The following is a 70,064-nucleotide window of genomic DNA, read 5'->3' as shown; positions in this document are numbered from 1 at the left end:
TTACAAACAAATTAAAGGCACATGCAGTATCTTCATACCTATATTTTTCCTTTTGAATATTAATTAATTATCATATTAAAACTCATTTTATTTTACATAAATTTATTGAAGTAGGATAGTACATCATATTATGATTTCAGAATGACATACAATAATTTTTTTTACAATTAAAATCTCATTCTAAGATCAAGCACCCCAACATTGGCATTTATTTTTATAACATAAATAAGAGCCTGGGCAATACAAGCCCGGCTTTAATATGCATTCGCTGTTTTTCGTACAGGGCTCGTTCATTTGAGGTTCAATATTATCCGAATACTCTTGCAAATCTGGTTCTGCCAAGCTTGTCGAAATGCTTAAACCTACATATAACAAAGTATTGACAATGATTAATATACTAATATCCTCAAAAAAAAATTGAAAAATTATATTCTGAGGAAAATAATAAAGGAACTAACAAAGTGATAGGATGAAAACTGATGTAAGTAAGGAATTAGCCATCTTCTTATAAATTCTTCTTCTTTGAGAGTATTTTGTTTCTATGATTTGAGTTATTATATATAGGTGACGAAAGACAATAGATAAGTATTAGTATGGATAAGAAGAAAAAAAAATCCTTGAAATTAGATCCAAATTATCTATTAGTTGAACATAGTTAAATAAAGTATATATGGAATGGAATCAATCATATATGATAATATAATGCTCAAAAAAATCTATATGAATCTTAATAAATGGTAAACTATAGTATGGTTTTTTTTTCTTGACAGAAGCTATAAAAAAACTATATAGTATGATTAAGTATGAAATATTTTCTTAAATGGCACACAAATATGGTTGATATCCCCAATCAAAATAATAGGGTTGGTCGCTATCCATTATCCGAATGGAAATCATGCATGAATGGGATAAGGATGTATATATCTCAAGAATTGTTAGGGAGTTACTTCAATTGGATTAATGTTATCCATATATAATTCTTCATTTTCATCAATTTTAAATGTGTTCACTTGTTAACGAAGATTTCAAAGATAAATAAATAGTAAATAATTATTCATGTAGAAAAAAGTTCATGTGATTTTGTAAGGAAGTATATGTTTCGGTCATGTTTTCAACGTTTCTGACTTGACACACATCATATTTTTATTTTTAAAATTATACTATTCTATCCCTTTCTTTGTTATTATGTTAGTGTATTTGGTCCTTCAACACTAACGTCCGTTAAAATTTGTCGATTTGTCAATTTAACCAATCACAACTATATAATACGCGAAAAATATTGACACGCCATTTTTCCTAACCGGACTAAGTAATCTCATAAAAAAATATAACCTTGTTCCAAACAAACATGGCCAATTAATTAATTTATTGCCAAAGTGAAAGAATTTAATCAAATAAAAATCTATCTCAAAGAACTAGTAAGTGCAACAACTAGCACTTTTACATAAACTAAACTATAACAAAGCAACTACACTCTATCTCTAATTGTTAAATAATGATATGTTCCTCTCTATATCCTTATGGTCCATATCCTCGTTGTAGAAACCAGAATGTAGTTTTAGCTTTACGCCCAGCTCTGATCATGGTTGAAAGATCTTCCTGCAAATACTACCTCATTCCTGCAAATATATTCTACCTCATATTTTTTCTGTCTCTCAATACATGATTTTTTAGACTTTTTATATATTTCGTGAATAAAATATATGACTTTCACGCTTAATTTAAATCAAAATTTGTTAAATTTTCTCTTTCACCTTATTTTTTATGTCAATAATTTAAAAATATGTATTGATAGATGGAGGGAAGGGAATATATGATAGCGAAACATTTTGGAATTAAGTTTTTACAGTTTGGCTCCCATTCTAAGATTGGAGAAGATTGTAGGAATATTGTTTCCATTGAAAAAAAAAATTCTTCAAAACTGGAAGAAATTAAAATTTTATTTTTCTTTTCTCATTCAGCCTATTGCTTTTAAATAAAAAATTATCTCTATTATATATTTCTTCCGTCTCTCAATATATGTTTATTAAATTATTGATATAGAAAATAAGATAAAAAAGAAATTTTAATATATTTTGATCTAATTAAGACATAAAAATTATTTATTTTAAAATAAAATAAAAAGTCTGAAAAATTATATATTGAGATACAGGACAATATTGATCAGAGACTTTGTAATACAAACGAAAGGCACATATGCATGCAGTTTCCTCGTATTTGAATACAAGTGATCCATGTTTTATTACTTGATATACCCTTAACAAATTAATGGTGATATATAGTTCAATATTCAATAGAATCGAGGTCTGTTGGCCAAACGATTATTTTGGTTGGGTTTCATTTTGAAAGTCATGCAGTCGATCTTCCATAAATACGTGGAGAATTATTCTCATTATATAGTCCAAAATCAATAAATAAATATATATTCAAACTAGTCTCCACAGGGGTTCTTTTTGTTATTAATATTTTTTAAATTATGTGTTATAAATCCCATAAAACTATATTATCTAGTTATTACTTAAAAGAAAATACTACATAATTTTTTATTACGGATGAAATCGGATCGAATATAGATTAGTTTAGGAAATCTAAACCCGGTATCGACCGATGAATTGGGAACATGTTTAATTCGAGTACTCATCGGTTTGTAAATATTAATACCCAAATTCTACCCATCACGGTATCTTGTACCCGTTTAAAGATTTTATTTTTGTCTTAATGTTTAAAAATTTATTATCATTTTATGACTAACTTTTTATTAATTATCACTAAATAATTATAATTAATGAAATTTATAAGTTTTAATTTTTTATACATATTTTTAATTTGATACCCGATAAAACTCGACGAATATTCGATTACGTATAATTGGGTATTTAATCCATCGAGTTTTACGTCAAATATGTTTACAACCTCAACCCATGACGGGTTGAAATTTTATAACCCATACCCATTATGGTAAGATTAATCGAATGCCGATAATAGGTTATCAAGGGTACCTGACGGATATCACGTTTTCTTGTACCCGATTTCATCCATATATTTCATATTTTATATTATATTATATATAACAACAATTCACATAAAAAATATGATTTAATGTGACTTGTTAATGAAGATGTATAAAATACAAATTAAAAGAGTTTGTTGTTCGAAAGATGCGTATGATCCATACTATTTTTTACGGGCCACATTTATATTAAAATATTATATAATCGGTAAATTATATGTTTTATATGTCATCTGATAAATTTAGTACTAATTGATTGTCTCCCTTATGTTTTAATTTAGCTATTTGATTATCTTTCGTGTACCATTTTAATATTTTACTTTACATATATATTTAAAAGATGTCTCGATTAAACTATATATTTCAAACTTGAGCATGAGAATATATCATGAATAAGAATTACATATAATCAAATGAATTTTCAGCAAGTTTATTTTTGTAAAATAAAAAATACACAATGAATATATTTTTGAATTTACATATTTATTTGAAAGGATTTTTTTTTTATTTGAATAGACTTTAAATATGGATAAAAATTCTTCATCCAATTATTTTAAGTCCTGGACTGATTTCAAATTTATGGAAATAAGTTCATTTAAGAGGAAATTATATCATTATAATTTTTACGATAGAAAGTACTCAATATTATTAATTTGCATGGATAAACTATGTTACCTTTATTTTAACCTTAAAAAAATCCTTGTATAAGACCATGTATATTACTTCATTTGACAAAAAACCTGAAAAGGTTTTTCTCATGTTAAGATCAAACAGATATTACATATGTTTCTACATATGTTTTTCTATACCATACATTACTGAAGAAAAATATGAAGAAAAAAAGTGAACGATCTTAAAAGTGGAAAAATTTATATCGGAAACAATTTATCTATCTTCACATCATAAATAAGATTCTTCTACTATAAATATATTTGATTCATTTTTGCACGTCGGTTATTACTTATTATTTTATTTTATATAAATTTATTGAAGTAGAATCGTACATCATATTATGATTTCAGAATGACATAAAATAATTTTTTTCTTACAATTAAAATCTCATTCTAAGATCAAGCACCCCAACATTGGCATTTATTTTTATAACATATATAAGAGCCTGGGCAATACAAGCCCCGCTTTAATACGCATTCGCTGTTTTTCGTACAGGGCTCGTTCATTTGAGGTTCAATATTATCCGAATACTCTTGCAAATCTGGTGCTGCCAAGCTTGTCGATATGCTTAAACCTACATATAACAAAGTATTGACAATGATTAATATACTAATATCCTCAAAAAAAAATTGAAAAATTATATTCCGAGGAAAATAATAAAGGAACTAACAAAGTGATAGGATGAAAACTGATGTAAGTAAGGAATTAGCCATCTTCTTGATCTTCTTATAAATTCTTCTTCTTTTGAGAGTATTTTTTTTCTTCTATGATTTGAGTTATTATATATAGGTGACGAAAGACAATAGATAAGTATTAGTATGGATAAGAAGAAAAAAAAAATCCTTGAAATTAGATCCAAATTATCTATTAGTTGAACATAGTTAAATAAAGTATATATGGAATGGAATCAATCATATATGAGAATATAATGCTCAAAAAAAATTCTATATGAATCTTAATAAATGGTAAACTATAGTATGGTTTTTCTTTTTCTTGATAGAAGCTATAAAAAAACTATATAGTATGATTAAGTATGAAATATTTTCTTAAATGGCACACAAATATGGTTGATATCCCCAATCAAAATAATACGGTTGGTCGCTATCCATTATCCGAATGGAAATCATGCATGAATGGGATAAGGATGTATATATCTCAAGAATTGTTAGGGAATTACTTCAATTGGATTAATGTTATCCATATATAATTCTTCATTTTCATCAATTTTAAATGTGTTGACTTGTTAACAAAGATTTCAAAGATAAATAAATAGTAAATAATTATTCATGTAGAAAAAAACTCATGTGATTTTGTAAGGAAGTATGTGTTTCGATCATGTTTTCAACGTTTCTGACTTACACACATCATATTTTTATTTTTAAAATTATATTATTTTATCCCTTTCTTTGTTATTATGTTAGTGTATTTGGTCCTTCAACACTAACATTCGTTAAAAATTGTCGATTTGTCAAATTTAACCAATAACAATATAACACGTATATAATACGCGGAAAAAATTGACACGCCATTTTTCCTAACCGGACTAAGTAATCTCATAGAAAAATATAAACTTGTTCCAAACAAACATGGCCAATTAATTAATTTATTGCCGAAGTGAAAGAATTTAATCAAATACAAATCTATCTCAAAAAACTAGTAAGTGCAACAACTAGCACTTTTACATAAACTAAACTATAACAAAGCAAATACACTCTATCTCTAATTGTTAAATAATGATATGTTCCTCTCTATATCCATATGGTCCATATCCTCGTTGTAGAAACAAGAATGTAGTTTTAGCTTTACGCCCAGCTCTGATCATGGTTGAAAGATCTTCCTGCAAATACTACCTCATTCCTGCAAATATATTCTACCACATATTTCTTCTGTCTCTCAATACATGATTTTTTAGATTTTTTATATATTTTGTCACAAAATATATGACTTTCACGCCTAATTTAAATCAAAATTTGTTAAATTTTCTCCTCCACTTTATTCTTTATGTCAATAATTTAAAAAATATATATTGATAGATGGAGGGATGGGAATATATGATAGCGAAAGATTTTGGAATTAAGTTTTTAATTAAGTGAGTTTGGCTCCCATTCTAAGATTGGAGAAGATCGTAGGAATATTGTTTCCATTGAAAAAAAAAATTCTTCAAAACTGGAAGAAATTAAAATTTTATTTTTCTTTCTCATTCAGCCTATTGCTTTTAAATAAAAAATTATCTCTATTATATATTTCTTCCGTCTCTCAATATATGTTTATTAAATTATTGGTATAGAGAATAAAATAAAAAGAAAATTTTAATATATTTTAATCTAATTAAGACATAAAAATTATTTATTTTAAAATAAAATGAAAAATTTGAAAAATTATGTATTGAGAGACGGGACAATATTGAACAGAGACTTTGTAATACAAACGAAAGGCACATATGCATGCAGTTTCCTCGTATTTGAATACAAGTGATCCATATTTTATTACTTGATATATCCTTAACAAATTAATGCTGATATATAGTTCAATATTCAATGGAACCGAGGCATGTTGACCAAACGGTTATTTTGATCGGGTTTCATTTTGAAAGTCATGCAGTCGATCTTCTATGAATACGTGGAGGACTACTCTCATTGTATAGTCCAAAACCAATAAATAAATATATATTCAAACTAGTCTCCGCAAGGATTCTTTTTGTTATTAACATTTTTTAAATTATGTGTTATAAATCCCATAAAACTATATTATCTAGTTATTACTTAAAAGAAATACTACATTTTTTCAGGGTGCGACACTGTTGTATACAGTAACCCTAATAGGTGAACACCAAAAACCATTTCCGGTTTCCCCAAATCCGGGATCACTAATCATGCCTTGTCCCGGTAACGGGAAAATCGGGATCACTAATCCTGCCTTACCCGGTAACGGAGTAACCGGGGAAACCGGGACTTGTCCCGGTAACGGGGAAACCGGATCAAGCTATTAATTAATTAATGACGAACCTTGCTAGAAAACAGAGAAATTAATTAATGACCCGGTGTTGGTAACACCGGGATTAATAAATTAAAATAGTAATTAATTAATTTCTTCATCTTCTCCATTTTCTTCATCGCCATGCCCGTGGAGCATATAGTAATTAATTAACTTCTTCATCTTCTTCATGTTTCTTCATCTTGTTATTTCTTATTTCTTATTTCTTCATCTTGTTCCGATTCCTTCTGCTAGTTCTTCACGTAATTAATTAAGAAATTAAAACTTGATCCCGATTTCTTCATCTTCTTCATCTCCTTCTGCTAATTAATTTTTTCATTTTTACTATTCTTTTCCATAGTTGTCCATATATATGATTCATAAAAAATTACTGTATTGTTATGATTCATGAAAAATTACTGTAACTCCATATATACGATTTCTTCTTCTCCTTTTACTAATTAGTAGTGTTTAACGTAATTAATTAGTAAAGTTTGATCCCGGTGGTCAAGTTACCGGAAATTGATTTTTGTTTTCCGGTGTTGCAGAAACCCAATTCCAAACGAAGAATAATACACAATTCCAAACGATTGCACGCTAGACAGGAAATACACACAGCCCAACAGTATGCACGCTAGACAGAATAATTAATTACTATTTTAATTAATTAATCCCGGTACACCGGGAATAGAATTTTAATTTATTAATCCCCTTGTCCCGGTAACGGGAAAACCGGGAATAGCTTCCCGGTAACGGGGAAACCGGGATTACTAATTGCGTAATTAATTAAACGGATCCCGATAACGGGGAATCCGGGATTACTAATTGCGTAATTAATTAAACGAATCCCGGTAACGGAGAATCCGAGAATGGTATAAGTGTTCAGGTGAACGCAAATTCTCATTTTCGTGTCTACCTATTAAGATTTTACTATACAATTATAATTTACCGCATTTTTTCATTACGGATGAAATCGGATCGGATATAGATTAGTTTAGGAAATCTAAACCCAGTACCCACCGATGAATTGGGAACATGTTTAATTCGAGTACTCATCGGTTTGTAAATATTAATACCCAAATCCTACCCATCACGGTATCTTGTACCCGTTTAAAGATTTTATTTTTCCTTAATATTTAAAAATTTATTATCATTTTATGACTAACTTTTTATTAATTATCACTAAATAATTATAATTAATGAAATTTATAAATTTTAATTTTTTATACATATTTTTAATTGGATATCCGAATAAAACCCGACGAATATTCGATTACGTATAATTGAGTATTTAATCCATCGAGTTTTATGTCAAATATGTTTACAACCTCAACCCATGCGGGTTGAAATTTTGTAACCCATACCCATTATGGGTTGGATTAATCGAATGCCGATAATGGGTTATCAAGGGTACCTGACGGATATCACGTTTTCATGTACCCAATTTCATCCATATATTTCATATTATATACCATATTATATATAACAACAATTCACATAAAAAATATGATTTAATGTGACTTGTTAATGAAGATGTATAAAATACAAATTAAAAGAGTTTGTTGTCCGAAAGATGCGTATGATTCATACTATTTTTTACGGGCCACTTGGCTCCGGTTGAATTCGTACGAGGTCGACGATGCTTCCGGACAGGTAACTCGGCCAAGACTCGGTCAAGTAATTGTCGACCCGTGTTTAACTTGGTGTTGACTCAGTGACTTTCCGATGATTATTCGGTTCTATTCGACCGGTACCGAATTCCTCTCCACTTCGTCCGCAACATATCTCGATTTAGGTTTATTTTGGTAAGTTTGGATTTTGGCAGCGTATTGATTCCACGATTTTGAAAATAAATTGGACAGTTGTAATCTTCCGTAAGTTTATTACGGAATAATTTTGAACTGAAAGATTGTATATGGACTGTGTAATTGAACTATATGAATGGATTATCTGTTGAATTGAATGATGAATGAGAATAGAAATGAAAATGATTTTGATGATGTGTAAGGTTACGGAGGAAGTGATCATGTCAACGAAGAGGGAGCGAGTAGTTGTAATTATAGAAGGGAGTCGGTGAAAATAATTCACGTGGGTCTCGCCTCAATTATTAAAAAAATCACTTTTAAATTAGTGGTAGGGTCCACTCAATAATTCAACTCTCTGTTTCGTAATTTAATCTTTACTCGCAATATCGTAGGGAATTCTAGGTCGAAATATTACACGACGATTTACTTACGTTACAACAAACTAATCAGTTTTCGAAAGATTAAATTTATTTTGCTACGCACAAAATTAATTGATTCAATTAATCTATATTATATTAAATTTCAAAAATTTTCGGGTGTGTCGAGATGACTCGATTCAAATTTATTAGTAAAATATTATCATGTCACTATCGGTTACGCGATTATCTAAGTTCGAATTTTCGGTTCGTTACAAGAAGTCTCCAGAAGATAAGGGCATTGTTTAAACCTTTTTATAAGTACATTCTAGGCCTTGAAATGAATTTATCTTTGTGGTATGATCTCTAGATCAATAGGAAAGAGTTGTGTGATCTTTTCCCTGACACTACCTTTGAAGAGGTTGATATTCCAAGAGATGCTAGGGTAAAGGATTATTGGAAGCATGGGCAGTGGAGTTTACCTGTTTCAGTTACAAAATCGGTTTATTCTTCTTGGGCAATGATTGAAGATGTTCAAAGATCTGCTCAGCATGATTCTATTGAGTGGACAGGGCACAATTCTTGGAAATATAGCATTGCATCTGGGTATGAGGCTATTAGACAGAAAAGAGATCGTGTTAAATGGTGTAAGTTGGTTTGGGGAATTAGACCACCTGCTAGACAACAATTTCTGCTATGGCTTGCAATTCACCGTCGAATAGATGTTAAAAGTCGTCTATTCAAATGGGGTATGATATCCAATTTTGATTGTTGTTTTTGTGGTGCACAAGAAGAGACATTAGAATACTTATTCTTTGAATGTGTTTTGTCTAACTCTGTCTGGAATGCTGTAATGATTGTTGGCAAAGTTTATCACAAGCCACGAAATTGGGTGATGGAAGTAGACTGGTTTTCTAAAAAAGCATCAGATAAATCAAGTCTTGTAATCTTGAGAAGAGTGTTATTTGCTGTCATAATGTATTTTATTTGGTAAGCTAGGAATAGGGTTGTTTTTTCAAAATAGGGGTTGTAGTGTGGCTGGAATTGTACAAGGGATTAGAGAATCTGTATGTTTATCTTCTGCATGTAAAAATCATATATTACAGGATACAGTAGTTGCTTGGAGAGGAAATAATTAGCAGAGTAGTTATTGGGAGGATGAGAGTTTTTGTAAGTGTATGAACTTACATACTATTAATATATGAACTTACATGCTATTGGTAAATAAAATGAATATTTCAGGAAAAAAAAAATATTGTCCATTTCAAATAAATTTTTTCATGTTACACCTCCTCATTCGCCTTTAGTTCTCATAATTTCTTTCTGACCAATTTACTATTTTTGATTAAATTTTCTATACAAAGTTTATCTCTTAATTATTTTCTTTATTTTCAAATTACAAGTTCTTAAATTTTTTATTTTCTTTCAAGTTATGCCATTCTTTAGAGAGGAAAATTAATACTAGAAAACTATTAATTTTATTAATGAGATAAAGTTTTATTCTTCTTTCATCATCTTTTTGTGTAACTTTACACTATAATACTAATCTATTTTTTTCCATAAGTTTTGAAATTCATTGTCATAATAATTCATTTTTTCCATTAAAAAAAATAAAAAAATTCTTCCTTATTTTTATTGTTATACTAGAGTATTTAACCAAGCGTTGCTTCAAGTAGTATTGATAAGTAGTTGTTTTTTTAATAAATGATGATTTTCATGAATTCAATGAAAATAATGAATTTAAATCATTGTCAATTAACATCGCTCATAATATTTTAGTGTAATGATAATAATTAGTGTGAATGAAATTATGCAAAGAAATTGGGGACCAAACTAAAAATGATTTAACTTGAAGGTTGACGACATAATTGATGCGAACAAAGATTAGCAAGTTGTGCCATTGTTGTTTCGTATTGTTTTCTTAACATTTGAAAAGTCTGGACTTGAAAAAAGAAAAGTATAATTATTATTAATTAAAAAATTATATATAATTTTTTATTGAATAATAAGGCCAATTTGGTGGGAGGCTCCACAATCATCCGTTTTAAAAATATTGTTTTTATAAATTTTTACTGATGTATGATTATGTTAATGAATTATGAAATAAATTATTAAATGTTATGTATCAAACAATTTTGGTGGTGCAAGAGAAAAAATTTAACAAAAATAAAAAGAAATTGGCGAGATGATGGAACATGAATCAGATGAATAAAGAGAAAATTGATTTAATAATCAATATAATTTGAGAAGATATTTAGATCTTTTGATGAATGCTAATTAACCAAAAGAAACAATGTTGTGTTACAAGAACGTAAAGAAGTTTTTTTATAATTTATTAATTAGAAGAGGAAAACTATATATCAAACTTGAATTTATGTATTTATATTATCCATTAGAAGATGAGTCCTTATAAATTATTATGTTATTCCAATAACTAGGATGAAATTCAACTATATTATTTAAATGCAAAAAAAGAAAAAAAAAATATACTGTATGATTTTAAAAAGAGATAACTAAAAATAAATTTAAACTATTTAAAATAAAATTTTAACATTTTTACTGTAAAATTCGTGCGAACGCAGGGCCTAAATATTAGTGTTCTACAAAATCAAAATAGAAAACCGTATATTCTACGAATTAACTAAAAGAGAAAAAAAAAATCAAATGATTCTTGATTATAATTTTATTTGTAGAAAATATGGTTCCCTATTTTGATTTTGATGTAAATGAAAATGATGAAATAAACAAGTTTTAAACTTTATCTTGCATAAAAAGCCTATGATCGATGGAATAATTAAACAAGTTTTAAACTTTAGACTTTGTAGTACAAACAAATTAAAGTCACATGCAGTGTCTTCATACGTAGATTTATCTCGTTATATTATGGTTTCAAAATGAGATGAAATAATATTATTTTAATTAAAATCTTATTTCTAATTATATATGTCCACCAGTACCCCAACATTGGCATTTTAATTGTACACAAATATAATCGTCTTGGCAACGCACGCCTGGCTTTAGTACGCAATCGCTATTTTTCGTACAGGGCTCATATAGTTGAGGTTCATATTCTTGCAAATCTGGTGCTGCCAAGCTTGTTGATATGCTTAAACCTACATATAAAAAATTATTAATAATAATTAATATACTAATATCCTCAAAAAAAATTTAAAAAAAAAAATGAAAAATTATATTCTGAGGAAAAGATAAAAGGAACTAACAAAGTGAAAGAATTTCAAAAAGAAAAAACTAACAAAGTGAAAGGATGAGAACTGAAGCAAGCAAGGATTATTGGCCATCTTCTCCTTATAAATTTCTTTTCAGTATATTTGTTTTCTTTGAATTGAGTTATTATACATAGGCGACGAAAGACATTAGATATGGAATGAAATCAATTATAAATATGAAAATTTAATATATTCATATGGAACATAATTAATTAATTTTTTTAGAATATTTGTTTTCCTTGAAAATTAAATCCAAATCTCTTTACATGGAACATAATTAAATTAAATATGGAATGTAATCAATTATATATATATGTGAAAATTTAATACTCAAAACGGTTCGATACGAATCTTTATAAATCAAATGTGGCAAAATACATAGTATGATCAAGTATGAAATCTTTTCTTAAATGAAAAACAAAACAAAAAATATATATCTCAAGATTTTTTTATTTTATTTTGAGTTTTATATCTCAAGATTTATTAGGGAATTAGTTCAATTGGATTAATGTTATCCGTAATTCTTCATTTTCATCATTTGTAAATGTGTTGACTTGTTAACAAAGATTTCAAAAGATATATAACAAATAAATAGTAAATAATTTGACTTTAAAATGAAAGAGTTTAGTATAAATCTATCTCAAAATACTAGTAATTATAGTCGTAAGTATTTCAAAATGCAATTGTCATTAAAACGATACGTATCAAGAAATCATATAATTTTTATTTTTATATCCCATATGAATTTTGCGAGATTCAACAGTGAGATACAATTATTCAAATTATTTTTAAATATATTTGGACTATATTTACAGTATTTTTATTAAAATTTAATGAGTTCAAAATCCTTACGTTTAATGTGAAAGAAATATGTCTAAAAATACGTTTAAAGCACAATATTTAGATACACTATGTACACCAATAGTGAAAAGTGACAAAAATACCCTCAATTTATAAGGTGAGTCATGCCTAACCCTTATATTTAAGCATGCCTATTAAATTTTGACATGTGTAATAATGATCTATATTTTCTTACTTGTATACCCTTGATAAATGCTGATAGTTCAATGTTACAAGTTTCAATATTCACAGGGCAAAACTATAAATATTAATGCATTTGGTTCGAACACATGATCTGTTGGGTTATAAATCATTATTTTTCATTATGAGATTAAAACTCATTTTATTTTGGAGAAAAAATTTATTAAAGTTGCATCATACTTATTAATTTTATCGAATATTATATTTGTATATAGATAGTTGACACTTTCACCTTTTAGGTTTATTGTAAATTTGATGTATCTAAAAAGTCAAAACGTGATCAATGATGATTAGCTACATCAATTTTTCAATGAACCTAAAAAATCAAAACGTCGTATATTTAAATACGAAGAGAATACTATATATCATGATTTCTCCATGACAGTAATTGAAAATCTTGTTCTAATTAAGGTCAAGCACCCGAACACATTTGCATTGCTTATTGATACATTTAACAGTACCTCGGCAAACCCTTTCAATAAGGCATTCCCCGTCTATGTTACAGTACCCTCCAAACATTTGAGGTTCATCTGTATACTTTTGCAAATCTGGTACTGGAGCTGCCATGCTTGCCCATATGCATGAACCTATATATATAACAAAATATTGAAAATAATTAACAATGTCATTAATTAATTAGACTTAATAAATAATAATTTGATATATATTATGTTGAGGTAAAAAATGAAAAGGAACTAACAAAGTGAAATGATGAAAACTGATGAAATCAAAGAAGCCATCTTGATCTGCATTTTAATTACTCTCTCCCTCTCTAGATATGTATTTCTTTTTCTGATTTGAGCTACGTGGTGATCGAATTTGGGATTGTATTTATAGAGCTAAACATCAAGTATAAATAAAAATGTGTATATATATATATCTTACAGATTTTGGACAGCATAATAGTTGATTTATTTAGATTTTAGAATGTAATTAAATATGAAAATCTAGATACTAGTAAAAGGAAAAGAAAAGAAAAGAAAAAATCTACTCAAATAATCTTATATATAATATATTATTCTTTTATAATAAAATATGTGAAATGTAATCTTATAATAAAATATTTAAAATGTATATCATATGGAAATGAAGTTTGACAATAATGAGGAGATTCCTCATGGGGCTTAGTCCTGATCTTGACTAGTACGCTTGACCCAAATTATTGGACTATATATAATTCCATGAATCCATTTCTACCAGAAGGATGAAGCTTGTTTAAAGATTGTTTTCAATTTTCATGTCAAGTGATCATGTTACCTGATCACTGATCTAGTTAGCTAGTTTTGTAATTAATTTTCTCTATAATCAACACATGAACAAAATATTGGATTATATGGTGAAGCTAATAAGTTTCATGAATAAGAATAAAATTAAACTTATCATAAGATATTTTCCACCGCCAAACAGCTTTAAGTACAAATTAATAAAATGTACATCTTATCATGCCCTAATTTTCACTAACAACTTCAAGTTTTAGCATTTAGCACTATATATCACCACTACCACTTGAACGAATCTAACATGTTTGTTTTTTTCTCATCCATCCAGCCGGTTACTTTAAATAAATAAATAAATAAATCTCTCTCTTTACAACAGGCCAAACTTTATAACCTTATACAAACAAATTAAATACGTAGATTTTTCCCTTCGGAGATTAAATTATGAAATTAAAACTCATTTTATTTCACAGAAACTGAATTATTGAAGTTGCATCTTATATTGATCTCGTCATCTTATGATTTCAGAATGACATAAGATAATATTAATTTAATTAAAAATCTTATTCTAAGGTCAAGCACTACCCGAACATTTACATTGATGATTGATACATTTAATAGAGCCAAAGCAAACCTCTCCCCTGTTAGCACAATCACCATCTTTCTTACAAGGCCCTAGTACTTGAGGTTCAATATCTGTATTGTACTTTTGCAAATCTGGTACTCCCATGCTTGTTGATATGCATAAACCTGTATATAACAAAGTAATAATAAATAATAATTAATATACTAATATCTTAAAAATTATCAATATATGTAAAATTATATATATTCTGAGGGAAAAAAGAAAAGGGACTAACAAAGTGAAAGGATGAAAAGTGATGAAAGCAAGGAATTAGCCATCTTCTTCTTATAAATTCCTTTTCTTTTCAGAATATTTGTTTTCTTTGAATTGAGTTATTATATATTGGTCACGAAAGATATCGTGTAGATAAGTATTTAAAGAGTTGAATTGTGAGTCTAGATAAGAAGAAAAGAAAATAAATCCTTGAAAAGTAAATCCAAATCTATTAACATGGAACATAATTATTCAATTATATATATGAAAATTTAATACTCTAAACGATTCTATATGAATCTTTATAGATCAAATGTACTGGTAAAAATTTATAGTATGATTAAGTATGAAATCTTTTCTTAAATGGCAAATAGTTATGGTTGCTATCCATTATCCGAATGGAAATCTTCTTTTCCATTTAAAATGTATTGACTCGATCATTAGCAAAGATTTCAAAGATATAGAACAAATTATCGTAGCAACTTTTATAGAACAAATTATAAATAACCGATTACTTATCTATAAAATAAACTCATTTTATTAGAAAACATATTGAAATATATACGTATATGATCATAATTTGATTTTAAACATTGTTGATTAATATATATCCTATATATGATCACCATGTCTTTATGATACTATGTACAAATAAATTGTCTAGGCCGAAGGTCGATCAATCGATCCCAACACTCGCACTGTCGACCATATTTAAATTTGATTCTGTGAGAGGAAAATTTGAAATAAATCCCCTTATAATTATAATCATCAAAGGACATATTGATAAATGGTCCAAAATTAATGTCATAAATCATTTCAAATATATCTTTTTATTATCGGTACCACTACCATCTTAATAAGTATTTATAGTTTAATGTTAAAGATTTCAATATTTCATAGGGTAAATGCAAGTATTGTTTGAATCAAATCCATTTGGTTAGAACATATTTGTTCTGTCATAAATAATACTCTCCCATCATCAATCTAAAACTCATTTTATTCCGGATCGACAAACTTATTGAAGTTATCTATATATATATATATATATCATACATTAATCTCATCATGGTATATACATCTACATTGAGAATTGATACATTTTATATCGAAGCAATAGCTATAATGATGATGGCAGTCACTATCTACCTTACATTCCTTCAAAGATGGAGTTCCATCTGCATTATACTTTTGCAAATCTGGTGCTGTCATGCTTGCTGATATGCATAAACCTATATAATAATAACAAAGTATATATTAATAATCAATACCGTCGAATTAGAATTTAACAAAAAAAAAATTTGGATATATATTTATTTATTTTGAGGGAAGAAATGAAAAGGAATTACTTACAAAGTGAAAGGATGAAAATTGATGAAAGCAACGAAGTCATCTTAATCTGCATTTTCGTACTCTTTCCCTTAATTTCTTTTAGTTTTTATTCCTCCTTTTTGATTGAGTTATTTGGTGATCGAATTTTGGACCGTATTTATAGAGCCAAACATCGAGTATAAATGGAAAAAAAAAAAAAAAACAAAAGGATCTTAGAGATTTTGGACAGCATAATATTTGATTTATTTAGATTGTAATTATTCAAAAAAAACTAAATAAATCAGTTATAAGGAAAAGAAAAGAAAATATATATTAAAATAATTTTTATTCTTTTTGAAATTCAGTAAGGATAATATCAAACCAAATAATCTTATACTGAGTGATTATTTCAAATTAAATAGACAAATTATTGGGATAAAGACTTAATATAAAGACTCGTAATATCGTGACACGTGGCATTGAGAAATAAAGATTTTGATTGTGTATATATCTAATAGTAAAGATAATATCAAACAAAATTCTTTATAATTTGTAATATTGTTCATTAAAATTAGATTTTATCTTTAATAGTATTAGATAAATAAAATAAAAATATTTAATTTTCTTTGCCACATCTCATAATATTATGGGTCTATACTAGTCTCCATATTATATTAAATCTCTATCCTAAATAATATTCAATCAGATATGTAAAATTAAATCTTTATATTTGAAATGTTGATTGTGGAAATGTAATCTTAGTGCCTCCATCTCTAATTAACCGTCGTCGACATTTAATAAGGGATGGGGGAGTATAAAACGATGAATATTGCAATTTCTTATTTTTCATGAACTTATTTGGTAAGAAATTAAACATCAAACCATTTATTCATTCACTTCACACTTGTACGTATTTTCAAGAATTATATATTATACATAAACATTTCTTAACTATCAAGCTTACAATTACTTATGGATTAACGAAACTCATTTTATTAAAAAACATATAGAGATATACATATATGATCATAATTTGATTTTAAAATTGTTGATTATCCTATATGATCATCATGTCTCCATGATGTTATATACAAATTAATTGTCTAGGACGAATTAGGTCGATCGATCGATCCCAACATTTGCATTGTCGACCATATTTAAACAACTCCTCATGAATATATTATTGTCTAAACTTATCTAATTCTGCGAGAGGAAAATTTGAAGTAGATCCCCTTCTAATTATAATCATCAAAGGACATATTGATAAATGGTCCAAAAGTTTTGTAATCCCGTGTCCCAATGGTTATGGCATTTGCCTTTCTGCGAAAGGTCATGAGTTCAACTCCTGGAGGAGTGGATTTTGGGGATATGGGTAGATTGTATTAGAAATTTATAAAAAAAATTACTCTCTCCGTATTTAAATAGATGACGTTTTCACTTTTTAGATTTATTAAAAAATTGATGTATCTAGCCATTATTATTGTCTAGATACATCGAATTTACAATGAAGCTAAAAGCGAAAATATAAACTATTTAAATACAAAAATAGTATTTCAAAGAAAATCAAATAATTAATTCTATATTTTTATTATCATGAAGCTTGATTTTTGGACAACAATATTATGGACAAAAGTTCTAATAGAGTGCGAGTAAGCGACATTAACCCTCACTCTATTAGAGCGTTAATCCACAATTATGTTGTGCAAAAATCAATAGGCTAGCGGTACCACTGCCATCTTAATAAATGTTTATTAATTAATGTTACAGATTTCAATATTCATGGGATAAATGCAAGTATTGTTTGAATCAAATGCATTTGGTTCGGACATATTTGTACTGTCATAAATAATACTCCCATTATCAATCTAAAACTCATTTTATTCCGGATGGACAAACTTATTTAGGTTGCATATCATACATTGATCTCATCATGGTATACATTTACACTGAGAATTGACACATTTTATATCGAAGCAAGTGCTATAACGATGATAGCAGTCACTATCTACCTACATTCCAGAAATTGAGTTCCATCTGCATTATACTTTTGCAAATCTGGTGCTGCCATGCTTGCTGATATGCATAAACCTATATAATAATAACAAAGTATATATTAATAATCAATACCGTCGAATTAGATTTTAACAAAAAAAATATTTGGATATATATTTATTTATTTTGAGGGAAGAAATGAAAAGGAATTACATACAAAGTGAAAGGATGAAAATTGATGAAAGCAACGAAGTCATCTTGATCTGCACTTTCGTATGTTTTTGTTGTAGAATTCACGTGTTTAATTCATTTTGATAAGATGAGTTAGTTATAAAAACGTGAAAAAAAGATTTACATCCCATGTGCATGTGACAATAAGCTCTTATGGTTGGATAATAACGGACGCGCACAATTCGAAACTGAATTGAACTCTATTTCAAAGTTCGAAGTAGTGGTCCACGTCCTATATATACGGCAGCTCTCCCACTTCTTTATTGACTGACTTTTCTCACACAATTAATTTCACAAGAGCTGTTGTTCCAACCTTAGTCTAGTCGAGTCAGAGAGTTTGGCGACCAAACGTTCCGCTCTTACCTTCATCACTTGCGCCGGTGTTCCGAAGGTATACTTCTTACCGTTGTATCCTGGGAGACGATTGCCATAGCGTTGTGCGTCGAGAGAACGCGGCAAATACGTCTTAAGGACAGCGATTCAAAATCGTGCCTCGGTTTCGTATCTCTATCCTTATTCTATTTTGTTGTTTTCGTGTATTATTATTGATTCATATGTTATATTGATTTGTTTTATGTTATTAATATTGTTTAATGTGAATTGTCATATGAATAAAATTCAGTAGCAATATCATTCGCAATTGTTGTTTATTTTGCACGTATACTTAAATTTATTCCAACAATCTTAAGACGTATTCGTATATGTGTAGTTCTCTATCTTTCGAATTATCACTGATTATGCCTGATGTTTTGTCTTTAATCCTCGCATGATCATTGTGTATATAAACTCTAATCTCGTTTAATTCTTGCCAAATTTAATGATACTGCATACCGCTGGATTTTGAACTCTGCAACACCTGATATAGTATTCAAAGTTGTAAATATACTCATTGCTGCATATTGGTTAAAACTAATAAGATGCATCTGTCATATTTGTTAAATTAATTTGGATATCAGTTATGTTTTTTTTCACATGACTAATTGTCTCTTTAAAATTTATTCGTACTGCTATAACTGGTTTATTTGTTTTAATTTTTCCAGATTACATGCTTTAGAAAATTGCAAGTATCATACTGTTACGTTTAAATTAATTAATTAGTTTATCCTGTCACATGATTAATTAAATTTCAAAATCAATTTGTTTCAGTTACTGTTGAAATTGGTATTAATTAACTGTTAATTAATTATCTCTAGTGGCTTTATAACTAATTAATCGGTTTTAGAATTTCTATTTTAATTTTTGAAAAGTGCATGACTTTGTATCGTGACATGCTGTTAGTTCCGCAAATAACTCTGTTTGACTTTTCAAAGTTGTAACATGTTTTAATTAATTGAAAAACGCATGAATTTGCGTGCTAATATTTCGGTGCCACTAATTAACTTAATTGATTATGTTACATGCTTTGTTGACACACGTTTCTATTGGCTTTGTTTGTGAAATCGATCGTGATTGTGTTGTTTCAATACTGAAATTGTTGTTGTATGATCATGTGGTAACTGATTGTTTGTCGAATTCGAGCTGTTAAAATCGAATTTGATGGTATAATTGAAATCGGAGGTCGCGGTTTTCATGATCCGAAATCGATCGATTCACTCTTGTTTATGGCTTGAAAATGAAATTAAATGCATGGGTTTTGTTTGTTGATGAGTCGTCGTCAATAATCATGCACAATTACATGTTGAATTGCTTTGAATTTCCGGATCAAGATATTAGGGTTCTTCGTTGAAATCAATTGGGGATTTCTTATTCCTTGCTTGATAATTGAATTGAAAGCGGTAATTGTGTTCTATGATGGATGGCGATCAAAAACCCTCCGGTTTTGTGGTCGGAATCGTCAAGTTTTGGCCGGAATTTGGCTTTGCCTGCGAGTTGACGAAGAAGACAATGATTTTGCACTTTGGTCCCTGCGAAATCAACTTTGTGACAGTGGTAGTCCTTACAGTTTAACGTATTTCAGGTTTGGTCATTAAGGATACTGACTTGGCGTGTTGGTCCCTGAAACTTGGTTTTCTGTCTGATGGTCCCTCCCGATTTGGTTCTAGTCAGTCTGCCCAAACGTTTCAGCCCGTTAACTGTTTGGTCCCTAAAGTCTATCGTGTGCTGTTTTAATCCTCAGCATACATTCTGGTTGGTCCTCTGCGGAGATAAACGTACCAAGCAGTCCCTGGTTTTGTACTTCTGACGGATGAGTCCTCAGAATTATGTATTTGATGTTTTAATACATAAAGTTTTTTTATCGAAAGTGGAATTGTCCATGATGTTCGAACTTGATATGGTTCAAACCAATTTGTCTCCGTGTGCGGAACAAATTAATAGTGACAATTTTATGTATGCTTTGCGAAGATACATAAAGAGCTTTATGCTCGTGATCGATATATCTGCTGATTAATCGATGAATGGAATAATAAGTGCGACTTATTAATTTCTAATATATGATGTAATATTAGAATGGAGAAATTTGATTAATACATGAACTTTGAAAGTTTAAGTGTCATGTTTGTAAAATCAAAATTCATAGGATATATTATCCGTGAGCGGAAAGAATGAGAATTAAACAAATGTTTAATAATCGTCGAATGTACTTGTAAACGTGATTAATATGAAAATATTAATATTTATAAGTAATGTAAATTATTTTCGAAAGAAAATAAATGTAGAATATTTACAAGTAATGTAAATAATGTTCGAAAGAAAATATGGAGAACTCCATGTTGATAAATACTAAAGTAAAGCTTATAAGTATTTAATAGAGATGAATAAATATGGAGACCCTCAATGTAAAAATAAATGACAAATGTCATTTAATTTTATAATGTGGAGCGTACCTCTGAATTGTGGGGGTGTTTGACTAAAGTAGTCATGTCAAAATCTAAGGATATGAAAATAGGTCTAAAGAAAGTGGATTGTATTTTCATTGCTTATGGACATAAAGTCTAATTATATATTTTGTGTATAATTCTGGAAAATTCAGAAGTTTGTGGAAACACGATAATGGAATCAAGGACATCAGTGTTCCTTGAAGAAATATTTCCGAATAAGTCTAGACAAAAGGCAAGTACTTCTAAACGTATTAGGGAGGAAAATGATGATGATATCATTCCTGATGACATCAATGATGTCTCTATTACATATTTAGAAGTTGAACGGAGACTAGGAAGAGAGCGAAAGTTGCAAGTCTTTTGGCTATCTAGTCTTTTACTAGAAGGTAAAGAGTCACGTACTTATAAAGAGGAGATGTCCACTCCGAAAGCTCCATCATGGCAAGAGGCCATAGATTGTGAAATGTAGTCCATTTTGCACAATCATACGTGGGAGCTAGTGATCTTACCTCCGTGATACAAACCTTAAGTGTGTAAGTGGATCTTCAAGAAGAAAATGTAAGTCGATGAATGATAGACAAGTATGCTGCGAAACTTGTTATCAAGTGAATAGACTTGTATGACACTTACTCGTCTGTTATAAGAATAACTTCCATAAGAATGTTATTAGCATTTGTGTCTGTCAAAAAATTGCTAATTCATCAAATGGATGTAAAAACAGCGTTTCTAAATGGCGATCTTGAAGAGGAGATCTACATGCAACAACCGAATGGTTTGTCGTAAATACACGAGAAGAAGGTTTGTAGACTTGTAAAATCCCTCTATGGAATAAAACAAGCTCTGACACAATGACATTTAAAATTTGATCAAACCATGTTGAAGAATGGCTTTAAGATCAATTAGTGAGATAAGAGCATTTATATAAAAGTCACCGATAAAGAATGTCATTGTATGCTTGTATGTAGATGATATGTTTATGATGGGAAGTAATATAAACATCATAAAATCTACAAAGGTGATGTTGTCCAAAGTCTTTGATATACAAGACATGGGTGAAGCCGACGGAATCCTAGGTATTAAAATTATCCGTTCTTCGGAAGGATTAATTTTATCTCAAACGCATCATGTTGAGAAAATTTTACAGAGATTCTGTAAAACGATGTCGGTAAAGAGAAAACACCTATGGACGTTAATGTGAGTCTTGAGAAATATATTGGTGAAGGAATACAACAAGTAGAGTATGCGCGCATAATTGGCAATTTGTTGTATCTCACCTCATGTACAAGACTTGATATTGCTAATGTGTAAAGAAGCTATGTAGCTTCACTAACAATCCAAATAAGGAGCATTGAAATGCTCTCGTTAAAGTCCTAAAATATTTAAGATATATAAAGGACTATGCACTCCACGATAAGAGATATCCAGCTGTGCTAGAAGGGTACTGCGATGTCAATCGGATACCTGCATAAAATGACACATTAGCCAAGTGGCTATGTTTCTATGTTGGAGGTGCAAATGTGTCTTTGAAATTCGCTAAACAAAGTTTTATAGCAAGATCGACTATGAAAGTAGAGTTCATAGCGCTCGATCTAGCTGGTGCAAATGACGAATGGCCTAGAAACTTTGTTGAGGATGTTCTAGGATGGCCTAAATCTACGATGATGATTGCATTACATTGCGATAGCAAGACAGCTATTTGTGAAGTCAAGAGTGTAATGTATAATGGGAAATAGAGGCACATCCAAAGAAGACACAATATGGTGAGACAATTGATCTCTAGTGGAGTTATCTCAATTGACTTTGTAAGATCAAAAGATAACTTAGCGGATCCGCTCATTAAGAGTTTAAATAGAGATCTTGTCTATTCAACGTCAATAGGAATGGGATTAAAGCCCGTAAAATAGGATTTGGTTTAAACGGTAAACCTACCTTGAAGATGGGAGATCCCCAGATCTTGGTTCAAAGGAAAACAGAGTTAAATAAATCCATGAGCATTGTGGGGGAATTCATAAATCCACAAGCATTGTGGGGGAATTCATTTATCGACCTATTCCTAGAATGACGAACAATGCTGAGTAATGAAAGGTTAAGCAAAGCTTTTAATGATTCTTGTATCTTGATTTAGTTAGAGAAATCAAGTGGGATATAAGGAAGATGTTCTTGACAAGAAGTCACCTATATGAGTATTGAAGTGGAGCCGCTTCTATGAAAATATGTGGGCTGTATTTTCTAGGTTACTCATGAACGCCAGGAGTGTCCAGGGCCACAAAAGGGCACAACGTGAGGAACAAATAAGTCGTCAAAGAGTGTGACGTGTGATTAGTATTGTCTTGGTTTACACGAAAGCTGAACAATTCAAGACATCGCGTTCATTGGTTAGCAAGTAGATCCGATGCTATTCACAACGGAAGGTTCAAGGTTAAGACCACCTAATCCGGCGACACACTTTCGCAAACTCTCTCGTGTCTGCATCTGTGTCTGCATCTGTGTCAAGCTAATGTCACATTCATGTGGGGGATTGTTGTAGAATTCACGTGTTTAATTCATTTTGATAAGATGAGTTAGTTATAAAAACGTGAAAAAAAGATTTACATCCCATGTGCATGTGACAATAAGCTGTTATGGTTGGATAATAACGGACGCGCACAATTCGAAACTGAATTGAACTCTATTTCAAAGTTCGAAGTAGTGGTTCACGTCCTATATATACGGCAGCTCTCCCACTTCTTTATTGACTGACTTTTCTCACAAAATTAATTTCACAAGAGCTGTTGTTCCAACCTTAGTCTAGTCGAGTCAGAGAGTTTGGCGACCAAACGTTCCGCTCTTACCTTCATCACTAGCGCCGGTGTTCCGAAGGTATACTTCTTACCGTTGTATCCTGGGAGACGATTGCCATAGCGTTGTGCGTCGAGAGAACGCGGCAAATACGTCTTAAGGACAGCGATTCAAAATCGTGCCTCGGTTTCGTATCTCTATCCTTATTCTATTTTGTTGTTTTCGTGTATTATTGTTGATTCATATGTTATATTGATTTGTTTTATGTTATTAATATTGTTTAATGTGAATTGTTATATGAATAAAATTCAGTAGCAATTCATTCGCAATTGTTGTTTATTTTGCACGTATACTTAAATTTATTCCAACAGTTTTCCCTTAATTTCTTTAGTTTTTATTACTCAATTCATTTCACAATAGTTGATGATTTGAATTTTAATGACATGTGTAATTAATAGATATAATGTTGATATTTTTTAAAACAAAATATTTCTTAAGTTATGTATGTTGTTTTGCTTAATTTAGAAAAGCTTGAGTTCTTTATTTCTTTAAAAAAATATCCTTAATGCATATAATTAATTATACATGTTATTAAAATTCAAAATATCAATTATTGTGAAATGAAAGTAGAATATATTAAGTCTCTATTCTAAACATTACTCAATCAGATATGATAAAACGTAATCTTTAATTTGAAACGTTGATTGTGGAAATGTAATCTTATACTACCTCCATCCTTAATTAACGGTCGTTTTTCCTATACAAATTACATAAAAAAAACGACAGTTAATTAGAGTTCGAAAGAGTATAACACAATGAATATTACAACTTCTTATTTTTCATGAATTTATTTGGTAAGAAATTAAACATCAAACCATTTATTTATTCCCTGTACATATTTTCAAGAATTATGCATAAACATTTCTTAACTACCAAGCTTTGTTTTACTTTTCTAGCCTAGAACCATTAATATCAATAACTGTATCAGAATTGGCTTGATCTCCAGCTGGAGCTTTGGCTTCCAAGCAACTGCTTTCACCTACTCTCTCATCTTTCTTGACGATCACGGCTTCTCCAATATGCACATCATCTTCCATCTCCCGAACGACCGTCTTCTTCCCGTGAGGTCCTTGTACGATGGCTTCTTTCACCTTCTTGTGCTCGTCCACGTGGACGATTCCTGCTTCTTCAACATGCTTACTACATCTTCTCTTTCTCCTTCTGAGAAACCAACAGATAGAAAATGCAATCGCCGCGAACAAACACAAGCAGCCAAATGAGATGAACACGACGACTATCACAGTGGGATGGTTGTCGTCGTCTGATGATGAAGAAACCGGGACCATGTTGGAGTTATTAGGATTCGCCATTTATGGTGTTTTGACTTTTGATATGTGAAAAAATGGAATGAATTTGTTGTGTGGAGAGAATGGAATGTTTAGTTGGCTATCTGTAGTGAAGTTTTTAAGTGACTTGACTTGGCTCTCATTCTAAGATTTGAGAAGATTGTACGAATAAGATTGTTTGCATTGGAAAACACTTCTTCAAAGCTGGAAGAAAACATTTTTAATGAGAAGCCAAACGTAATTTCTTGTAGGTCTGAAGAACTTGAACCATTTAATATATTACATCAGCATCTGAGTCAATTTTAGGCTTGATTGTACTTGAGTCAATTTACAGGTTCGAACGATAGAAACATCATCTTTCCGATTGCCAGGGAAGGATGCATGCATATTACGACATCTTCCCCCATACCACCCCAAAACGAGAGCCTTAGCACATCGAGATTTGCCCTTATCGTACTTGAGTGAATTGAATAGAAATGATTCCAATTAGAATTGCAGCCAGTTCTCTATTAGGGGCGTTTGATCATAAAATCTCAATAACATAAGGACCATTCTGGAATAAAAACAAAACTCTGTATAAATCTCAATGAGTATTTTGTCTTGAATGATATACAGCCAAAAGGTCATATTTTGTAATATTTTCAGAGTAGGAGATAACATCTGTATGATTCTGTTCATTCTAGGTCTAACTCATTTTCAGATAAAAGGTAAGAGAAGGTCAATTCATTCCACGAGTCTGGGAGCCCAGGAAGACACCAATGGCTACAATCAGGCACCGACGGATTGTCGCTCCAGGTGCCTACGTGAGCATCACCTCGATATGCTCCCATGGCTGTAACATGCAACACTGTTACCGGAATAGACATTTTCTTCACAACTTTGATTATCGTGTTCGAAATTGGACTCCGGTCATTTCCTTTCATTTTCACCGATGGATGTCGAGTCACTTTGCAAGAATTGCGGCTGCGGCCACTCCAATGAGAAGATTCAAATGTCCGGAAGAATATCTTTGTTCTGTTTGTGTTGATAGAAGTCTCCGCCCATGATGCCCAAGTTTCCAATCCTTTTCTGAATGCAGTATTGATTTTCATTCCAAGCTTCAACGATCCACTAACCTGAAAATACCACCCCCTGTCTAAAAATAGTAAGCATACAAGATATACATATAAATGCACCCATACATTAAATGGCAACTTTAAGGGAAAACTAATTGCAATCCACTTACATTTCAAAAAGTTTACTCGGATTCCACCAATGCCCTGAATTGAATACTAGGATGTCAGAATCAATCCATTCTTTGCTGATATCGTCCATTTTATCAAGTTTAAGTGTCGCTGTGACCCGTTTTGGTGCACGCTTGGGGACTGGACCAGGTTGTACCAAGAAAACCGACCTATAAAAATCAATTCGAAGACTGAAAGAACTAAATATACACCTAAAAATCTAATCCTTTTTGTGATCTTGTTTCTGTTGATCTCATAAACACTCCTTTTATCCTCTACACCTGTCATAAGCATACATATAAAAGATTCCCATTGTGTTCTGCTCAAAGAGTCACCTACAAAAACAACCCTTTTACCACGAAGCTTTTCGAGAATTCTGCGTGGATTAAAACGGGGAATTTCACAACCATTTGGCTTCCATCTCCATTTCAAATAATCCTCATCTCTTCTTCCATTTGCCAAGCAATTAAAACCAATCTCTGCAAATGGACATTGTGAGGCATTGTATAAAGGATATGTATCATCCCGAATCCAACTTCCTTCGAAAACGTTGCATTGGCTTATACTGGACTTGGGAATTTCAGTGTAATTGACTGGCTGGATCTGAATCCTCGGAAACATGTACGAATATGCAAATGCCATGATTAAGGAGAATAGAAGCAATGATCCAGCTATAACAAGTCTAGTGAATGATTGAACAGCCCATACTTTACAATGACCATGTATGACTTTGTTGCTAAAGCTCACCACTCTTACATACAATGGCTTTAACTGTTCTATATGACTCAAATTGAATCTACTCGCTACCTCCATTTCTGTCACGAACAGAAACTGACAACCTTAATTGTAACCAAATGTGAACCCTTGAAATGAGTTTCTGAAAATCAAAAGCAGCAATCAACCATTCAACACTTCAGCTCCACTGAAAATAATAACTCGAACTGATAATAGCCAGATGAGAAAACCCAGATCAAGTTAGACCCATAAGCTCAAAATCATCAAAAACCAAAAAAATAAACATTTTTTAAGCATAAATTGAATAGAAACCTTACATTTTGCGAACTGGGTCTTCCATAAACATGAAAAAGGAATGTTCTTTTTGGGAATTACTGGTTGTTGAAGAAGAAGGTAGGTAGTGAAATTCAAGTGGTGAGGGTGTTTTGCTCATTACGTCAGTTATGTCTCAACTGACAGCTTAACTAAAATCTAGGAAGCATCTTCTTCATTGCAATACATCTAATTTATCTTCGAAAAGATTTTATCTTCTGATTTAGAAAAATAAATAAAATTATTTTTTCCTTAATTCGAAACGCAAAGTTGTCTTCCCTTACTTGTCGGTGGTTTTTGTCTTCTTGGGTTCCATCTCCTATTTCCACGGGAAAATTTGCTAATTCCACGAAATTTAAATTTCATTTCAGAGGAAAATGACATATATACCCTCACTTCAATCTTCGTCGTCACTCACGAATTGGCAAACCTAAGGGCTGTTTAGTAGGGCTTTTTGTCTTTTTGTTTTTTTTAGAAAATTACTATTCATAATTCAATTTTTCTTTTTTAGAAAACTACTATTCATAATTTAATTTTTGTGAAAGTCAAAAAAAAAAAAAAACTTATTCGGTGGGCTGCTTTTCTCGTCACTCGGGCTATCATCGTCGTCACTCTGTCATCATCATCATCACTATGGCCGTCGTCGTCCTCGACTTCTTCTCCATCGTCTTCCTCCTCTTCATCGCTGCTTGATTCTTCCAATACGCTTTTCTTGCGCCTCTTCACCGCCATCGGAGCAGGCGGGAGAGATGGCGAAACAGAATCAGATCCAATCTTCTTCTTCCCTTTCTTAATTTCTTTCTTCTTCGCCAGATCTGGATCTACAACTCGGGCTTTGGGACTCGGCGTCATGTGGCGGTGTTCAACCTCGTGAAGGAGTCGTTCGACGTTGCCTTCGATTTTTCCTTGGAGACGGAGCCGCTGGTGGCTGAGACCACCCATCGACCAGTGGGCGTCAACTTTGATTCCAGCTCGAGGAGGAGCCACCAATTTGATGGCGTACGGACGGCGGCCATGGTGTCGATCGGAAGAGGAGAGGTGGTTGTGAGGTGGTGAAAATACACTTTGACCCCTAACGTTTCCTTTTATTTTCAATCCAGTCCCTCGAGTAATTTGAAAAGTTCAAATTTGACTATCTCATTTTTCAGAGAATTTTGCGAAAATTCTCGAAGAACACGAAAACGAAAATCGTCAACCGAATGAGTTTTCAAAGAAAAATGTGAATTTTGTGAAACATGAAAAAATTTCAAAAAATTTCCAAAAAACAAGCCCACCGAACAGGCCCTAATGCCCTGTTCGGTGAGGAGTTTTTTTAAAAAAATTTTCATTTTTCACAAAATTCTCATTTTTTTCTTGAAAACTCATTCGGTTGATGATTTTTATTTTTTGTTTTCTTTGAGAATTTTCACAAAATTCTCTAAAAAATGAGAAAATCAAATTTGAAGTTTTCAAATTACTGGAGGGACTGGATTAAAAAAATGGATACATCAGGGATCATAATGTATTATAACAAAATCAATCTCTGCCTAATCGATAACCACCTTCATCCTGCCACCGCCCACTCTAAATTCCAGCCACCACAATCAATGTCATCGCTCCTCCCACTCACAGTCTCTCACTCCCTCAGACCCAAAAACCGAGAACAATTAAAGCAGAATTGATAACAATCAAACCAAATCGCCATTTTCATTGCAAAAATGATGGCATCGGCTTCTTCTTCGTCGACGTCGATGATAGAGGAGGATGAGCGAGAGAGAGAAGTGAGATTGAGAGAGATCTGTGGACGTGCGATGAGCGAGAGAGAGAGAAGTGAGATCAACGGTAGCGTTGTCGTCGTCGTCTCTTCTCCAGCTGTTTGGTAGGGAACGGGAATTCAGTGGCTTCGAGCCCAGGAAGTCGCCGTCATTATTGGAGAAGACTGATGATCTCCACCGCCTGGCCCGCCGCTTCTCGATCTCCACCCCCTCGATTTCGGACCTCCCAAGCACAAAGTAGATCTCAAACAAATTTTGTCTTTGACTATCATTATGTTTAGCTTAAGAGAGAGAGAGAAAATAAAACGAGAATTCTCGTTACTAAACACGTCCTAAGCGGCTATCCTTCGTATTCAAATATTTAATCTTAACGTTTGGTATTCCGTTAGAATGGTTGATCTCTCATCAGTAATGTTCGTTGAATTGTCAAGTTTGATGTATAAAAATTTACATCTCCAAATTTTGGTTGTAGATGCAGGAATAAAAAACCCTTAAATACCAACTTATAAATTTGAGTAAAGCTGACATAATTGGAGATATAGGATGTCGGGATCGTCTTTGAGGATGTGTAGAGTGAGCGATTCGCTCAGGGACCTATAATTTTTTTAAAAAGAAAATTAAAATGGAAAATTTTTAAAATTTATTTTATGAATTTTTATAATTTCTCCATAATTTCTTTCTTAACTTTTAACTTTTAAATTAAAATAATAATTATGATGTTTACAATTGAATTTTACAAATTTTATATTCTTTTATATATTCATTTAGATGGATAGACTATTTTTTCTTTTATAAATTTTAATATTAAAAAAAAAATTAGAATCAGTATAGTAATTGAATATTATTGTAGCTGATTTTGTTAAAAAGAAATATTACTACAGCTACAATATTTGTTTGTTTCAAGCAAATTTTTTTTAATAATGTGATTTAGGGGTAACAATGGAGCAGATTCAGCGCGGATAGTACTATCTCCACCTCCGTATCCATTTAGAATAATCACTCTCCGTCTCCGTCTCCGTCTCCATATCCGTAATGGATAAAAAATTATATCTGTCCCCGTATCCATGTCGGGTAACGGATATCCATGGATTTTTTTTATTCATTGGTTTTTTTGAAAATTTAAAACTAAATACATAAAAGATGAAATAAAATCAATCGAAAACTATCTTATTTATTAAATAATGATAGCTATATTATTTGATAGTTACACTAAACATTTATAAAATAAAATTGATGTAACTTAACAAATTATAGAAACTCGATATAGCTATCTTTTATTGGATTGAAAAAATAATATTTATGTCTATTTTATGCAAACGGATATCCATGGATATATTCGCGGATAAAATTTTGTATCCGTCCCCGCCTCCATTTATGAAGTGGATAAATTTTTCTATCCGTCTCCGTATCCATGGAGATTTTTTGCCCTCCAAATTCGCTCCATGATAGATAAAATTTAGCGGATCTCCACGGATTTAGATAGAATTGTCATCCCTAAATTGTGATCTTTAATTTTTATTATAATATTTTTGACAATTAATAATGAGATTTTGAATAATTCAGCTTTAGAGAATTTGATTTACAAATTTATTTTAGAAAATACGCAAAAGATAAAATTTTCAAGCGATAAAGGCTCATACTTTAATTTCGTTCGGGATCTCTAAAATATCCAAGACGATCCTGTAAGATATCATGTATCAATCTTATTGGTCAAACTTGAGATAACATCTATTTTTAACGAACATTACGGGTGAAAGACCAACCATTCTTAAGGGATGTCAAAGATTGGGACTAAGTAACTGAAATTAAACATGAATGACACGTTAGCCTTAAAAATCAAACATTACAATTTTGGTTGTACATGCAAGAATAAAAACCTTAAATACCGACTTATAAATTTGAGTTAAGCACTCAGACGGCATAATTGGACACGTAGGATATAATGTATGATAGTTTTATTGGTCAAACTTGAAATCCCAGCTATTTTTATTAACGGATGTTATGGGTGAGGTATCAATCACGGAACGTCAAATATTTGGACTAAGTAATTGAAATTAAACATGAGGGACCAAAAGCTTAGTTTTGCCATTACAAATTCCCTCATCTCTTTCCCTCCCGCTCTCATTCTCTCTAGTCTCTGCAACTTTTGAGATCAACTGGAAAAAAAATGGATCCGCCATCTCTGAAATTGGTGTTACTGAAGGGTCCACGTGAAGGTGAATCTGTAGAATTCCGGTTCGGAGAAACCGTTAAAGTTGGTCGAGTCGTCCGCGGCAACAATTTACCGATTAAAGATGCTGGGATTTCCACAAAACATCTCGTCATCGAATCAGTGCGTGAATCGAACAAGTGGGCTCTCACCGACCTTGAGTCGTCTAACGGTACTATTTTAAACGAAGTCCAACTGTCTCCTCTGACTCCCGTCGATCTCAATGATGGGGATATGCTCAAGATCGGTGAGTATACTTCGATAATGGTAAAAATTGTAGACAGTGTGGGTGAAGAGAATCTGAAATCTAAGCCGCCTCCTGGGAGAAATGCTAGACGAGGTGCGAATGCGAGAAATGCTAAGGTTGAAGTTGAGGCTGCGGCCGAGAATGCAGCGGGGGAAGATGACGGTAGGCCTCGGAGATACCTTACACGGCAGCGGGGGAAGACGGAAAACCATGTAGCTGAAGAAGTGAAGAATGCAGCGACATTGGATGAAGACAATGGGCGGGATGAGGTCAGGTCTCGAAGGAACCCTACACGGAGGGGAAGAGCTAAAAACCCAGTTGTTGAAGAAGAGATTTCAAAGGGATTGGAGCGAGTTGATGTTGGGGAAGAATCGAGGCTTCAACAAAGTCCTGAGAAGCAAGTTGGTATGGAAAAATTGAAAATTAAGGTCGAGCTAGAGACTGAGGAGGTACTGGATGACAATACAATTACTCAAGTTGAGGTCAATAGGCTGGAGATGGATGGCGGGGTAGTGGAGTCAGTCGTTGTTCGAGATAATGAGGCTGAGACAATGGATCAGGAAAAGGGAAATGAGGAGGTGCAGAAGAAGACACGTGGCAAGCCTCCTCGGAGAGGGAGGGGACGAGGGAGGGGAAGAGGGAGGGTGGGTAATGCCAAGTGGAAGGAGCAAGATGAGGTTGTTGAATTGGTTAATATCGCTGAAAATGATGACTTGAATGTGGGTGTGCACGAGGAGGGCTATGAAAAGGGTGTTGAGCTTGTGAATGAGGAGCATGTGAATGTCAGGATAGATTCAAGTGGCAGGGAACCACAAAATGAAGATAGGTTAGAGGAGGAGAATGATAATGTAGAAGTTATTGGAGTTAGTGATAGCAAAGAGAAAGAGAATGTAGATGTTATTGGAGATAGTGGTAGCAGAAAAACAGGGAATAGTAATGTAGATGCTGTTATGGGTGTTGATGATGAAGAAGAGGAGGTAGTGGCAAGTGAAGAAAAGACTGATGGTGGAGATGATCGACCGGAGTTTGGAAAAGAGGTGGATTTGGAAAAGATGACTCTAGGAGAGTGGTTGGATTATTTGGAAGTTATGTTGCCAAAACAAATAAGAGAGAGGAATGACAAGATTATCGAGGAGATGAGAGCAAAGGCTGAGCGAACGAGAAAATATATGGCTGAACAGAAAAGGAAGAAGGAGATGGCATAAAGCTCGTGAGATGAGTATTGGGTGGGGTAAGGGTTGTTTAAAGGGTACCTGTGTGTGTGTGTTTGTTGGTTATTTTCTGAGTCTTGGTATTAGTGTAGGTTTATTTGGTTCATTAATTGGTAGGTAGGTAGTCAGGATCAATGCTTTTTGTGAGATAACTAAGTGATATGTGTATCGGATGGGGTAAGGATTGTTAAAATGGTTCCTCTGTGTGCGTGTTTGTTGGTTACGATCTTCCAAGAGTATTAAAGGTGGTCACAACAAATGTCTGGTGTTTTGATCTGGTTCGATAGTCTATCTGCTCTAAGTCTTCGCTGGGAGCTGGTTTCTTATACTGAAGTTCTATTACGGTAAAACTATCTCAGTACCAATCCTTGGTGGCATTTCTCCTATACTATAAGATTTGGTTTGTCGACTTGAGCTGCTTTGTTTCCTTGTTTTGGTCTACGGTTCCTAGTCTGAGGATGGAGATGATTATCTGCATTTCCTGAAGGATTACTTAGAAGATGGACAGAAACAGTTGGGTTACATCATATAGCTTCCTTGTAATGACCTTGTCTAAATTGGTGGTCCATGCTCTGTGTTACTGCAAGATTGACATCACTTCCTTTCAAATCCTGGTATTTTCTCTTGCTTCCTCAGCCATGGACGATTGATCCTGACATCCCTTTGGTGATCTCTGATAAACTACCACTGTCGCCAAGACTGCTGATTCTGGAATTATTTGTTTTGAGGGAATTAGATAATCTGGTCTGTTTTACTTACTGCTGAAGATATAGGCTGATGTTTATAATGAATTGTTAAAAGAATGGACTAGGAGTTCTGATCAAGCGCTTCCTGATCATACCTGATACAATTCAGTCACTATTCTGTTGTCGTTGGAGACTAGAATTCATTGCCGGTAATCGTCTTCTGTAATTGAGTTCTATACTGAAGAATCAACTGAGACTTCTGGATACTGCAACTCTCGAAGATTACTCTAAAATCAAGATGGATTCCTGCTTAAAGTTGCATATTAGTTTTAGTATTTGTCTGAACTCTTTTCAGCTTTGACTAGATTAGTCTAATTTTACTGACAGTATGCATGTGTATAAAATCTGCAAGCATTCTAGATGTTAACTAAGTAATGAGATGAAGAAAACTATTTAGTAAAGTTGGCGAGCTGCTCTTATTTGTACTTCACTGCCCGGTTTTAACTTTGTCGTCAAATTTTGATGGGTTTGGAATCAATTCTGTTAGCCGGTGAAAGATACAATTTATACAAGCAAAAAAAAAATGGCAGTACTGAAATCTATAACTTCAATATCATACATAACAATTTTCAACTACTACATTGCTAGAATAAGTATCTGCTCTTTAAGTATCTGCTCTTTTTAAATCATACAATTACTTTCCTTTCTTACCTACACTAGATAGAACAAATAAATAGAACTTTTCCTAAGAGACGATTCATCAAAATGAGAGCAAAACTGAGCAATTTCTCTTGTCTACGACAAACAGATACGTAGATCACTTGAATTTCTATTGCAAGACAAGTGACAGCCTTGAGGAATGAAATAAAGAATTGAAAGGTTATTCATTCACCATTCAGAATGAAACCTGACTACAAGTAAGGAGTCAAAAGGAGTAACCACACGAAATTCTCGCTGCTTCTTACTCAATGGCCTTCCTTTGCCAGCCTTTTCTCTGTTTATCCTAACATCTGCTAAACCCCAAGTGCAGCATTTTTCTTCAGTGTCATATGAGATAAGCTTGAAAACATCATCACTTTCAGAAGCCTGACCCGTCGTAGATACCTGGCTGATGTATCTCACATACATATTCCGGTCTTTGAACCATTCAAGCTCGTGTGGGACTCGAACTACCCTCTCCACTCCAGGAGATGAAACCTGAGAGGAAATAGAGCAAAGTCTCTTTACTCTCAAATACAAGAACCACACAGTCTTAGAACTATAAATCAGATATCAGCTACGTAAAGGTTATATTTTGAAATCAAGCAAGCTAGGATTGCTAAAAGCTAAGGCAACAGGACTGAGGAAATGGTTTATCACTAGTATCTAAAATTACTAACCTCCAAAGATATATTTTCAGGTATAGATTTAGCTTGCTCAGCCTCCTCCAATCGTGCTCTGTATCTTGTAGTAAATGCTTCAATATCTTCCATATTGGGGGAACCAGACCTGTGAAATATATGATTGAAAATTAACCATGGCATAATATTCTTAACTAAATTTTGAGGAAAACCTTCATTCATTGAAAATTCACCGATTAAACAGTCGCACACCAACTTTTTGTCGAAAATAGGGTTTAGAAGATGCTTACTTATTTGTCAGCCTCTCAATGCGCACTTGAATGGTGAAATTTGGCAAAGTTCTAAAGGCATACATATTCAAGTCTCCCTCAAAGGAAGTACAAACATCTTGAGCTAATGATAAGGCTTCTTTGTCCCACCACGTTCCGGCAAGAGCAATTCCTCCTCCTCCGGCTCCATCTCACAGCTTCAATGAAACAGCATAAAAATACACACTTTTCAACAAACTCATTAACAGAGTATTACTCCAAAACTAAGAGCAAAACATTCATTCAGTAATCTTACATAAACTTCAGCATCCTCGTCCTCCATAAATTCCTCTTCAAAATCACCATAAACCACATCATCATCTTTAAAAAAGACCAAGAGTTTACCTTAGTTAAGACATTATTTTCCATTTTTACACTACCCAAAACACATAAACATTCAAAACTTCCTAAATTTACTTAGCAGCCAAAAAATTTATTACCATCTTGGAAGTCATCTTCATCTTCTTCCTCTCCTGCGTCGTCCATGGAAACTTGTTCAACTATAGATGGTTTAAGAATTGGCTCCGACCCCGAATCCCTTCTCTTCTTCGCATAAAGTATAAACGAGGACGATGAAAAGTTTCGAACTTTACAAAATGGGAGTGCCCAAATTGGGACCGAAAGCTTGCTATAAGAAACCAGAGAAAACCCATGTAAGCTAATCGTACTTGAAGTTGAAAATGGTGAAGCTTTTGAAATTCCATGGTGGAGTAATCACATCCATTTTTTCAATCAGCTCAGGGACAGGGACGAGGTTTTAGAAAACCTATATTTTTTTCTCTCACATTTTTTCGTTATATAAAAACCTTAACGTTAATAAAAATGTTTTTTTTCAGTTAATTTAATTTACGTGATATTTATGTGACGTTTTATAGAATAAATTTATGTCTAATCAGTTAATAGATTCATATTATTATGATATATGTTAGAGTCACGTCACACAATTTTTACCACATCATTAATTATATAAAAAAAATATGGATTTTTTGATAATTTGTCAAAAAATTTATGAGTCAGATGAGACATATCATAAATATATTGATCTGTTAGCTGACTAGGAACCACTAAGTACAACATGTACAAATTTAGCTAGCGATCGAACGTGAGAAATTTTTAGGCTAACAGAAAGAGGTGTTGGTGAGGTGTTGTAAAGGTGTTACAGGTAAAACATTACTGGTTTGGTTCGATTTGGGTGACGATTTATTATTTTGATTTGATTTGGTTGCGATCGAACCGACCCAAAACAAAACGGTGCGTTTATGTTGATCTTTCTTGGTGCCAGATCCAAATCTATTTTTTTCCCTTCTCTTTCAATTTTATGATCAGCTGAACTCATAACCAAATTTTTTAAGAAGAAGAATGGTGGTGGTGACAGCCGTACGTGATTACGTCAATCGGATGTTGCAAGACATCTCCGGCATGAAAGTTCTCGTCCTCGATTCACAAACAGTAATTACGTTTTCCCTTTTTCTTCTGGCATAAATTGATCAAGTATAGCTTGTATATTCCTACTTTTTTCATTTTTAATATTTGGGTCGTCGCTATCGCAATTCGAATTCATTTGAAGTGAGAGCATGCATATTAATCGTAGTGGGCGAGTTGAAATTTGATTGCAGCTACAGTTTTCCAACTGGGTTGTTGAAATCTTGGGTTTTTCTAGAATCTGCTTCGGTCTTAGGTTCGGATGGTATCACCTGGAAGTGTGTTGTTGGAAGGCAGAACACATTTCATTGTGCTAGCTGTGTAGATTAGAATGAGGGAGATGCTTGATTCTGCATTGCCAGTTAATGCCCGTTTACTGGTCTGGCAGGCAATATGATGATCATACTCGTTTATCAGTTCTGATTTATCATCCAATTGGGTTGCTGAATGATATGGCTCCAAAGAATTTTGTGTTTGCTGTATGACTTTTGTATACATGTTTTTAGTAGCTTGGTTGATCGTTTCAGTTTTGTGTCATTTGAAAGTGAATGCTACTTTGTGCGAGTATTTATTGTTGTCTTGTTTTGTTCAGGTTAGTGTAGTGAGTGTAGCATATTCACAGTCAGAGCTGCTTCAGAAAGAAGTATTTTTGGTAGAATTGGTGGATTCCATTTCCAAGTCAAAAGAATCTATGTCACATCTTAAAGCAGTTTACTTCCTTCGACCAACATCAGAGAATATTCAGTTTTTGCGGCGTCAGCTAACTAATCCTAGATTTGGAGAGTATCATCTATGTAAGTCTTTTTATATTGTTGAAATGATCATTAAATATAGGAATTCTGGTGAAATTTTTTACACGTGGATGCAAAGTCCTTTTCCTGTCCATAATTTCTAATACTAGATTTTTTTTATTGCAGTTTTCTCCAACATGTTGAAGGATACTCAAATTCATTTATTGGCAGATTCAGATGAACATGAACTTGTCCAGCAAGTTCAGGTACTCCATTTACTGATTCTGTTTTTGTTAAGGAGAAAGATTCATGATTTAGGAATAGAACGTCTAAGATCTTTTCAAGTTGACAGTTGTTTATAGTAAGTCTACTGTGTTATGCATTTTTAACTAAAATAACATTTGTGAGGAAAAAACTGTGGTTTTAGAAAATTGGTGATTTTTTGTGGAAGAGGTTAATCGCTGTGCTACATTGGCAATCTCATGTTATAATTTATCCCACATATAGTTGATAGTATCTCTGTTAATCATCTTGCCTTGTTTCTCATCTTGACTACTAGAATCTCCCCAGAGTCAGTTCTTAGAAGAAAAGGGGCACATATAGAACAAAGACAGGAACTGGTTATCTTCTTCTAAATGTCTATAGATATACAGTGAAAAAGCTAAACTGTTTTGATTATTTTTTTCATTCATATTACTTGGTTTGACATTCTGCTTATGAATCATGCAGGAATTTTATGCCGACTTTGTTCCAATCGATCCTTATCATTTCACTTTAAATATACCCTCAAATCACATGTATATGCTTCCAGCTGTTGTTGATCCTCCAAGTTTGCAGCATTTTTGTGACCGAGTTGTCGATGGTCTCGCAGCAGTTTTCTTGGCATTAAAACGAAGACCTGTTATTCGATATCAGAGGACGTCTGATACTGCAAAAAGAATAGCACAGGAAACAGCGGTAAGTAATGTTTCAAACTGCCAAAAAAATGGATATTATGTGTCTATATACATACGTCTTCCAGCTTTAAATTATGCAATTTATTTTAAAATTTATGTCTTGGATTAGCTACAAATCTGCAATGTGAAGTTAATAGTCTATTTTGGTATATGACAGAAACTGATGTACCAGCAAGAAAGTGGTCTGTTTGATTTCAGGCGGACTGAAATTTCCCCGTTGTTGCTTATAGTAGACCGAAGAGATGACCCTGTGACACCATTACTAAATCAGTGGACCTATCAGGTACGTTTGTTGGACTATTCATATACCTGCATTGCTACCCCAGCATTTGGTAGTACGCAAATAAGGGTTTTATTTTTAATGGCATAAACAAGGGCGGCTCATTGATTACAGTATCTTTTATAGGCAATGGTTCATGAATTGATAGGTATTGAAGACAATAAAGTGGATTTGAGAAACATCGGCAAAGTTTCAAAAGATCAGCAGGTGAGTTTATACTGCAATATGTGCCTACGATGCTCATATATAGTTTTCATGTTTACTCGTTTCCAACATTGTTTTCATATTTTTGTGATTACAGGAAATCGTGCTGTCGTCAGAACAAGATGCTTTTTTCAAATCCAACATGTATGAGAACTTTGGAGATATTGGAATGAACATCAAACGAATGGTGGATGATTTCCAGCAAGTTGCAAAAAGTAATCAAAGTATCCAAACAATAGGTTCGTATGAGGCTAAATTGTACTTCAAATATCTTTTAAGGCATAGTTCTGTTATTTTTCACCTGGAAGACTTCTGATAAATAACACGATTTGAATTTTGAATTGCTGCAGAAGACATGGCCAAGTTTGTTGAAAATTACCCCGAGTACAGAAAAATGCATGGCAATGTTTCAAAGCATGTGACCTTGGTCACAGAAATGAGCAAGATTGTTGAAGAACGAAAGCTCATGCTAGTTTCGGAAACAGAGCAAGAGTTGGCCTGCAATGGTGGGCAAGGGGCAGCATTGGAGGTAGTTTATGTTCATAGTTTATTTTGTTTTCATTATGTTGAATTATTACAATGAAGTGCTAACTGTATCCAACGTGGCCCCTAGTTACAATTACGGGATACTGAGTATGTTTATCTCGATGGCATTTTAAGTTATACAACTGTTCTGACAGTTTCATGCGTGTCTGCAGGCAATTACAAATCTTTTATACAATGATAGTGTATCTGATATTGACCGTCTACGCGTGGTGATGCTCTATGCTTTGCGTTATGAAAAGGAAAGCCCTGTTCAGCTGATGCAGCTTTTCAACAAATTGGCTTCTCGAAGTGCCAAATACAAACCTGGGGTATCTAATTGAACCCTTTAATATTAATGTAGATTGGAATGAAGAGTTTTATGTTTTTCTTTCAAGTGTATGTTTGTGACATTTCTTATATCATTTCAGGATTTGTTTCTTGTTATAACATGCGGTTCAATTAGACTTGCTAATTGCTAGTTTAGATCGAAAACTGACTATTTTCTATATTTGAATGTCAGCTAGTTCAATTCCTCTTGAAGCAAGCGGGAGTTGATAAACGCACTGGAGATCTCTATGGAAATCGAGATTTCTTGAGCATTGCCCGTAATATGGCTCGTGGATTGAAGGTTTGTGCAGTTACCTACTGTTACTTGTTTGGGGACATATGGCAGTGTGCTGATAGATCATCTGCCATCCCTTTTGTAGGGAGTTGAGAATGTTTACACACAACACCAGCCTCTTCTGTTCCAGACTATAGAAAGTATAACTAAGGGGAGGTTACGAGATGTGGACTTCCCATATGTTGGGAATCACTTCCAACAGGGCAGGTTGGTTTTTTTATCGTGTAATTTCCCAGAATTTGCAGATATGGACCTTATGGTTTGATAACTATTCTTCTTTGACCAGGCCACAGGATGTAATTATCTTTATTGTCGGTGGAACAACTTATGAGGAGGCACGGTCAGTTGCTCTATTCAATGCTAGCAATACCGGAGTTCGATTTATACTTGGTGGATCAGCAATTCTCAATTCTAAAAGGTATACAACAAGCAGCCTTCATATCTTCTCATAGAACTTGATTTTCTTACTTCCGGACGGAGTGGAAAAAAGCTTTCTTTTTTAAAGGGTCGATGTGCAAAAAATGCAGGTTTTTGAAGGACCTGGAAGAAGCTCAAAGGATAGCGCAATCTAGCTCCAATGTCATTTGAACTTCTATGTTTACACTGTAGACAGTGTTCGTAGCCGTATATAGGAATTCTTGATTTTGGTAATTGGGTGGTAACAATTTTGAAGTCGCAAATTCTTGTGTGCATTGAACTCGATATTTTCGGAAAGCACAGAAGCCATTGAGCTACTGTCAGGGAGGCCTTTCGTGTTTCCATCCATCCTATACGAAAAAAAAGTTAAACCATTTTAGCTATTCTTCTAACATCTTAATTCTCGTAGGTCTTACCAAGAAAAAAAAAAAAAGAGTAACTTTTACAATGAAGACATTGATCGTCGTCATATCTTGTTCCTGTTGGGTTTTGGTAATCTTGAACATAGCACGTGTATAACCATGTATTAATGCCAATCTTTTGTATACTTTTTGTTTATGAACGATCGAGGTTGTGCTTTATTTCTGCTCCATTTCCGATTTTCATTTAGATATATCACCACAAGTGCAAATTATGTTTTCACAAAAGTTGCATCGTAAACTATTATCCGTCATGTCGCAGATTTAAACATCCTTCAAATAATCAAATCATTACAGCAGTTGATCATTTCAGCAAAGATCCAATCCAATAATAACATAAAGGATCAAAATGTAATAGCAAGTTTTGTAAGGACTTTTGTAGCTTTCCGATATACATAAGGGTGAAAAGGAAATATTAGTAGCATACAAGGGCGAAGTTGTCAATAGATGAACAAAATAAAGCTAGGGTTTTTATGGAACCATTTTTATCTCTGTCTATATAAATACGCAATGGCAATTGAAATCATTAACATCCGTCTCTGTATAATTTCTGTTGTGTGATTTCGTCTTCGTTTTAGTTGTTCGATCCCACAAATTGATCAATTTGTGCGATTTTCGTCTTCTGTGATTGTAATTATCGTGCTAATGGTGGATGGGGGGCAGTGATGATCCTATTGAGATAAGTCATGCACCACTCTGATTTACTGTGCTGATAACATCTCTCAACCCATTTTAAGAATCTGAGCCCCTTCCTTATCTTCAAATTTAAATTGATTTTTGAAATATAAAAAAAGGATTTTGAATTGAATTGGAACCAAGTGATGCAGTCTTTTTAGACTGACCATGATGCGGACTGTAAAGCCTTTTTCAAGGTTTTTGTTGATAATCTTTTAGGTTTCTGATGGTTCCTTAAAATCTCTTCTTTTTAATCAAGAAATCTTTTTTTTTTCCTTTGGTCAATTGGGTTGATTTTAGACATTCCCTACGAAATTGAAAAAAATCAGAATTTTGAGGTATATTGGCATTATCAAACCTGGACTAATCCGAAAATGGCGTTTACTACCTGAATTTTCACATTCAACGGTTGGCCTCTACTTTGTTTCCGATAGACAAAATTACTAGACGTCGTGACGGAAAGCTGACATGGCCGTCAACTTCAATGGCAGAAGTTGCAAGTAATGGATGACTCGTGTATATATTTGTTAGGGTTTAATTTCTTGCGGAAGAAAAGGTTGAGGCAAATGAGAGGACAAAAACAAATTAAGCACCAAGTAATATTAACTTAAAACATGTACATATTTGATTATTAATTTTTAGGTTCGGTTCGTATATAAAATTTCGGTGGTTGGGATTGATTGGATATAAGAATACGTTTGTTATGTGATAGCTTGATTTGGGATAATAAAGTTTAGGTGTCATATTTTTATACGTAATATATTTGTGCTATAATTTTTTAGTAGTGATATATAGGCAAATTATATGGGCAAATTTTAACATGAAAATATAAATATTGAGATGAAATAATACACTTTATATTCCACGAAATGAAACGATTTAAAAATGTTAAAAATAGGGATCGAACGGTTATTTTCGCGGAATGTAATATATGAACTATCCCTTATCGGTTATCCACATCCTATTAAAAAAGAGCTTTTTTGTTCAGAGTTCAGACAAAGTTTGAAAACAACAATGGCGGTTCTCAAATTGTACCCATCTCTTCCTTTAACTCAAGTGACCATCAAAGCATCATCTTCTTCATCTCAGAGATGTTCTTCGAAACCTATTATTAATCATGTATGGGTATCTGAATTTCGAGCTAAATCTCTCAATTTTCTGCTCTCGGGTGCATTAACACTTAGCTTCTCTCTCACAGGCAATATTTCTTTCTTTCTTTCTTTCATGAATGCTTTTGAGAAATACCAATTTTGCATATGGGTTCATTGTTGATATTGAGATTGTTTTCTGGATTTAAGAACTTTGTAAATGGGATTTTCAGGAGCTGGGTTTGCAGAAGCAAAAGTTGGTGTCAACAAACCAGAATTGCTTCCTAAAGAATTCTCTCCTGTCATTGATGTTGCTGGCTTTCTCTCCGATGGCCAGGTCTGTTATACTATGCTTCTTATTTCGATATATTCAGATAACGACTTTCGAGCAACCTATGATGAGGTTATAGTTTGAAATGAGTGTGTTGAAGCTGGTCTGGATTTATCAGGTGGTAGATAAATGTAGTTTAATGGGGTTCAGTTTTTGTCTTGCTGGTTCATCTTATCGACATTTGGAAGTGCTATGCGAACACGATTTGCAATTTCCCTGCTGAATGTCCGATTGATACTTGTGCAGGAGAGAAGAATATCGCAGGAGATTGTCGATATTGAAAAGGACACTGGGTTCAAATTACGAGTTCTAGCTCAAAATTATCCCGATACACCAGGATTGGCCATTAAAGATTTTTGGCAGGTGGACGATCGAACAATCGTTTTCGTCGCTGATCCCACCTTTGGTAATGAAATAAAGTTTGTCTTTTGTTTACTAGATTATTACAATGATGGATTTTTATCTTGGTTTGGCAATTCATATGCACGAGTTTCTTATGTTAAAACCAGGAAACATACTGAATTTCAACGTGGGGGCTACAGTAGATTTAGATATCCCACGTAGCTTTTGGAGCCGTTTGGCCGGGAAATACGGAAACATTTTCTACTGGAAAGAGCAGGTGATTTTTGCTGGTTACACTTTTACTGGATTAAAGGCATAATAATATACATTTAGTTTTATGATATTTACTGAAACAGGGAGAAGATGCATCTATTGAAGCTGCTGTTATGGCAATATCTAATTGCCTGAGAGAGCCTGTTGGTCCGAACAATTGCTCTGAGGTAAAATAATACGGATACGGATATGTCACTCTAGGCTCGATTCTTTTGTGCAGGCAGCGCAATGTAAAATTACCTCCGTCTCAAAATAGTTGATTTGAACACAGTGATAATGTTGATTTTTCTGTAATCAATGTGTTGCAATCCCTATGTAATTTAGATAGCATCTGTCTAAATCATGTAATAATCCAAATGTATTTAAGATGGATCGAAAGGATCAAAGATTCAAACTTTCTGTTGTCTACAACTTATATTGAAATAAAGCAATCTTTCTTTTTATAACTGTATCGATCATATCATTTGGTTTGTGCTACAAGTATATGTATTTCCAGATGAGGAGAAGTAAATACATTGATAAATTTGGTTGCTTCTATTCCAAGTTAAGTCCAGGGTAGAGAACCTGGATAAAGAGTTTGACCACAATATATAAACAAGTCTCGAATCTCAGGACAGCCATTTGGGTAAGGGATTGAGCGATGAAATGGGTCACGCTTCAATTTCTTACGCCATAGAGAACTCCGACATCCATATGGATCTTCCAGAAAATGGCTCCTCACCAATGCCTCGCCTTTAAAAGCTGCTTCTTTTGAGCTTGGCGTAGCCAGTGTGCCTGAGTAAAAAAACCTCGATTCTGGAAATCGAATAGCTGACCTATGCTGATTTGCAAATCTTATCTCTTTGAAATCATAACTTACAACCTGCGAGTTTTCTATATATTATAAGTGAAACTCTGATGCAATCAATATTATTTGAAAGATGGATGTTGGAAATTGACTTACGGTTATGTTCTCAGGATATTTGCCAGTAAGCTCCCGGAATCTACATACACTAAAGAGGAGATTCTCAAAGCTATCTCTTGCATGTTCCTCTGTCATTGCCCTCCACCTTACGCTTTCAGCCTTGCCTACATTGCAATCACAAGTTCACAACAGAACAAAATCGAGTGAGAACTAAAGTGCAAACCCTTGTGCAGTAAGGCTCCCCCCATGGGGAGAATGTCATTGTATGCGGACTTCCCTTGCAATTGTAAAAAGGCTGTTTCAGACGCGAACTTGTGACCTCTAGGAGCAACCTTAACCGGTTGCGCCAAAGCTGCCCAAAATCGAGTAAGAACTAGATAACCACAAAAAATAAGGAAAATGCGTAACTCACCAAACCATCCTTTGGAATCTGAAACGGTCCAATAACTCTGAGCCTCACTTCGAGGGCCAGCCTCTTTCCTCGTCTCGCCGCCACTAAACAAAAGCAAAGCGTCATCATCATGTGCTGTAATCTCAACTCCTTTCTCCATATGACTCAAAAAAGTATCAGCTTGACCAGGATTCCTCTGATATGACTCCAAAAACCAAGAATCCTCTTTATCTACCTTCCCACAATTACTACTTATATAAACTGAATGGCCAGCAACCATAACAAGATTCTTAAGCTTTGCAAAGGGGTATTCATCATCTTCTCCGGTAATCAACACTGACATTCGATAATGGACGTTCCCATGTAGTGACAAGACTATTAGAACAACAATGAGCCCCAATGACAATGAAATGATAGAAGCTACAAGTGGATGGAGCTTGCAATAATAATGAATACGATTAACAAACGATTTAAGCATCGTGAAAGGTTGAAATGTCTTCGACTTTCGTATACCTCCCCTGATGGATCCTGGTTCTATATCAATGGGATATGCAATGAAGGATTTGGAGCTATTTAACACAATTGGATAGCTGGTCATGATAATAAGAACAATCCAGACAATGCATTTAAATCCAGAATTGGATAGAGAAATCAAACATACCCAGATGGAACAATCGTTGACATCACTCAAGCATCAAACTTTATGGACATATTAAAGAAATCAAACATGCCCAGATGGATCATTCACTGAGATCAATCAAGTATCAAACTTTATGGATAGGATAAAGAAATCAAACATACCCAGATGGATATTTCAGAGAAAATTGATCGTGCAAAGAAAATTACAGATGATTTGCAGAAAAAATGGAGCACAAGAATTTCTCCACAGGAATGTGTAACGGAAAGAAAGATGAACGCTCGACAATACAGGGCGTAGCATTTACGAATAATTAATGTGTATGTTTGAAAAATGAGCAATGAACACTCTTCTTTGTTATATTTTGACTTGTCTTTTGAGATCGTTTGTTTATCAATCAATTGCTATAAATCTTTCAATTTCAGGTGATCTCCTCCGATATGAAAGAAGGTATGAACAAAGAAAATATTCAGATTTTCCAGTTATCAGATAAATTGCAAATTCGTTTTTAAATTATGGGCCCAGTTTAATATTGTGGGCCTAAGTTGAGTTACAATGGGCTCAATGACTGGGTAAAGTAATCCCATTAACTCACCCCCTAAGGTTTTCCGTTTCGTCTACTTTGACCCTGACGTTATCTTTCATCTCTAAAGACCCTGACGTAACGTTATCTTTATAAATTACTACCTTCTTAACACGATAGATTATGTTTTCCATATCTTATAGACAATAGAAAGACTTTTTCAATTTATTTTAATTACAATTTAATTGTAAATTTTATTTATTCAAATTGATATGTATCTAGTTATATGTTTATATAAAAAAAAATATAAAATATCATGTATTGTGATACGGAGGAAAGGGAGCAAATAAAACCCTGTAGAGTGTCGTCGCTCGGGAACATTTTCGCGTCTCTCCAACATAAAAATATTAAATCATTAAGTAATTGTTTTTTAAAAGGGTGGTTATGAAAAGAAAGAAAAAAAATGGATGATTTCATTTCCACTATATGCTGTTCCATTAATTTTCTTTTGAGTTAAGTAATTCATCTGAATTGGTGCAGACAAAGTAGAATCATTTGAAAATCGATTTGACTCTTTTTTTTCCGTTTTTGGGATTGTTTCTAAAATTTTCAAGTTACTTTTGAAGTTAAAACTCATGATATGATAAGCACTTCCATCATCATTAAAGCTAATAGACCTAGTTTCTTTCATCAAACGCAAAGCACAAGTATTTGGACTTTTGTTTTGAACTCTTAATAGCACAAATTTCTCTCTTTACGTCGTCAAAATCCCTGTAACCAGCCACTACTCACTACATTGCAAACAACTTAAGTAAACGGGTATCAAATCCGAGAAAACATCTTAAGTTGAAATTTCATATCTTAGTCATATGAATCACATTTTATCACGCATATATGGTCAAAATATCAATCATATGCATGCATGACTGATGACGTGCTAAAAATTTTTCTCAATCAGATACCCATTAGTTCACGTCTCTTTAAGATCCTTACATGAAGTGTATTTTACTTGTGTTACTTTTTATTTTATAGCATTAGAACTTTAAGTTATGTCCTGAAATCAAATTTGATGATGGCATTGTCTAGTCATGGATATATTGAGATCTTCCTTACAGAATCCTCAATGTAGACAATTGACGTGACCTCTAGGAAATCCAATTCCTGGATTTATTATCTATGGACAATTCTTAAATCCTATTTTTTAACGAAGAAGCATTTGGCTGCACATAAGTAACTAGTGAAAAAAGAATATGCGATTGCAAGTTTTATTTAATATGGACGGCGTAAAAAGATTAAAGAAAAAACTCATTTTGATCCTCTGCCAGCTTTAGGAGTTACTATCTTCCAAAGATAGACAAACCATGTTGATTGTAATTAACGCCAACACACAACCCTTCTTTTAGCTAATATATGCCTACAACTAATCTTAATAATCATTGATAATCAAAATTACTTAAAATCAAGATTGACAGCACACCACTTAAATGAGTTTTTGAATTAACAGAAATACTAAATTACCCTGCTAGGAAATGTTTGATTGAATCAACTTTGTGTCTCATTTGTATCTAATTGACAAATAGTTTTTGTACAATTATGGATTATGAATGTTAATAATAATGTTATCTTATAGATGCAGCATAACTTTTGTATTCATTGTCCTGTTAGTGTGTTTATCATTGGCAAGCTTAATCAACTCATTAGGCTGCACTAAACCCCCACCTATATAATTTTCTTGTTCTAACTAGGATTTTCCAGGAAAACAAACACATTTACAAATCCTAGAAAGTTCAAGTTCAACTACTTATTCTATGGAGAGACAACCTCCTAGGTTTTTTCATTCAGTTTCCGAAGCCAGCAGGGTTCTTCCATCGGCGAGTAGATGGAACTCTATCGAGGTTGATCTGAACCCACTTGCGCCTGCTTCTGGAAATGGTTACCATCCATTGCCTTCTCAGTACGCAAAATCCTTCGAGTACGAGCTCATAATAAGAGACAAAAAGGAATTGAAACGTTTCGTTTTCGTCTTAGTTTCTGTCATCCTGCTAATCCTATTTGTTTCTCTTCTTGTAAAACTTTTGCCTCATAAACACGAATATCATAAACCTGGAAAGAACCTAACACTCGCGGTCAATCAGGCTCTAACATTTTTCGACGCACAAAAATGTAAATTAGAATTCTTCATCTCATTTTAGTTATGAAATTTCATTATTTTCTTATAAATGTAATTACTTGACGGTACTTGTTTTTCATATTTCAGCTGGCGTTTATCCTAAAAACAGTGTGGTGAAATTCAGGGGAGACTCAGGACTGAAAGATGGGAATACGATAGCCAATCTCGTCGGAGGATTCTATGATTCTGGAAATAATATTAAGTTCACTTTCCCAACAGCTTACTCTGTCACGCTATTAAGCTGGTCTGTGATTGAATATCATGAAAAATATGAAGATATTGACGAGCTTGACCATGTCAAAGATATTATCAAATGGGGAAGTGATTATCTTCTCAAGGCCTTAGTTCATCCAAATTCAACAAGGGATCCAACAATTTTGTATTCTCAGGCAAGAATAAATTAAAAAGTTAATTATTCCTTTTTCGTTGCGTATTCTGATAATTGAAATTAATATAATACGACACTTGTTTGGAAGGACAGCCTCAAATTGTCAACAGAAATAAGTCTCGAATGAAAAGTTGTCGAGATTGATCTGAAATGCTGAAGAAAATTAACAATAATACAGTTTTTTTGGTTGAAATTTAGGTTGGTGGTGGAGATAATACTAATTCTAGTAAAGAAAATGATATAAGTTGCTGGCAAAGACCAGAAGACATGAAGTATCCGAGACATGTTTCGGTTTGCGACAGCAAGGCTTCTGATCTATCAGGAGAAATTGTTGCAGCTCTGTCAGCATCTTCATTAGTATTCAAGGAAAACTCCGATTACTCAAAAACATTAGTCAAAGCAGCTGAGAAATTATTCCTAGTCTCAACAGAGGCAGGCCACGGCCATCATCATCATGATACGTATACGGATATTGATGGTTGTCGAGGTGACGGAAGAAAATTCTATAACTCGTCAGGATACAAGGACGAGCTCATTTGGGGAGGAACTTGGTTGTTCTTTGCAACTGGAAACACAACTTATCTAAGTTATGCTACAAAAGAATTTGATTCAGCGGCTAGCGCTGAGAAAAGCTTTGATCATGGAATCTTTGATTGGAACAATAAGCTCACTGCTAACATGGTAAAATACTCCACTATTAATCATTTTAGTTTTTCCTCAAGAAAATATTCAATTATAACAATCTTCTCGAATGTATTGGTTTGCAGGTTTTGCTGACAAGATTAAGATTCTTTCTTGATCCTGGCTACCCTTATGAAGATGCATTGGCAAAATCATCAATGATGACTGATCAGATTATGTGCTCTTACATTTTCGATGGAATATTCGATAGGACACCAGGTAATTGTATTCCTGATCCATATTTTTATATGGAATGTTGAATCTGTATGTTCCACAACTGAATTTGCTGCAAATTTCTTGATATAGGTGGATTGATCCTGTTAAGGCCTGATCACAGCGCCCCGCTTCAGTTTGCGTCTGGGGCCTCATTTCTAAGCAAGCTTTACAGCGATTACCTAGATATTCTCCGAGGATCTGGTTCTCGCTGTGGTGACCAAGGATTTACCCTCCATATGCTTCGAAAGTTCTCCATGTCTCAGGCAAGCTTTGATCAAAATCCAATTCAAGAAATTGCTAATTTCCTGATGTTTTTTTAGGTAAGAACCGAAATAGAATAGTATAGAGGGACCCTAAATCTAAGACGAGCGCATCAATCAAAACTATGCATCGAAACACCTTACCCCTCAAGTAAGATCCTGATGTTTCTCAATGTTTATTTATTTAGTTATTATTTCGTACAGGTTAACTACATACTAGGAGAGAATCCAATGAAGATGAGCTATATGGTTGGATTTGGACATAAATATCCAACCCATGTTCACCACAGAGGCGCGTCCATTCCTAGGAATGGCAAAGACTACACTTGTACAGAGGGGATTCACTGGAAAAACTCCAACGAATCGAATCCGAATATTCTAACAGGAGCCATGGTTGGAGGACCAGACCAACACGACAAATTCCTAGACGAAAGGGAGAAACCATCATTCACTCAGCCTTCCATTGCAAGTAATGCTGCTTTAGTAGCTGCTCTTATTGCTTCTCATGATCCTCCGACTAAGTCTGCTGGAATTTCTAGTTGGTTTCATTTAGGAATAGATCAGTCTGGAATCTTTGACAATATCCATTTACTTGTTTGATCTTATTTCACTACTACTTAACTTGCACAACAATCATTCATATATTCTTAAGGTATACTGTCAAAACTAGGCTGCATTTTGACTGGATTTAAAATATATAAGGTACAATGTAGGGATCTAAGCTTACTATTTAATGTTTTTTTTAAAAAAATTGGTCCCCATTTTTTTATTTTTTCCCTTAATCAAGAAGAATTAAGGAAACCTGTCAACAGTTAATCATAGTACGTCTATTCATCCAAGCAATGCAATTAAGAATAATTCATAAGCTTAATTTCAATGAATAATATAAAATATTTATTAAATTCCAAGTCACATATTTCAAAAAATAAGATCCTCACTTCGTCTTAAAATACATGATGTTTCGGTAGTTCAATAGAAAACATCATCTATTTTGATACAAATGTAGTAAATGTATTCGTGTTGCCAGTTAGTATCATGAGAGATACTGCAAGATACAAATTTTCCTAAGTGGCTCTCTATAATATTGTACATATATGGATATAATTCTGCTGGCATTGCCTGATGACATCGATCTTTACGTAGACTTTAAGCCATCCATGTTATACTGTCTCTGCAATGCAAACATAGAATAGAAACTGAAACCTTAATGAAAGATAACATTAATAATTAATGAAGATTATATGGGCGCTTATTACCAGTATAGAGTGGCAATCTTGTAAGATTGGTGCAAGTAATGAAACAAAGGATTCCATGTCCGCTTGAAGCTTGCTGTAATCCTCGTAGTTGGACATAAGGATGCTGATGAAGGTTTTCTTATCAGGCACCAGTCTTATGGCAACCTGCAAGTAATTTATAATGCAATTAGTAATTTGTTATTAGCTTCATGAGGACACTGAAAGAAAGGGCAAACCCTGGTACGCTATGAGAAATAAGTTTTAAGTTACTCGAAAAGCAGCAAATGAAATCCATCCATGCCAGGGTTTCAATGTGATAACGTAGGATTCTTCCACAACTTCCTCCATGTTGTGCTCCTCATCATTTTCCACCATTCTTTCGAGCAATGCCACTGTGAAATCTAAGCATCTGTACGTACAACATTAATTAATGATCAGCGACTGATCATATACTATTGGGTCTGGACTTACATGCATTTCTATAGTTACATTACATGTGTTTCTTTGCTTAAATTGATAGTATTTGATCACATTGGTCGAATATAGTATCATTTTATGCAAGGAAATACATATAAGTTATCTATAGAATGGCACCTAAGTTTTTTAATAAATATCGTGTAAATGAATAAATATACCTGGTGAGCCACAAAATAGCTTTGCTGCAGCTTTCCCCCTTTCTTCCAGTGCCTTCACCAGCCTCTTTCTCCAACACATCAATCAAATTTGAGTACCTTGATGTATCAGATTCATATAGAATATCCAATTTCTGTGTTAACAAAGAATCAAAGATACCAACACGTTAATTATATGTAGGAAATGATCAATCAGCCGAAATTTTCATATTCTAGAGATTATCAATCTAGCAATTGCCTGAATGTTCTGGCTTATGTCGTGCCTAAGAACAGACATGGTTGGACCTATCTTCTCTGCAAAATCATAACAAATACAAAACAGAAATTCATTTAAGATCAATAAAACTACAGCATATTAATAAAGATTAGAGATCAGAAACTAACCAAGAACCTGAAGGACTGAATTGCAAACATTTAAGAAAGGCCTAGTGGGTATATAAGCGGACGAATTATCCTTAAGTTCGATGATCGTCGAGATCTCATCAATGGCGGATTGTATCTGAGAATCCATCACCAATTCTATTCTCTACTACCTTCTGCTTTCCTGCTCTTAGAACTCATCTTAGCAAGATTCCTATTTATATATAGCTAGCACCATGCTTTCTACAGTACGGATATTGACAGTGTATTGACCTTTTAACTTGTCTGACCTAGTTATTTCTGAGTCTATACCACATATCAAAAACTCATCTTAGCAAAAATATGTTATTTTTTATATTTTATGTTGTATAGGTCAATGCTATTCCCTTTTAAATATTTTTTCCCATATCTTGATTGAAGTGAATAGAGAGAGATTCTGTCACAAATCATGCCAGCACAAAGTCATGGCTAGCTCAACTTTAAACTTAATTATTCATGGTGTGCTTACAATTGAGATTCTTTTCAAATCTAAAATGACATATTGCATATCCGTACCTAAGTTATTCTCATTCTTTTTTTATTTTTCTTTATCCAAAACATTCATGAATCTACACAATGTATGAGCGTTGACATGTTCAAAACTAATCTCCATTAGCTGATCACTGACCTTAATTTCTCTAATAATTGAAGTTTATTTCGCATCGTTAAACTTTGATTTCATGTTAAGGTCGAAGCAAAGCGCATGATCATAAGCTATATGATAAGCGAAACTATTGAGGTGCGAGTTTCGAGACAACGATAGGAAATATTTAGATGAAGAATTCATAGGCCTAATTCAACTGGCAAAAAACTAATAGAATAATCAAACATGGTTCAACGTTGATCGCGTAACTAACAATATATCAAAGAGAGATGTGCATCAGCATAACATGATAAGCAACTTTGAAGGTTCTTTTTTTTTTTTTTTTTTTTTTTTGTATATATATATATATATGTATAGTCATGAAGATTAAAATTAAAATATATATTAGCTGGTAGAATTGCATCACAGGTCAATTATAAAATATTTCAGATTTTTCAATTTAAATAATACGACGAGTATATATAAATAAACAACTGGCAAGTAGTAGGATGAAGGGTGTGAAAAGTAATGATTCCTAATGTTAAATCTTAATCAGGGACTGTGCAATAACTTCTAAATGCCAAATTGCCATTAACAATGCTCCCAAATGCTAGGAATTTAAAAGGGAGTCGACGTTGATTAACACAATGTTAAACTAGTATTAATTATAAATGATGTCATCAAGATAAGACGTAACAAAGTTATCCACAAAACTATATGTGGAAACAAAAGATTATTAGTGTAGAATATATAAATATTCATTCAAACCAAAAGAGAGAGAGATAGAAGAAGGTCTCTAATGCTAGTTTAAGTGTAGGTGGCATAAATACTATTTCCGTCTCAAAATAGATACAAATTTTTACATATAATTTGTATTAAAAAAATTACATCTATTTTGATACGGAAGTTGTAAGAGATTTAAAACAGAATTGGAGTAAAAATTTTGAATCTCTCAATTTCCGTATTTTCATCGTATTTTAATTTTCTCTCTATTGACATTATACATAAAAGAGATTATAGCATTGAACTCTCTTAATTTTTTCCATTCGTTGATGTGATCGAAATGAGAGACTTTTGCATGAGATACGTTTAAGAATGGGGAGTACGTAAAAGTAACACCCCACGAGAAAGGTTTATGATGTGATCGAAATGAGAGACTTTTGCATGAGATACGTTTAAGAATGGGGAGTACGTAAAAATAACACCCCACGAGAAAGGTTTATGATGTGATCGAAATGAGAGACTTTTGCATGAGATACGTTTAAGAACGGGGAGTACGTAAAAGTAACACCCCACGAGAAAGGTTTATAAAAATTACAGTATTAACTGCCATATATGTATAGATATATAATTTGGTTAGCATAGACTTTACAATAATTTTGATTTTGAATCGCAATCAGACAAGTAACTTAAGTCTAATTTGTCAAGTATTCCCTTTGATCCATTTTAAGTGTTGCGTAATAAAATTTGTTTTGATCTATTTTAAATATCATTTTATGAAATTCATGCATATTTGATCTATTCTTTCCGATCATATTTTTTAATAATTTCACAATTATTCTACTTATATAAACATTCAATGACTTTTGAATAATAAATAATGTATAAACATGTATTTTTTAAGATTACGATATGATGGAGTAATTTGGTTAGCGTTTCACTTTGACCTGGGACTAGAGCCGATGGGTTATGGTTTTTGGTCCGTGACGCTGTGGGCTATAGTTGGACCGAAAATCAATAAATTTTAGGCCCATTTGATTGACATAAATGTGAATCATGTGATGCATAATACTAGCACTTTTACTTTCCTCTGTAGGGTAAAAAAGCAAAAAAAGATTGGTAAAGCAAATGAATTCTTTACCTCATTAGCAATCCTGGAATTTCAACTTTTTTTTTTTAATAAAGAAGATTGTAATACAAGCAACAGATATTGTAGTACAAGCAACAACTATTGTAGCTAGGTTATAAATGCAGGATATATCATCATATGCTTATTTCACATAGAACTCCATAATGGCTTCCATGGCACTAGTACCATCCATTAATGGATCTTCCTCGAGCTTAAAAAACAGGACAAACTCGTCCTTGCCACGTGGAAATGCAAACTTTGCTGTCACTCAAATTTCCATCAATCCAAACCCTATGTTGACATCATCTTTTACACATAGGACACAGAAAACACCGAGTAGAATCAACAAATTAGAGAATCGTGATCAATGGCGAATTCAGGCCATTGATGATGATCGATCAGATGCTCAGGGATTGCCTTTGACCGAACAAGCTCAAGAGTTGGTCAAACTATTCTACAATGCCATTAATCTGAAGAGCACTGAGAAACTAAACCTAATTGTCTCCGACAATTGTGCTCTTCTCGGCCTCATTCTTCAGTTCCCATATGATGGAAAACAGGTAAAAAAAATTTTAAAATATGCGGAACATCATTACTTTTCTAACGAAGTGAGAGGCTGCTCACTCGAGTCACGAAAATAGCCTTTTTGCAATTGCAAAGAAAATGTTGCATACATTGACATCCTCTCTCATACCCCTAAACGGGGAGCATTAGCGCTATGGGGTTTGCCTTTTTTTATTGTTAGATTTATTATGTAAATTTCGTTAAATATTTGCCTGACAAATGGAAGAGCATACCGATTATCAGACGAAAGGGGTCAGGAAATATTAACGATAAATAGTGAAAAAAAAAATTAAAAAGAAAATATTGATGTATTCATTTGCCTTATACAGAACATTTTGAGCTATCTTCGGAAAGTAATGGTTGCCATGGGACCAAACATTCGTGTGGTGGCCAAAAGTATAAGTGTCGTCACCAAAAATATGACTTCCAGCTCAAAGGAAGAAGAAAATCTCACTGCTAGCGTAACTTGGCAATTAGGTAACCTATTTTCCCCATTTGAACTTCAGTTTCTCGTGGTTTTTCACTGATCAGCACAAAATTTCGCACGACAGAGTGGTTACGTGGGGGAAAAGCCAATGAGATTCCATTTTTCACTGGTAGCAATGAGTTTGGCTTTGAAAGGGTTAATGACAATCTCTTCATCAGGTAACATTATATTACTCAAAAGCTAGCTTAGGGATGATAAACTCTAACATAACAACGTAACGTTTCCTTTAATTTTCCCGATTCTAAGTGGTAAAAGTTGGTAAATGTATAATAGAACCATAACTGGAGTGGAAGATTTTCCAGTCAGACCTAAGGATTTGATGCAAGAAAAGATGCCATTTTCATCGGCAAGTCTACACAAATTGTTAAAAGCTATAAGTGCTGCAGCTCAGGGTAAATTTATTACTACACAACATCTGTTACATAAATTCAAACATCCTATTTTGAACTCATTCTCTGCAACTAATCATGGTTCCTTGTTTTGCAGGGTTGCAGCAGAAATCGTTTAACCTACAGGAACAATCAGTGATGCTACTTGATATTCTCGACGCTTATACAAAGACTACGAATTAAAGACATGTTCGGTTTTCATGTCCAAGGATTATGGTCAAAATCATTTCGAGCCATCCTAGCTTTAACGTTTTCACAAGTTAAGATTGAGTCTAATAAATTCTTCGTTATGTGAAACTTAATAGTACACAAGTTTATGTTTGTATGGGATCACATCAAAAATAAAGCAAAAATAACTAAAATGTAACTGTATCAATAAGAATACAGTTTTCCCCTCCATAGTTACCTTAAGAATGCTTTGCTTTCTTTTTAGAAGTTTTCTCAGCGGATACTGCAATATATTCTTCAGCATTGATGTTCTGGGATGATTTTTTGTTCTTCAACTCCTTGGCCTTTTTCTGTTGAGCAATTGATTTAACCGCATTAAAAAAAGGACAGAAACATAAAAACTCCTCATTTCATGTATCTAAATGAGATAGCCGCAATATTATGATTTTATAATATGAATTACCTTTAAAGATGTAGCCATGGCAGCTATATCATCCTCATTCTTGCCAGCATCCCCCTTCGCAGGTTCCTGCAATGTCTCAGAAAAGTTATACAAAAGAAAAAGGCAAAACCATGACTAGAAAATCAACAGAAAGAAGAAATAAAGTGGAGTTACCTTGGGCGGGACAAATGCAGCTTCTCTCTTTCTTTTGTTTTCGGCTGTTTTTTCAGCTTGCTTCGCCATTCTATCTTCCCATTTCTTTGCTGATTTCTTTTTCTCACTCATAAAATACTCTCCAGTCTCTAGTTCCACGTCCATCTGCAAATATCATAGAACATGAAGTAGCATAAATTTAGATTACAAATCAACACGTTTCTAGCACAAGGATAACACCATCACACTTAAAACATTTCCAAAGAACAAGCACAGGCAAACAAAAAAGAAACATTGTATAGAAGCGAAAACAACAATATTGATCTCACCTTTCTAGGCTGTTGAGCAGGAGGGAATGGTGTGTATGGCTTCTTCTCTGACACCTTGACCTTCTTCTGTTTTACATTTTTCCTGAAGTTGGTCATAGCGAGTTAATGTGCGAAGGAAAAATGGCACAGAATGGAAGCTACAATATACATGAAATGGACAAAATGGTGCCTCGTCGTACTTCTTAAACTTTGGAAGGAATCTATCCCAGTTTTCAGTCGCAAGCGTTGGATCCTTTTCAAGCTCCTTCTTGATCATTAGAACCTGTCGAACAAAGAAAAAGGTGCAGCAGTGAAAAAGAGAACACAAAAAAAATCTTCAAGCAAAAAGAAAACCAAAATGATAATTTTTTTTTAAAAATAAAAATAATGCTAGTCTTTCACCTTGACATGGTATACAGGATGCATTTGATTCAGCATGCAGTCCTCCACAATCCTTCTAATTTGCTTCAAACCTTTAAATGAACCCATAGCAGCCACAGTGTATCCCTGGTTAAATTACAAGAATAAAAGAGAATTTAGGTCGCCATCTTCTACTCAAACCTAACACCAAAAGGAAGCAATTTAAACTAGGAATAACAAGTACAAATACCTGAACGAGAATATAGCATCCCGTCAATATTTCAAGTGCCTGCACACAGCACATTGTTGTTAATTACTAACAAGCTACTTAACTTAGTATTTTCCGTGTGAGAATTGAACACACCTTAAGCGTGGAAGAATTTGGGCCGACAAGACGCTGTCTTCGTTTAACAAATCGTTCCTACAGAATAACAGACATCAAACAGGATATGTTAATATATGATGACTTCGATGGACCAAATTATTATACACCAGGTTGTCGAATAAATTTTGCATAATATCAAGCCGTGGCAGTTTTCTTACCTTATTACGGACTAGGCCCTGTATCTTGATAATGTCACAGTTCATATTATCCTGTAGTACTTTTACTGCCTATAACATCAAAAACAACAATAAGCACATTGAAATCATGCGCATAAATCAAACACGTAAAAGCTTAATTCTTTAGGAGCACCCAAAATAAGAAAACCAAGTAAACAAATGACCTGAGGTGCTGGTACACTTCTTGACAAGAGCTTAATAAGGTCCCTGGCTTTGATTATAATATAAGGGTCCCTTGTTTTCCTAGTTGTTGAAACTGTCATTTGCCCTTTAACCTGATTAACATCAACAAATAAACCCAATATTACAATCAATGCTAAGCTCATTAACAATTAGAATTGACACTGACCCAAGTCAAAAAAATGTCCCAAAATTTAAAAAAGACTGACCAGGTCGAGATCACAAGCGATGAAATATTCTTTCAAAGCAGATTTGACGGAAGGCCAAGCTTCTTGCAAGTACTTTTCTCTGTAACGAGGGAAGAGAGTAGAAAAGGCGCTAACTTCGAGCATCCCACCTTCGTTCCAGGAAGGATCGAACTTTTCAACGTCCCATCGGTTAATGTTTGGGTCGTCATCCCATGGCTTTGGCTTGTCATGCTTTCCTTTGTGCTTCGGCTTCCTTTCCACTGCTTCTTGCTCCATATCTCAAAATTTAATCTTTTTTGCAGTATTCGCTGGGCAAACAAGATTAAGTCTGAAATCCAAATAACGGCTTTCTCCGATGACGCAAAATTATGAATATCGATAAACCCATAAACCCTAATTTTGAACGTCAATTTAACTGAACCCGAATCAGAACCGGAGCAGGGTCTCTCTAAATGGATCCGGGTTTAAATGTTTGACAAATTAGTCCCTGTATAAGAGAAAAAAGCTCAATTTTATCCTCCATATCTCAGCAGTAATTAAGCAGAGTTCACTTCACACTGTTACTAGTTACTACTCCCTTCGTCCCTCCGTCTCAAAATACATGATGTTTTCTAATTTTAGATTCATCAATGTATTTTGAGACGGAGGGAGTAGTTACTAAGGGGCAATAAATCAGCGATTGATGTCATGGATTCATCCTACATAATCTTGAATCCCTATGTTATCGTAACAAGTGTTCGTTGTGTATTCCGAAGACGCGCAACGAACTCAACAAAATTATACCAAAAACTTAAATCTGAAATTGAACTAATTTGGATGAAGTAAACGAATCAATCTTTCTATAGCTGTATAATCAATACCTTGTTGAAGAAAAAAGATCATGTATTCTGTAAGCTAAAAGAGAATCTACTGTTGAAGATTGTCTGAAAGTTGAAAAAGTAAAAGACAGAGAATTGGCAGGATTTTACTTTTCCTGTTGTAGCATTCCTTACCTCCATAGCAAGCCTAGAATAATCTTTGTGGTGAAAAAAAAGAAACTTGACAGGAACTAACTCTAGGCTGTAAATAACTACTAATAATCATACATTACACTTCACCCTTGACACAGCTTAAACTAGAAATCATAACTAACAATGGCTTCTATTATGCTACAATGCTCTCTAGGAAATCTGAAAAAGATCAGTGTGACCAACTCATTGCCTGCTAGAACGCCTCTATCAACCAAAAGTCATAACCTCTCGATGAAGCAGCAGCCCACGACAACGACACTTGGTCGACTTAGCAGCAAAGGGTTAATGGATCAATGGAGAGTACGAGCCGGACCTGAGCAGGATGATATCATCAATCCAAAAGATGCTACGACGACGGCGTCTGAAATCAAACCGAAAGATGATACTATGTCGTCTGATATCAAACCTAACGATCAGGCTGCAGCCGCCTATGGAGGAGGACGATTGAGCCGTTCTACTTCGACGGGTGTACCGTTAGAAACACAAGCACTGACTTTGGGTCAAGAATTCTACAGTGCCATAAACTCTAAGAGCAAAGATAGACTCTCGCAAATTCTTTCCCAGGATTGTACTATTCCTGGCGTTGTTTATTACTATCCCTATGGTGGAATACAGGTATGTTAATGTAATCCTAGTACTTATTTTCTAGTGACTGCGAAATATAAATTTTGATGATTAAAGCGGTTTGACGTAACATTCCAAATTACAGAATGTGGTGAACTATCTAGGAAATGTGATGGAAGCAACGGGATCGGATGTCAACATTGTCAGTGAGAAATTGGAATTTATTCCTAGGCCTAATTCAAGTATGAACCCTCTTCTAAGGGTTAATTGGCAATTAGGTAACTGATATAATAAGTCTCTTCATTTTGATAAATTAAATAATTAGCCAAAGAAAAACAAATTTCCTGAAGAATTGTAATTTATTTAATCGAATCTTATATCTTGTGAACAACAGAGTGGGTACATGAAGGAAAACCTTATGATCTTCCTCAATTTGTTGGATGCAATGAATTCAGCTTTGAAACCGTGGGTGACAAGCTTTATATCAGGTATGAATTCTAATTAACATCTATAAGAATTTACAATTGAGATGTTTTAAGTTTAACATTTTACATTTATGAAAAGTCAATATTTACATATGTTTCTCCGATATAGTTCGATAACCGGAGTGGAAGAATATCCGGTGAAGCCAAGAGAACTGACGCTGCAAAGGTTGCCAATTCCTGCTAGTAGTCTTCCTAAAGTTTTGAAATCCATCGACGCCGTTATCGACACCTCTCCGGCTTCAAATAAGGGTACGATAACGAAATTTTTAATACAATCATAATTATTCGCTCCCGTCCCATCTTTAGATAGATGACATTTTGGACTAAAATTTTATATTTATTTTTATTTATTTTCAGAGATGCTGCAGAAATTCAAAGGCTCCACTTTACTGTTAGTCCCACTCATGGAAATTCTTAGTGCTTTTACCAACAACTTTGGTGGTTAATTGCTTTGCTGCGGTTTGAAGTGGATATGAGGATTTTGATCCTCACATATTTACATAATAAATAAATCATTTTTTTTTTAATATTATTTGAAAGTGTGTATTTCATTGTTGCTGTTTATGTTTGCATTTTGAATTTTCTACTATGAAAATAAAATTTTCATGGATGAGTTCCACGACGAAATTTTTTTATTTACGCTTAACATATGTAATATTTGGATGAGTTGAAGAATAATAAAATACTACTATTTTTGTATCAAATTAAAATACATGATATTTTGAATTTTTAATTCATCTATATAAATATATATCTAGTGAATGATTAAATACATATACATTTGAATGAATATAAAAATTCAAAATATCATATATTTTGATTAAAAAAAATAATATGCAACGAGTCTATTTGAAGGAAGCAGATCATAACACAATTTAATCGATTTCCATCACCCCGAATCTAAATTTGCATGTTCGATTCCTCCATCCTCACAAAAAAGATTTTTTTGTCTAAAGTTTATGTGGAAGTTATTCTTAGCAGAAGTCTCCTTCACCCTAAGCCTATTCTCCAAGTTTTGGATTAATCCAGGATCAAAAGCTTAGGATTTTATCTAGAAATTGTCAAATACTCTTTTCGTCTCAAATTAGATATTAATATAAACACAATATTTTGTCTCAAATTAGATGCGAATTTTGACAAATTTAAGAAACATTAGTTATGTTTTTTCATTATGTTCTCACCACCTTTATCCTCTTCACCCTCATGTCCCTTATGTATTCTTCCTCACCAACTTCACCATCTTCACCCACATATTCTCATGAAAATTTTTTAGTCCATATAATCACAATTATATTGAAAAATTAACTAAAAAATTTATTTTATTGATTTGTGTGAAATCTCCTAAATTAATATCTAATTTGGGACGGAAGGAGTATTATACTAATATTACATGAAGCTTCCCGAGTTGTAGTGTTATTTAGGAAGAACACTAATATTACATGTGTCTTGGCCGATAAGCATTATATGAGGGTCATGACATGGGATATTAACATTTTTCCTACTTCAAATTTCATTTTTTTAACCAGTTGCTACCTCAAAAAATATCGCTAACAAAGTCATACATTTATCGAAAATTTGCTAATAAAATCATCATTTTCGTAAAAAAATGCACATGTAAGCAACACTTCACTTGTTGACTCAGCAAAAATGTCATGTCATCATCCTCAACCTTCATAAAAAAATCCAGATTCCGGCAACCACTGACGGTGCTCCATGCGCCAATCGATGGTCGATGGATTCAAGAAATTTTTGAATGCCCGGATTTGTTTCGACTAAATGAATGTCATAGAGGTGTCGGATTTTTCAAATTTTGAACCGTTTGATGTAGATCTAAGCTTAAAGGTGCGGTGGTCGAAACTTTAAGCTTAGATCTATACCAAACGGTTAGAAATTTGAAAAATCAGACACTAGCTCAATGTTTATCTCGTCAAAATGCGTACGGGCATGCAAAAATTACTGGAATCCGTCGACCACCGACGCCGCCAAAAGTGGTGGTGTTGGTGGCCAGTGGTCGGCTTTCGCCAGATTCCGCAAATTTTTCATGCCCGTACTCGTTTCGACCAGATAAACGTTGTGGTGGTGTCAAATTTTTTCAAATTTCGAACCGTTTGGTGTAGATCTAAGCTTAAAGTTTCGGTCACCGCACCTTTAAGCTTAGATCTATACCAAACAATTCGAAATTTGAAAAATTCGACACCACCATAGCGTTTATTTCGTCTAAATGAGTCCGGCTAAATAAAATTTTTTTGAATCTGTTGACCACCGTCGGTGATCGTTGGAATCAAAGTTTTCTTACGAAAGTTGAGGATGTTGACGTGTCATTTTTTACTGAGTCAGCAACGATGTGTTGCTTGTTTGACGATGACATGGCTGTCACATATGCATTTTTTTGATGAAAATGATGATTTTGTTAGCAAAATTTCGATAGAGGTATGATTTTGTTAGCGATTTTTTTTGAGATAGCAACTTGTTAAGAAAATGGAGTTTGAAGTAGGACAAATATTAATATCCCGTCATGATAGAATGGATGAGGGTAGCCGTAGTTGGGGCCCGCCATAAGGAGCAATTGGCAGCTGCGGCGGCGGTGGATATAGAACCATAGAGGATTGGGCATTAATGACAGTGGCGGCGGTGGTGGACATCGAGGATTGGACATTAACCCAACATCGACTCTGTAAAACTAGAAACGTGACGAAACGCAATGGACCATTGAAGTGGTCAAAATACTTTAGCGTAGATTGTTTCAATGCAACTACATAATCAATTGACATATTATTAAAGTACAGTTGGGTGTAAATACTATTAATATCAACACATAAATGAATCCTAATCGCAATGGACCACAACATGCTATGACTCTTTCTACATATTTTGCTCATTTCTTACCGTTTTGCAAATTCTAAAAGGTGGGAACACTAAGGATGTGTTCGTTGGGTACATAATATGTTCCATCTTACTTCGCACAACAAACACATCTTAAATTTCAATATTTAAAAACCATATATTTTTTTATCAATATTGGACAAAAAAGAACAGAGAAGCAAATGGCTCGATCTTATAAAATCGTAATTGAATAATGACGTTAATGATACAATAGCGACCAACAAACATATAAATAGTGATGTGTTTAGTATTATCTGGCAAAAAAACGACTGTTTCCAACTCCAATCCGATCAAAAAAGATTATTAAGAATCTGATAGAATTGGACTCATCCTAAACTAAAAATAACATCAAAACAAACATCCATCTGTTTCCTTATTTTTTTCTTTTCCACCGTAACCATTAACTTCTCGAATTGATTTGACGATGAAGGAAGTCGATTCACAGTGCGTTCTGTCATTTCATGTATGTCTAATATTTCAACTTGAGATGTACGAGTACCCATTTGATGAAGTGATCGATGAATTAATGGATATTTTTAATATAATAAACTGAAAACATAGTAAGCAGAGAGACGAGTGTATACTTCAGACAACAATCGTCTAGCTCATTTCATTATTAATTTTTGAACAAATGGACGAGGGCGATTGTCATTCTACTTGTATCAAGCTGCCGGTTTAGGCCAAGTTATGAGAACTCCCTTCTTAATTTCAAAAAAAAAAAGGTGTGTACTATTAGGGATATAATTCAGTCATTAACTTGAAATAATGATTTTACTCTCTCATACATAATCTCTTTAATTGAGATTTTATTTTGCTATATAATGTACATAGCGTAATCATTGGGATTAATCTATTTAAAATAGAAATCAAAGAGAGATAGATCATGGCTAGTATATATAATTAAAAATGAAGATGAAGCTTATGAATTAAGTTTTATATTAAAAAATTCTGGATGAAATCTAAAAACCTGATAGATCAAAAGAGCTCCAATTATTATCAGGGATTAAATTTGGTGTAGGATTAAACTTCATCAACCGATCATCATCATTGTCATCAATAGCAGGAAGTTGCCAAGTAAACCTAGAATTGTCGGAATCGGAATCATGGCCCCATAAAACATCTTGTAACCCAAAAGAATTTAGATCATCACTTTCCATTAACAAATCTTGAATCGTCTCTGCTTGACCTTGTAATTGCTCCTCTGCTGACATATTATTATTCGACTCATTAGGAATTTGAAATTCCTGAAGCAGTTGATCGTCAGCAGGCTCATCATAATTCAGGGAAGACGATGAATTCGACAAATCGAGCATATTCCCGTTTTCCTGATCAGGGAAAACTTGATGATTGGGATTCAAAAACTTCGCAAAGACATCAGCCAAGTCAATATCCGACGATTCTTCATTTGACCTGCCGGTCTCAGTAATGTAGTCAGCATTATTTGTTGAGATGCCATTATTTTTCGACGATGAAGATCTAGAGCGACGGCTCTTCCTGCAGCCACCGCCGACAGGGACGTTTCGAAGGGAACCGCCTTTAGTCCAGTACCTCCGACAGCCTTTACAAAAGTACCTAGGCTGAGACAAGCTGTAATTGTTGTAATAACAGAATTTGGTGTTGGCTGAGGCGCAACGAGGACAATTCGGAGCAACTTCCATGTTCGGTCTGATTAATTTCCTGTCGATTTGTGGCAATTGACTTGAGTATTGGTGAAACATTTGTTCAGTAGTAGCAGAGAACATCTTTTTCTTGTGTTGTGTAGTGTTGTAAAGATAATTATATATATGATGTGTGAATTATTCAGGAACGTCTAGAAATTTACAGAAGAGAAAATTTGCAGAGTGTTTAAATACTTGTTGATGGGGTTACTGTGTGAACGTGGGGGTTGCAGAGACGTGAGAGCCAAGGAAGGTGGAGGGATCTGTTTGTGTATATGTATGTATGGAGCATTTGGAGCTGTGTGAATTTGTGGAATAAATTAAAGAAACACTATTCTCCCTCGAGTGCACCGCAAGTGTCGCGTAATATAATTTATTTCGATCTATTAAATGTCGAATGCATATTTTACATGATTTTTCCTGTTATAACTTATGTCCTCCATTTAATTGACAATTTATCGTTTTGGTGAACTAATTATATATTTGATATTCGTAATTTGAGAAATTCTTAGGTATATATTATGTATCACGTCATTCTTATACGTGCGAATTATATGTCGATACGTGAAATTTTTGAGATAAAAGATAAAATATCTAATTCGTTCTTTTTTCCTCAAGAGTTCAAAACCCCCCTCATAAGATATAATAAGAATGATTTGATACATAATATGTACCTAAAAATTTCTCTCATAATTTTTATTACGCGACACTTGATCAGACATAATAATAAATACTTTAATAATAATAATGGATGGATGGATCCAATGGGAATGTGGTGTTACTTTTACTGTTAAATAGGCGGATTCATCGTTTGTGGGGATCTATGATGGTGGGCTTCTTCATGTGCCATTGCTTCATTTAGTTAGCATATTGAGAGTGATTGACGTTAATAAGTCAAAGCCTTTCTCATCATTAACTTATTAATTAATATCTTAAAATTAAATAAATATAATTTTACATGTAAAAGATGTGTATATTATCAAGTATTTTAAATATGAAAAATGATCAAAACTTTTTATTTATACCCTCTAGAATATCAATATTGTACTTATCATAAAAAATAATTAATTTTATCGAAAATTAGTATCAAACAAGAAGATTTTTTTTTTGAATAATAAATGATGTAATTAGAAATACAAATTACTTTTAGTGCATGGAGTGCTCTGTGGACTTAATACAGTGTACGTAAGTTTATAATCATGGGGATCATGAATGAATTAATAGAATAATAAGTGCATTATTATTAGCATTATAATTGGTTAATTAAGGGCTACGTGGCTAATCTTCCTTCTTTCAATTTCTTGGAATATGTAAACAAACTCGTCTTTAAAATTAAAAATTAAATCTTTTTTATCTTTGGATGCGGTGCGGATGATGTTCGCTACACGTCAATTTCATACGGTCAACGTTTTTTTTAATGACGTTAAGATATCCCACGAGAACTGCTACTTAATTAAGTTAATTAACTTATCTTTAATTATCATGCTTATTAATTATTACTAGGGCAATTAATTTGACTGCATACGAGGTATACCATTCCGGTTTGACTTTTGATCGTACATGTGGATTTTGGCGACGGCAAGTCCGGAAGTATAAGAGGATCGATGTTCTTTTGCTCTCACCATTGTTCGTAAACACAGGTTGAAGTTAAGATATTAATTATAGAAATCTTCGTCCAAAGATGTTAGATGCAACGGTAAATATCTGGGAAAAGAGATATTGACATCGCTCATAGGATGTTTTATTAATGGATTTCTATGTTGACGGTAGTTTAGGCCCCCATTTGTTGCCACTTTTGACATTCTACCTAGACATTGTCAACACAGTCAAAAGGTCTAGGTTTACCCCTACCCGATCAAAAAGGTTTAGATTTTCCCATATCCGGTCCTGGACCGATCAAACCTGGCCGGATTAAAACTTGAATCGGACCTATTGGAGAAATTGGTTAAAAATTTCAACCAGTTGTGGACGGGTCGAGTGCTACGTACATGATATTGATGATAATGGGGGTGCATGTCAATTGTCACATATGTCCACATCTGATGATATTGGCAAATTTTGGCGACAAGTGACGCATAATCGGCACGTGGACGAACTAAAAATTGACACATCGCTGATAAAAACACATTGATTTATTAACTGACAGAATTACCAACCCATTTGACTGGTCTATATATTGGGTCACGACCAATTTAAATTTTTAAAATCGGACCTGACCAGGTTCGATCTAAAACTAGACAGTGACGATCTCTAATTCTAGCCCCTTCCATTAAAGAAAGAGAGAACCATCCTGGCATCCTATGAAGAGGAAGCTCTAGGAGGCCCTCATTTGAATTTTCATTTCAGCTGTATGGGTTTAATTTTTTTGGGTAAATTCAAAAATGTCACTATAGAACCATCTGATGAAAAGAACATTCGAGGAAGCTCGTGGGAGTTTCATGTCTTTATCATATGATAGATGACAAGAGTTCGCATACAAAGTAGTATTATTATTACTACAATTTTTTTTTTTAATCCAAGAGTGTTAGTATTTGTAGCTTCTACGTCTAAAACTTCTCTCTGTCATTTGGTAATTATAGCTATCAGGCATGCCACACATCACCTTACTTAAATTGCTTCCATATTTCAAGGACTCTTCATTATATCTAGTTGTATATGTCCATCATAACTAATTCCATCTAATCTATATAATTTCGTATTACTAATCATTTTCTGTATGAACTATACTACACTGATCTAGAGTAAATTTCATGTTTAGTGTTGGTAAGTAATAGGCTTGGTAATACAGTTCAACCTTTTTAAGTTAATACCGTAAAAATTCGAAACCGTTAAAATTTGGTAATTAATCAAACTTATTAATTTATCGATATATAATTGCCTTTAAAATCACTTTTTTAGACTGATGAAAAATATTAATTTAACGAGATTACTAATTTATTGAAGAATATTATCATTCATCTGATAAACAAGACCCTATATTCAATAAAGTCCAATATAAATTAGGCCCATAGGTCACTTAACTTGAGCCCACTAGCTCTATTAAACCGGCTCAAACAATTAATAGAGATTATTACAAAAGTCATCCTCATACCTTTTGATTTTTCCCACTTCACTCCCTAAACTCCGATGCCCCACATCTGAGCTCCTGAACTGAACTCGTCTCTTTCACGCATTTCATCAAACACCTCGCACGAATCAGAGATATCTCTACATTATGCATGCTTACCAAATACTACAAGTGAGAGCTTTTGCATCGGAGCTTGCTAGACCAATTTTGAGGTAATTTATGGAATTAGTAGGATATTTATAATCATTATTATTCTTTTCTTTTTTTCTAATATATATATATAGAAACCATAAAATTTATTGTTATTTTTGCAGCCAATAAACGTGGCTTAAGCTCCTGAAATTACTCTTCCAACAGTACTTTTTCTACCTTGCATATGGAAACTAAGGAGAACCACATCAATGGTGAAGATGATTCATAGATTAGAATGGCTAGAACGGCTTTCAATTTCTTTTACAGAAATGTTCAATTGCAGGAAAAGAAAACATAAATCTCATTAACAAGAGGAAATCAGCTAGGAAATTTAAAGACATTAAGAGAGAAAATGGCAACAAATGTCACCGCGACGAACAGCACTACGAGAGGTTTATGTTCTGGGAAACTGAGTTATGTAACTGCATTTGCAAAGGTGGCCCTCTTGTTTTTAATCTTTGGTATAAGCAATTTGGCTTATAGCCTCGTCAAACGTATTGATCAGCCTCGTATTGTTTCTGATATGTTTGTAAGTCACCCATTTGATCATCAACCTGTTTCTTTCATTTCTTTTTTCATATCACTAATTTAGGTTTCAATATTCCTAAATGAATTTTCTTTGTGGCAAATTCTGCAGGTGGGCATATTTCTTGGCACAATTTACAGCACTCAAAGTTTCTTACCACCAGCTGTTATTATCATCCTGGATAACACAATCCAATTCGGTATGATGTGCTATATGTTTGTATTAGGTCTCGAAATGGATCCTCATATTGTTTTCAAACCACCAACTTGTGAAGCTGTTATGGCTTATGGAGGAATGTTGTCTACATTCATTGTAGCTTGTAGCATAACACCATTCCTAGGATTTCTAGAGAAACCAAACCTCAAATACATGTTGTTCGTTTGTGTTGCATTCTCTGGTTGTAGCTCTCAAGTAATAACACGAATCATCACAAACCTAAAGATGGGAAAATCCGATATCGGAAAACTAGGAATTGGTGCTGGTGTTCATTGTGATATGATTTCCATCTTCATAATATGTATTGGGTATGTTGCTTTCTATGGTGAAACCAAAGGCCCCACTGAAAACATAAAGGAATCTATAAAAATGGGGTCTGCTTTGGTTATCCAAACAATAATTGCAGCAAAGGTTTCGCCTTTTCTATTGAATTGGATAAATAATGAAAACCCAGAAGGGAAGACAATCAAAGGCTCATATCTTGTCTTGGCATTAGCATTCATGGTGATAATTTGTAGTTGTGCTCCTGTTTATAACTATGATCCAATGTTTAGTTCTTTCATGGGAGGACTTTTCTTGCCACCTGGAGGAAGGATTTCTAAATGGACAGTCAGCAAACTTAATTACGCTTTAAGCACTATGTTTTATCCTGCTTTCTTCTTCTGGGTAGGGTTTCATGCTTCAATCATACGTTTCGAATTCTTAAACTGGATGACATATGTAAGGTTCCTTCTGCTGATTGTTATGATGATAATCGTCAAAGTCGCCGGAACGGTCATAGCTGGACTCGTTATGGGTTTTCATTGGCCAGAATCAGTGGCTCTCGGAGCGCTGTTAACTGCAAAAGGCCACTTTCATGTTTATGTTACCAT

At 33.5% G+C, this 70,064-nt stretch overlaps 11 protein-coding genes, 1 non-coding gene and 1 pseudogene across 12 annotated transcripts in view; 7 read left to right on the top strand and 6 right to left on the bottom strand.

Moving 5' to 3' along the window:
- The first annotated feature begins 9,041 nt into the window (after positions 1-9,041).
- LOC139882218 (uncharacterized) lies at positions 9,042-9,955 on the top strand. Its single transcript, XM_071866583.1, has 3 exons — positions 9,042-9,083; positions 9,187-9,759; positions 9,812-9,955. Exons 1-3 carry the CDS (start codon positions 9,042-9,044, stop codon positions 9,953-9,955), a joined length of 759 nt encoding a protein of 252 aa, XP_071722684.1.
- Positions 9,956-25,211: 15,256 nt separating this feature from the next.
- Positions 25,212-25,637, bottom strand: LOC139882217 (protein TRACHEARY ELEMENT DIFFERENTIATION-RELATED 6). Its single transcript, XM_071866582.1, has one exon. It carries the CDS (start codon positions 25,635-25,637, stop codon positions 25,212-25,214), a length of 426 nt encoding a protein of 141 aa, XP_071722683.1.
- Positions 25,638-26,287: 650 nt separating this feature from the next.
- LOC139882216 (protein trichome berefringence-like 7) lies at positions 26,288-28,825 on the bottom strand (annotated as a pseudogene).
- Positions 28,826-31,804: 2,979 nt separating this feature from the next.
- LOC139882215 (uncharacterized) lies at positions 31,805-33,298 on the top strand. Its single transcript, XM_071866581.1, has 2 exons — positions 31,805-32,157; positions 32,368-33,298. The coding sequence occupies exons 1-2, from the start codon at positions 31,805-31,807 to the stop codon at positions 33,296-33,298; spliced, it is 1,284 nt and encodes a 427-aa protein (XP_071722682.1).
- A 1,580-nt stretch (positions 33,299-34,878) lies between these two features.
- LOC139882214 (uncharacterized) lies at positions 34,879-36,974 on the bottom strand. The gene is made up of 6 exons (XM_071866580.1): positions 36,877-36,974; positions 36,079-36,266; positions 35,846-35,959; positions 35,621-35,789; positions 35,370-35,478; positions 34,879-35,187 (listed from the first exon to the last, which is right to left on the bottom strand). The coding sequence occupies exons 1-6, from the start codon at positions 36,972-36,974 to the stop codon at positions 34,879-34,881; spliced, it is 987 nt and encodes a 328-aa protein (XP_071722681.1).
- A 23-nt stretch (positions 36,975-36,997) lies between these two features.
- LOC139882221 (vacuolar protein sorting-associated protein 45 homolog) lies at positions 36,998-40,966 on the top strand. The gene is made up of 13 exons (XM_071866585.1): positions 36,998-37,087; positions 37,653-37,854; positions 37,978-38,057; positions 38,521-38,748; positions 38,905-39,030; positions 39,154-39,234; positions 39,329-39,470; positions 39,582-39,760; positions 39,930-40,085; positions 40,277-40,384; positions 40,464-40,585; positions 40,665-40,796; positions 40,906-40,966. Exons 1-13 carry the CDS (start codon positions 36,998-37,000, stop codon positions 40,964-40,966), a joined length of 1,707 nt encoding a protein of 568 aa, XP_071722686.1.
- A 905-nt stretch (positions 40,967-41,871) lies between these two features.
- LOC139882223 (small nucleolar RNA Z221/R21b) lies at positions 41,872-41,962 on the top strand. Its single transcript, XR_011771783.1, has one exon. It is a non-coding gene; the product is annotated as a small nucleolar RNA Z221/R21b (small nucleolar RNA).
- Positions 41,963-42,903: 941 nt separating this feature from the next.
- On the top strand, positions 42,904-44,099 carry LOC139882213 (thylakoid lumenal 15.0 kDa protein 2, chloroplastic-like). Its single transcript, XM_071866579.1, has 5 exons — positions 42,904-43,087; positions 43,211-43,314; positions 43,555-43,714; positions 43,818-43,927; positions 44,007-44,099. Exons 1-5 carry the CDS (start codon positions 42,904-42,906, stop codon positions 44,097-44,099), a joined length of 651 nt encoding a protein of 216 aa, XP_071722680.1.
- Positions 44,100-44,467: 368 nt separating this feature from the next.
- LOC139882209 (uncharacterized protein C57A10.07-like) lies at positions 44,468-45,816 on the bottom strand. Its single transcript, XM_071866575.1, has 3 exons — positions 45,240-45,816; positions 44,867-44,991; positions 44,468-44,785 (listed from the first exon to the last, which is right to left on the bottom strand). The coding sequence occupies exons 1-3, from the start codon at positions 45,814-45,816 to the stop codon at positions 44,468-44,470; spliced, it is 1,020 nt and encodes a 339-aa protein (XP_071722676.1).
- Positions 45,817-48,186: 2,370 nt separating this feature from the next.
- Positions 48,187-50,693, top strand: LOC139882212 (endoglucanase 10-like). Its single transcript, XM_071866578.1, has 6 exons — positions 48,187-48,541; positions 48,636-48,937; positions 49,135-49,617; positions 49,704-49,836; positions 49,924-50,096; positions 50,298-50,693. Exons 1-6 carry the CDS (start codon positions 48,187-48,189, stop codon positions 50,691-50,693), a joined length of 1,842 nt encoding a protein of 613 aa, XP_071722679.1.
- A 535-nt stretch (positions 50,694-51,228) lies between these two features.
- On the bottom strand, positions 51,229-55,997 carry LOC139882211 (glycolipid transfer protein 3-like). Its single transcript, XM_071866577.1, has 7 exons — positions 55,857-55,997; positions 52,345-52,459; positions 52,199-52,254; positions 51,964-52,094; positions 51,599-51,737; positions 51,350-51,493; positions 51,229-51,264 (listed from the first exon to the last, which is right to left on the bottom strand). Exons 1-7 carry the CDS (start codon positions 55,995-55,997, stop codon positions 51,229-51,231), a joined length of 762 nt encoding a protein of 253 aa, XP_071722678.1.
- A 641-nt stretch (positions 55,998-56,638) lies between these two features.
- LOC139882222 (KRR1 small subunit processome component-like) lies at positions 56,639-58,867 on the bottom strand. Its single transcript, XM_071866586.1, has 11 exons — positions 58,613-58,867; positions 58,388-58,498; positions 58,206-58,274; positions 58,027-58,083; positions 57,913-57,951; positions 57,705-57,809; positions 57,503-57,585; positions 57,324-57,405; positions 57,016-57,159; positions 56,863-56,928; positions 56,639-56,749 (listed from the first exon to the last, which is right to left on the bottom strand). Exons 1-11 carry the CDS (start codon positions 58,865-58,867, stop codon positions 56,639-56,641), a joined length of 1,122 nt encoding a protein of 373 aa, XP_071722687.1.
- Positions 58,868-68,802: 9,935 nt separating this feature from the next.
- LOC139882210 (cation/H(+) antiporter 28-like) overlaps positions 68,803-70,064 on the top strand; it is a 2,726-nt gene continuing 1,464 nt past the window's right edge. Inside the window, exons 1-2 of the mRNA XM_071866576.1 lie at positions 68,803-68,979; positions 69,088-70,064. The exon at positions 69,088-70,064 is cut by the window's right edge and continues 13 nt beyond it. Coding sequence (XP_071722677.1) covers positions 68,803-68,979; positions 69,088-70,064 — 1,154 coding nt within the window. The remainder of the gene's footprint in view (positions 68,980-69,087) is intronic.

Source organism: Rutidosis leptorrhynchoides, unplaced genomic scaffold (genome assembly GCF_046630445.1).
Source record: "Rutidosis leptorrhynchoides isolate AG116_Rl617_1_P2 unplaced genomic scaffold, CSIRO_AGI_Rlap_v1 contig244, whole genome shotgun sequence".
Lineage (NCBI taxonomy): Eukaryota > Viridiplantae > Streptophyta > Magnoliopsida > Asterales > Asteraceae > Rutidosis > Rutidosis leptorrhynchoides.
The sequence above is the reverse complement of the archived record's forward strand: the minus strand, read 5'-3'. Positions and strand labels throughout refer to the sequence as shown.

Bases quoted from the DNA above. Each gene is read 5' to 3' on its own strand.
- LOC139882218 (XM_071866583.1), top strand. From the start codon at position 9,042: ATGTCACTATCGGTTACGCGATTATCTAAGTTCGAATTTTCG. The intron at 9,084-9,186 runs GTTCGTTACAAG...TATGATCTCTAG, and splicing joins TATCTAAGTTCGAATTTTCG to ATCAATAGGAAAGAGTTGTG. The intron at 9,760-9,811 runs GTAATCTTGAGA...TTATTTGGTAAG, and splicing joins CATCAGATAAATCAAGTCTT to CTAGGAATAGGGTTGTTTTT.
- LOC139882217 (XM_071866582.1), bottom strand. From the start codon at position 25,637: ATGGCGAATCCTAATAACTCCAACATGGTCCCGGTTTCTTCATCATCA.
- LOC139882215 (XM_071866581.1), top strand. From the start codon at position 31,805: ATGGATCCGCCATCTCTGAAATTGGTGTTACTGAAGGGTCCACGTGAA. The intron at 32,158-32,367 runs GCCGCCTCCTGG...GGATGAGGTCAG, and splicing joins GAAGAGAATCTGAAATCTAA to GTCTCGAAGGAACCCTACAC.
- LOC139882214 (XM_071866580.1), bottom strand. From the start codon at position 36,974: ATGAGTTCAGCTGATCATAAAATTGAAAGAGAAGGGAAAAAAATAGAT. The intron at 35,479-35,620 runs GTAAGCATCTTC...TATATTTCACAG, and splicing joins ATTGAGAGGCTGACAAATAA to GTCTGGTTCCCCCAATATGG. The intron at 35,188-35,369 runs GTTAGTAATTTT...ATTTCCTCTCAG, and splicing joins CTGAAAATATATCTTTGGAG to GTTTCATCTCCTGGAGTGGA.
- LOC139882221 (XM_071866585.1), top strand. From the start codon at position 36,998: ATGGTGGTGGTGACAGCCGTACGTGATTACGTCAATCGGATGTTGCAA. The intron at 38,058-38,520 runs GTACTCCATTTA...TGAATCATGCAG, and splicing joins AACTTGTCCAGCAAGTTCAG to GAATTTTATGCCGACTTTGT. The intron at 39,471-39,581 runs GTTCGTATGAGG...GAATTGCTGCAG, and splicing joins TCAAAGTATCCAAACAATAG to AAGACATGGCCAAGTTTGTT.
- LOC139882213 (XM_071866579.1), top strand. From the start codon at position 42,904: ATGGCGGTTCTCAAATTGTACCCATCTCTTCCTTTAACTCAAGTGACC. The intron at 43,088-43,210 runs GCAATATTTCTT...TGGGATTTTCAG, and splicing joins ACTTAGCTTCTCTCTCACAG to GAGCTGGGTTTGCAGAAGCA. The intron at 43,928-44,006 runs GTGATTTTTGCT...TTACTGAAACAG, and splicing joins TTTTCTACTGGAAAGAGCAG to GGAGAAGATGCATCTATTGA.
- LOC139882209 (XM_071866575.1), bottom strand. From the start codon at position 45,816: ATGACCAGCTATCCAATTGTGTTAAATAGCTCCAAATCCTTCATTGCA. The intron at 44,992-45,239 runs GTGAGTTACGCA...ATTGCAATGTAG, and splicing joins AGATTCCAAAGGATGGTTTG to GCAAGGCTGAAAGCGTAAGG. The intron at 44,786-44,866 runs GTAAGTCAATTT...GAAAACTCGCAG, and splicing joins AATATCCTGAGAACATAACC to GTTGTAAGTTATGATTTCAA.
- LOC139882212 (XM_071866578.1), top strand. From the start codon at position 48,187: ATGGAGAGACAACCTCCTAGGTTTTTTCATTCAGTTTCCGAAGCCAGC. The intron at 48,938-49,134 runs GCAAGAATAAAT...GTTGAAATTTAG, and splicing joins CAACAATTTTGTATTCTCAG to GTTGGTGGTGGAGATAATAC. The intron at 49,618-49,703 runs GTAAAATACTCC...ATTGGTTTGCAG, and splicing joins ATAAGCTCACTGCTAACATG to GTTTTGCTGACAAGATTAAG.
- LOC139882211 (XM_071866577.1), bottom strand. From the start codon at position 55,997: ATGAAGAGATTGTCATTAACCCTTTCAAAGCCAAACTCATTGCTACCA. The intron at 51,738-51,963 runs GTATATTTATTC...TTGTACGTACAG, and splicing joins GCTATTTTGTGGCTCACCAG to ATGCTTAGATTTCACAGTGG. The intron at 51,494-51,598 runs GTAACTTAAAAC...AATTACTTGCAG, and splicing joins TTTCATTTGCTGCTTTTCGA to GTTGCCATAAGACTGGTGCC.
- LOC139882222 (XM_071866586.1), bottom strand. From the start codon at position 58,867: ATGGAGCAAGAAGCAGTGGAAAGGAAGCCGAAGCACAAAGGAAAGCAT. The intron at 58,499-58,612 runs GTCAGTCTTTTT...GATGTTAATCAG, and splicing joins TCGCTTGTGATCTCGACCTG to GTTAAAGGGCAAATGACAGT. The intron at 57,586-57,704 runs GTGAAAGACTAG...TTTGTTCGACAG, and splicing joins ATCCTGTATACCATGTCAAG to GTTCTAATGATCAAGAAGGA.